Below are 72,089 nucleotides of genomic sequence, written 5' to 3' on the forward strand. Positions count from 1 at the left end.
GTTAATAGATAAAAAACTACTTATTTCTCCTTTAAAGATCTCATTTGAGGTATTAAAAAAATGAATTACATAGAATATTAATGGATTAAGTTTAGGCTAAGCTACTACTGGAAGGAGAACATTGGACTTCTTGGTAACAGAGGTGTTTTCCAAGTTTAACATATTCTGCATTACCCATAGGTCTTCATTCTATTCTCACACCGGTTTTACACCAGTGGCTACTCCTAGTTTATGCAGGTTGAAATGAGAAGAAAATTAATGCTTTGGGACAGAATCATCCTTCAACATGTTATCTAGATCTGTTTATTTGAAGTTCCTGTAACTATTCAGCTATAAATAAAAAAGAGTGATATTCTGTTACATCACCTTACATTCATCAAACTAGACAGTCTTTATGAAATCCCTGAGCAATGGGTGACAACACCACCCCAGAAGTAACTCCTGTAGGAACTATGCCTCAGGGTCACTCCTCAGAAATTCAGTTTCCTATCTGATTCCTCCTTTGTGTCTGTGTGTGTGGGGGGATGGAGGAGATAGTAATTTGACATTTGCCTATACCAACAGCAGATTATGTCACCCTCTCCACTGGCATAACTGAACTGGCTAGGACTTTGGGAGGGGGAGGTGTCATAAACAGATAGTTAAAGGTTAATGTCTCTTTACCTGTAAAGGGTTAACAAACAGTGAACCGGACACCTGACCAGAGGACCAATCAGGAAACAAGATACTTTCAAATCTCGGTGGAGGGAAGCCTTTGTCTGGGTTTTGCTTTGTTCTCTCTGGGTCCTGGAAAGGACTAGACGTGCAACCAGGTTTCTTGCCAATCTCCCTGCTACAGTCTCTTATATATTCAGAATAGTGAGTATTTAGTAGAGAAGGCAGTTATAGTCTTTTGATTGTTTTCTGTATTTGCAAATGTGTAGTTTGCTGGAAGTATTTTAAATTGTATTTCTGCTGGAGGAGGCTTTTTTTCCAGTTTCTATAAGCTGACAAACCCTGTAACTTTTACCATCTAAATTACAGAGATAACTTTTACCTTTTTCTTTTTTTTTTATTAAAAGTTTTGTTTTTAAGACCTGTTTGATTTTTTTCCCCTTGTTGAGGCTCAAGGGAATTGAGTCTGTACTTAACAGGGAAGGGGAAGGCAAAGGGAGGGGAGAAGGCGGAATCCCTTTGTTTAGATTCACGGAGCTTGAACCTGTCTCTCTCTCCAGGAGCCCAGGGAGGGAACAGCTGGAGGGGAAGAGCAGGGGAGGGAAATGATTTATTCCCCTGTGTTGTAAGACTCAAGGAATTTGGGTTTTGGGGTCCCCAGGGAAGGTTTTTGGGGGGACCAGAGTGCCCCAAAACACTATATATTTTTGGGTGGTGGCAGTGTATCAGATCTAAGATGGTAATTAAGCTTAGGGAAATTCATGCTGGTACCCCAACTTTTGGACTCTATGGTTCAGATTGGGGAAATATACTATGACAGGAGGGGATTCCCAATTCCACCCTTTCCCTAACCATCTTAATCCACCAGGTCCGTGCCTCCTTATGTGTATCCAAGCCCAGGGTCCAGTACAGCCTGCACAAAGATTTAAGGGGGAAGGAGAGGTTCTTACTTCCCCTTATGCCCTGTGTGGGTGCACAGTTCAAGTCCCCATCTAACCCACTTAATCAGAGAAAAGATAGTAACCTATGGAATAGGTAACAATAAATAATGTAACAAACTTTTAAACAGTGCGGGTGTGGGGGGTGTATACATATATATGATAAACATACTTAACATTGCAGACGGTCCTAAAAAGAGCACCTCTTGTTTATACACATTCATGAAGTACCTTAAAAGGCATCTTTAATTGAAAATAGGAAGATATTTCCCCCCCTAGGAAAAGCTTCTAAGGAACAATAAATACTTATTCACTGTAACAACATCTTTAATTGAACATATGCTTTTCACTGATACTCAGCAGGGAGTTTTCCTCCAAGAAGCAGACCAAAGAGTCTGTGTATAAATTATTATGATCACAAAAGTAGACTTATCAAATTGCTTTCCATTTTCCTATGGAGATAACATCCAGATGGGAGGCTCATAGACCCCTTTTCTAGACCAATTGACCTTTGATAATTGTTATATTGCTTCTTACAACAATATCAGTGTAGAGATTAGAACATGGATCCTTAGGAGGTGTCAAGAAAGTAAAATAAACATTAATATCTCTTTCTCCTTGTCGATTAGGTGTATTGATATGTCACAAAAGAAAACACGCGACAGGCAAAGATGGTGGTGATGATGATTATTGACTGGAATTTTCAAAGGACATTAAGAGTTTTCAGCATCCAAATCCCTTTGATTTTTGATGAAAGTTGAGTGCCTCTCTCTTTTGGTCCCTTCTGAAAATCCCAGTTCACCATAATAATAACAACCTCCTTTCAAATCAAATCCAAACAATGAAAAAAGAAATGTATCAGCCACAAAGCTAGCACATACCCCTCAGGACATCCCCATAGACTGATAGTTTACAAGAGAATTCTGGCAACATTAACTGTGGCATACTTTTAGACCATAAATATCTAGGCCAGAATTTTCAAACCTGGGCACCTAGTGGCTGCCAAGCCCATACTTAGTTTGATTTTTGAGAGATGATAAGAATCTGCCATTTCTGTTGACTTCAGCGGGAGCTGCGGATAGTCAGCACCTCTGAAAATCAAGCCACGGACATTTAGGTGCCAAAATATGGAATGAGGAGGTCAACCTTTGACACCTAGGTATAAAAATTCTGGTCCTGGATGTAGAGGACCAAAATACCTACCATTACACAAGAAACACCACCAATCTGGAATCTTTAAAACATATGGATTAGATATTAGGAACCGTCAAGACACTACTAGATGCATCTTCTTTTGTTAGAGTCCATAACATAAAGGAGTCAACAACAAAAAACATGAAGGGATGTAAAGAAAAGTGACGCAGAAAGTAATGAAAAGGGAAAACAATGATGTTTCTTAAATAAACTAGGAAAAAGGTGATAGGAAGAATGGGAAATAGAGTAATACCACTACCCTCATGTCAATATAATTCCAGCTATTAGGACTGTTGATTTCACACACAATACCTGCCCGATGTTTCTCAGCCATTGTCAGCAGTACAACAGTAATTCTGATATTTTACCAGTTCATTCAATGGCAACTATTTTTCTCACATTACAGCACTGGCATTGTGCTGTGTTCATTTTGCTGAATACTGGCCAAAGCATCAATGAATTTGAAGTGCTGGTAAATTGGCCCTTTCTAATTGTGATTCAGATGAGGAACCTACAAAGACTGTATGAATAGGCTCTATATGAGTGGCTGTCTCCCTAGTTCTTCTTTTGCAATTTTCCTTTTCATTATCTTTAATGTTTCTAAGACAGGTCTGACATGCAGACCAATGGTTTGTATCAAGGGACTGGAGAAAGAAGCCTAGACTAGTTGCAGGACAAAGACAATTAAAACGTGTGAAAAATGGAACTGACAAAGTAGTTGAAGTCTCTAGTGATAAAGTGAAATGAAATATGTCCCCACACTTACTATTCCAAGGTAGAACATGGAATTTAAAACATCTGGCAAAACATTTCTTCCTTTCTTCAAGGGCGTTGCTTGCAGATTTTCTCCTTTTGTCCTTTTTCTGCTACTTCAGTGCCTACATTGAACCTTTGCCTGGATGGCTCTTAACTCCACCCACTGCCCACAAATGCTGCTCTGAACACTAGCTCAAGACAGAGGTCAGTGAAAAGATGTGTTCTCACCCAGAGATAAATCACACTGCCTTAATGCTCCAGGCCCCTGCTGGCATAGGTAAGAAGAAATTGAACTTGATTTTCTTTGGTGTCCCATACATAGTAAAAGAATGTGTTGTCACCAACATCCAGAGCAGATATTTATTCCTTCATTAGATTTTGATTCTCCTAGTCTTTCTGCCATTCCCTTGTAAGTTATTCAACTTTAAAGTCAATGGGACTACTCAAGGAATGGGAGTAAGTATAAGAGAATCAGGACCTTATTTTAACAATACACTGTTATCCATTGACTTTGATGGAGAGACAAGGTGAGTGAGATAATATTTTTTATTGGATCAGCTTCTGTTGGTGAAAAAGACAAGCTTTTGAACTCACACAGAGCCCTTCTTCAGGTTTAATGGGCACTGGGACAGGCCAAATGGGACATGGGGAAACTCCTCACAGTACACACAGCCACCATTCTGAAGTCATTTCTCTGGGCAGCATATTGCTATAACTGCTTTTTGAAACTTAAAAAAATGCATTTTGAACACAGGGGCCAAAAGAATACCTGCCGTGATACCTTTGGCAATCCATTTTTTTAATCACAAGCTCGTCACCTAAGTATACAGTATAATGAAGTCCGTTGAAGTCAAGAGTTACACCAGCAATGAAATTGATCAGAGATATCTGAAGCAAATTGTCTGTATGTTCACTTACAGAACATTGCTTTAAAATATTAATTATATGTTCAATATACAATGGTCTTTTAACTGCACTGGATTATTCATCTTTTATATATGCAATCTTCCTTCAGAATGTTTTGTTTTCATCTGTGTATCTAATACTTCAGTTCCAAAACTTTCCTCTGTCTTTCAGTTGTATGTCTTTTTGTGTCTTCAGCTGTCAACACACTATAAAAATGTTGATGTTGTTGTTGTTTTACTTTTATAGCTTCTGATCCTTTTAGTAATTGATAGGATCACATTTTGGTAGATATATGCATATTTCTTCATTCTGACATGTCTGCTGGGCTTATGATTAATCTTCTATTTTGTTTTTATGTCTGTGTGCCCTTGTGTTACTGATTCTGTATCTGTAAAGCAACAATACATTATAGTTTGTGAACCATCTTAGCCATCTCAGAGCTGTCAAGAGAACTTATTTTCAGGTTGTTTTGTTTCTTTCTAGGGAAATAAAGTTCTAGGGACTGAGCGTTGAGAGCTGTCTTAGCATGTTGAGGTTGAGAGCTGTCTTAGCATGCTGCTCAGCAATTCACAAGGCTGGAGTTTAGTTATTTTCATTATTACAATATTACCTAAATTTAAATATGGCTTTAAAATGAAAAATAAAGTTTTGAAAATGGATGCAAGGAATCATTCCTTAAGATGAACAAATCCAGAATATGATGTGTGATTTTTCAAGTCCTTACAAGACCTGCCATAATTTTCAAATATTGGCACTGCATGAGATTATGCAGCCAGTACCTTGTACGATATATTGCATTGCCATTCAGATAGAACCCTTGAACAATATATTTGATATAGAGAGGTAATTATGAAGTACAAGTTATGGAACTGATTTTTGAACCCCTAAAGTTCAAAGATGTTAGGATCCATGTTTTGGTTCACCACATTCATAGAACTAGAGCAAGCTAAAAGAAATCAGATCTGTGCTAGGTTTGAATTCTGAACTTTGTTGAAGTTTGGAAGTATTTGGGTTCAGGGTTTTACTTGAGATCTATTTCTAATATTTAGCAAATGTAGGTCATGCAAAGGAGTTAGGCAACTTTTTTCACATCAAGAGAGATTTAACCTTAGAAGTCCACAAGCTTCTGCCCTGAAGGCTGAAATTTTCAAAGGAGCTTAGTGACGTTATATACCTAAATCCCATGTAATTGTATTTGGGCACCTAATTTGCTTACAATTCTCTGAGAAGGAGCCTAAAAAGATATGTTTATCATGCCAATTCAGATTATTAAGAGTTATCAGGTCTTGCACCCTGTCTTTTACAGGGACCAAGTGCTTGATATTTCAGGTCAAGGAAAAACAAACAATTTATTAGGCACCTAAACTAAGAAATTGTTCAACATGTGCAGAGTGGAAAAAATTTCTTGATGACCACTACAGGTGAGCAATTTATGCTTTGAAACATGAAATTTAATTATCCTTATCTTAGTTTGCATAACTACAATTGTTACTAATGTTCATAAATGGTCATAACATTTTCCACCTTTAAAAAAAATCCAGATAAGTATTTGAGTCAATGACATCTTGTGACAAGGAATTCCCTTGGTTGATCATACACTTGTCATATTACCTGCTACACTCGCTAAATAACAAATCCATCACATTTCTGTCTCCTTGGCCATGTCTATATTAGAAAGTGTACACTGGCATAAGTAAAACAAAGCTAGTTACATTGATGCAATAGAAATGCATTTAAACTTTAAACTAGTAAATTACTGCATGAAGGTAGATCAGTGTAAGTACAATTTTAATCTGCTTAACTGTGTCTCTATAAAGGATTTGCACTGGTGCAACTAGATTGACATTAGTTATGCTAGTGCAAGTTTTTTAATGTAAACAAAGTATTTCTCTCATGCAAGTACATAGTATAAATGTGGTTAACTGAAATCCAGTTACCCTGAATTATGATGTAATTGAAGTTTGGTTTGTTCTCTTTTAGGATTATATTGAAAAAAGTCAGATAGTTTGACCAGTGTTCTCTTGACTTAACTCCAAGGAGACCCAGGGCTGATCCACCTCTGCCTTGCACTTGGTGTATTCATTTCCATCTGTGCAAAGTTGAGAAATGCCACCAACTATTCTGATTCTCATTCCATTTCTCATTGAGTGTCAGCTTTATTTGCATTATGTTCAGGAAGAAAGAAGTGACCTTATAGTTGGAGGAATTTATAATCTTATAATGAAGTGAAATGGGCTCAATGTACTATAAAAATAACATTTGTACATAATGATACTTCGTGTCTAATTTTTCAAACATACTTTTTTCTTTTTCCTCCCATTTTGAAATACCGTCTGACTTTGTGGAACCACTGCAACAAGTTATGACTGATACACAAAATGAAATATACTCTACCTCAAAGGAGGAATTTACAGTTGAATGGTCGGTTATTTACTGTGCACCAGGGGCATATACCATTTAGGTCAGATACAGTCAGAAAGCTCATTAAACCAAAAAATATGAAGATGGAAATAACTAGGGGTGACATTTTTCAGAGGTACTGAAAACCCACAACTTCAACTAAAATCAGTGGGACATGCAAGTGCGAGACACTTCTGAAAATTAGACTCCTTGGTCTTTAGTATTTTTAATTTTGTGTATGTGTTTTCTCCTTAGTATCCATCCTTCCCTAAATATGCAGTGACGTTAGTTTAATCTGTGTCAAAGAAAGATCCTCTTTCCTACTCGGGATCCTAATCCACTAAGCCATTTCAAAGTACTGTATATCGGGCCAGATTCTCTTCTGAGAACTGGCCCTTTTGCACCATTCATGTGGCAAAAAAAAGGGAATTCTACCTGCAAACTGCAAGCAGAGAATTCCCATGTCAGAGGTGAATTAATGTCTGGCACATCTGTGTCAGATCAAGAGCCTATGCCTGTGCCTTCTGGGATAGCCGCCATGAGGAGATGTGTCAGGAACAGGGATATGCCATTGCAGGACTACATTCTGCTACACCTTTTAGGGGAATAAGAAATCTCTTTCAGTAGCAAAATTTACAATTGCCCTACAGCAGATCTAAGTATTGTCAAGTGTTGGTTCTTTGATGCCTTCCACCTCAATCCTACCCCAAGCAGAGCAAAAGTGCAGGATAGAATCTGCCTCTTCTTTATTTTAAAAATATGTGTTGTTATTAATATTCAGATAAGACATAGATATAAAATAATTCTCATCTCAAAGGTTCCTTTACATACTAAGTGTAGTGATTACTATAGCTACCATAGTAATGCATCCACCACTGATGTGAAACACAGCCATCTTTACACAGCTTATTCAATGATTCAGTCCTGATGCAGATGGAAGAGTATCACCTAAGCCTGTGATACTGAACTGCATTCTCTCAACCAAGCATGAAAAAGACCTGACACCAGTTAGCTTGTATGAGCTGAAAGGAACATAACACAAGGTGATATGACTGTAGGTAACAAAGGCATGAGAGATTTGCTAGCTTGTTTTTACTGCTGTACTGTCCTCTATAGACAGAATTTGAATCACTCTTTTATTTGGTTTCGTAGGATAAGAGAAAGGCTCTGTATATACTTTCAGTCTCCAAGCTGTGGGAAGGAAGGATTGCAACTGCAGCATGCTGTGTTCTGGCTATTCTTGGCTGTGAAGCAGCCTCTTGACAACCATGAGACTGCTTTAAATTAGATGTAGTCAGGTAGGATCCCAGATTGCCCCAGAATAAGAGAAGGTGCATAGGAAGGTTAAAGTAATTTTTGCCATCCTTACTATTCCTACACTTACCAGAACTCAGGATGACTGAAGAATCTGGTGCAATGTTCTTGAGTCAAATGTTCACAGTGTGTGGTTTGTCTTCTTCAGTTTAATTGGATAGTTATTGTGAGGGAAACCCTCACCCAGAGCCTGTGATGACTCATCCCGCAGGTGTGCTGCAGCAGCCAATCCACAAAAAGGACTGAGTCAGATGATTTCCGGGGAGAGCTATTTAATCCCACAAGAAGAGCCACAAGCTAGTCTATGCAGTGTCACTAAATTGGGAATTATTCCTCTGCCTTATGGTGTTAAAGATTGCCTGAGTTTTTTGCCTGCTCCTGTTCCCCCTGCAGGCCCCCAACCTACTCCAGTTCCTGCCACAGGCATTTGGCCTGCTCTGTCTAGCTGACCTTTCACCTCCATCCATCAGCCTGGGCCAGCTCTGCCTCTGCCCCACTGACCGTTATGCTGGGCCAAGTGAGATTAATGGTTCCCAAATGCTGTTTTGATCTCACAGTATTGGAAACACTTTTGAGAGGAGTTGCCATTAAAACATAGTTGGGAGCTGAAGACAAAGAAGCGCACAGTCAGGGAGCTGCTGCTTTATTAAAAAATAAAAAGCGTAGAACTAGTAGGCAGGATTTGTGACTTCACAAAAACAAATCAGTTAGGGCTCTGAAACCTCAATAGCTTCCTTTCCTGCTGTTCTCCAGCACTGTGTACAAAGGGAATCTGCAATACCATGAGTCTAATGTCAAAGCACTATGACTAGAAGGCATATTTTCTTCAAGAAGCAAAACTTGATAGTTGAGGGAGAGACAGGGAGGGAGAGGTATAAAAGGCAGTATATTAGATCCCTCTTTGCTGCTTAACATTATCAACGAATCAATGAAAAACAATCAGGAAACTCAATCTCTGTAGGATGAATTTGACTTGTTTTGTTCCATAACTTTCTAGCTTACAAAGGAAAACACTCCTCCCTCATTATCTTCTTGCAATATGCCACAGGGTTCTTCAGAAACCACTGCTATCAAGATCTCCAAATATAGTATAAGGGAAGCCATCCCTGGGGGGAAACTTTAATTTTGAGAAGGCAAATGACTGACTGTCAGACTCTTTGTAGATAAACCTCTGACAGCAGCTGTGATGATCCGAAACTGAACAAAAACACATCCAAATTCCTTTCTTCCATAACTATCTCTTAACTCTTTCACTCACAGAAATGTATTACAACTATCAGGTGACTCCAGTAACACTGTTATAAACCCAAACTTTCCTTATATTAAACTCTTAAAAAGTCATAAAAATGTTCCACTTCCTAGAAACCTGGGTGGAAGCCTTGCTCTTAGTGTTTGTCAGTAATGATTACCTTGTGACTGTATGCGTTGTCTCAGGACAGGACCTTTGTTGCCCCATCTGTAGGGAAATGTAATCATTTATCTAGTGGATGAAACAAAAGATATTTGAAATTGTCTAGGAAGTTTCACATCAGCCAAAGCAACTCTCACAGTCAGGGCCAGCCCACAACATTTTGGCACCTGAGGCAGGGAGCTCAAATGACACCCCCATGCTCCCTCACTTGGGCCAAAACTTTGAAAGGTCTCAGTTCTGCCTTCTTCCTGTTCTACTCCTCTCATGGTACTGCTCTGCTACCTACCCCAAGAACTAACAACTTAAAATGCAGCAAAGAGTCCTGTAGCACCTGATAGACTAACAGACATATCGGAGCATGAGCTTTGGTGGGTATTCATGCATCCAACGAAGTGGGTATTCACCCATGAAAGCTCATGCTCCAATACGTCTGTTAGTCTATAAGGTGCCACAGGACTCTTTGCTGCTTTTACAGATCCAGATTAACACGGCTACCCCTCTGAAACTTAAAATGCCTTGTTCAAAAATTTTAAGTAACAATTAACTTTCAAGTGCCTGAACAGCAAATGTACCTTTTCTTGTCTGCATGGTAAACACTGACATTTTTATCTGTTTGAATAATCAAAGTGGTGCTTTCTGTGCCTTCTTGGTTGCAAGGATTTGAACTGATTCCTGATGGAGGTACACAGTCTGGGCCAGCTCATGCTCCATTGAGATGGTTGCAAGGCCAACCAGCCTCTCCTGTGTCATTGTGCTGTGTAGATGCGTTTTTATTAACTTCAGCTTGGAGACGCTGCATTCTCCACTGGCAACTGTTACAGGAAGTGTTAGATGTATGTGCAGAGCAACAAAAGCATTTGGAGAGAGGATGGTCATCTTATTTGTGCACATATATTGCAGAACAGCCTTTGGAGATGATCCTGCTGAAATGTATTTTGAAAGGGCTTTCAGTTTATCACCTAAATCACTCGCATCAATATCGCATATGTCATCATGTGTCAACACTGTCTCTAGTGTCCTGCATTGCTGGTTCAGGTCTTCTTCAGGTATAGTGAGGAGTTTTGGAATATCGTACAACATCTCAAATATGTGTTCCTCGAGCCACATGAAACATTCTTCAACTGACTGTATTGCACAGTCTAGCACCTGGTTAAAGAATTCAACTTTGAATTGTTGTTTGAGGTCTCTTATGGGATTATCCCATGCCTCGTAATCAAAATGTCTTCTTCTTCAGTGATTCATGTATTCTTGAATGGCTGGGAAAAAAAATTCAGTGTGAAGTTCCTCTGCCAACTTCTGTGCACACTTCAGAATGTTTTGAAATCCCTCTTTTGACCGGTAAGAGTGTAGGTATGACTTTGCTTTATCCAGTTGTTCCATTTCTCCAGATATATCAAGGTCAACACCTTGGAGTCTCTCACTTATAACATTTATTTCAAACAGTATGTCATGTCACAACACTAAGCCACACAGAAATTTGAAGTTATGTATGTTTCTGGTGATTCCATTTCCCTCTGCCTCTGTTCTCCCACGAATAGTTTCTGTTATAGCATTATCCTCCATAATGGCAGCTATGGCATCAACTATCTTCCCAATTTGGTGTTTGATAGGCTTCATCGCCTCCACTTAACTTTTCCATTGTGTGGCACTCAGTGGTTTTTGTGTCAGAGAGGATGTTCCTAGATGTTGCTTCAAAATTTGCCATCGATGAGTTGATGCAGAGAAAAATACCTAGATGCTTTGAATAACATTAAAAATATTCAGCAGCCTCACTAGAAGCTGATGCTGCATCACTGAAGTTCAATGAAAAAGAACTGCATGGGACAAAAAAAAGCTTGAGAGTTTAACTCTCAGATCCATGTCTGCATTCCTCTGTTCTTTCCTCTCATGTTGGCACCATTTTTGTAGCCTTGACCTCTCGTGTCAGCTATTGCAATTCCCGTATCTTCCAGCTTTTTAAGAAGCACATTTGTCATACCAGCTCCTGTAGTATCATTAGTGTCAATACATTCTAGAAAATGCTCTCTGACAGTCACCATTGCAGGGACATTTTCACTAGATTCTGTTGTTTTTACAAAACGCACCATTAAAGTAATTTGTTCCATATGGCTGATGTCAGGTGTGCAGTCCAGAATAACAGAGTAATATCTTGCTGACTTCATATCTGCCACAATTTTCTATTTGACTTTTGTTTCCAGTAACTGTATGATCTCATTTTGAATTGTTTTTTCCATGGCAGTGGTGTGTGTACATTTCTTGGGTGGTGACTTTTCTTAGATGCTCCTGGGGTACAGTATCAAACTCAGCCATCAGCTCCACAATTTTAAGGATGTTTCCATTGTTTGGCACATACAGCTGATCTGAAGTGCCATGCAGTGCTAAGTTTTGGGTAGCAAGCATTCTCACAATGGCAATGAGCCTTTTCAGAACATTTTGCCAGTAAATAGACTCTGATGCAATCTTCTCTTGATGCTGATCATCTATGGTGGCCTTTAACCTTAGTCTCATCTCAAGTGCTTTTCACCTATGAAATGCTCTCTGGTGACTTGCTGCCTTCTCATGGCATGCCAGATTTCTAGACAGATTTTCCAGTCCTTTGTTCCTGTAGAACCCAATGTGACTGGAAAATTACACTGGAAGAGTTTGCAACAAAAATAGCATACAGCGTTCTGGATTTTTGATACATAAGCCATGGCCTCTCCACTTTGTCACCATTGGGGATTTCATGCCAGTAATGTGTTGGATGGAAACTTCTATTGTCATTGTCTTTGGGGAACATGAAGTTTTTCACTTGCTGTGGTCCATGCCATACAAGGAAGTCCCTTGGGCTATTGCTCAAGTGGGTCCACACTCCTGGATCATCTAGACTTAAGAAACTATACTCAGCAGCAGCTGTTTCTTCCACCGCCACCACACTCTTCTCTGATCTACACTTTTCTTCAGGAATGTGCATGGTTACATCCATTTGAGATGGAGATATGGATGCTGCAGGAGCTGCCAGGTCACCTGCACTCTAACTAACTGGAAGATCAGGCATCTCCTTTCTACTCACATCCTCACTGGGGTGGAAAGGTTCACCGTGAACATTTGTGTCTATGTATCTCAGGAGAGCGCCTTCCTGCTTAGATAGAAAAGCTTCCTTTGCTTTCTTTCTTTTTCTGAATGCTGCCCTGGAGGGGTGTTTTCTTCTTTCACTCATGACTGCTGTTGTGTGCCAGCTATGGTGACTCTCAACACTCAGTTGAAGGGGACAAATAAGCAGGCTGGTAGCAGGGCCTGAGTGAGGCAAGATATCAGGGTCTTTAGGGCCTAACTGGCTCCTGCTACTTCAGTTGATTGCCTCTTCTCCTCAAGTGGGTTCAGAAAAGCAGCAGGAAACAGGAAACTCCCTGAGAAGCTGGTGTTAATCAGTCCAGGCTCCTGGGGGTGCTAGAGAGGTACATAAGAGGCTCCTCCTCCTCTCTGTCCCTGCAGCTCCTGCTGTTTTCTGTTATTCCCTCTCACCTTTTCTCCTGCCTGCCTGTTATGTCTCTTGTGTCCTCCTTCCACCAGCACCTCCACCATCTCTGTGCATCTAGAGCAAAGACAAGACATATGCACCAGCAGCAGACACAATTTTCTACACTCTGGGCCCTAGTGACGCCCTCCCTCCCCCGCCCCTCGCACATTCTGGCACCTGAGGCAGCAGCCTCAGTTTGCCTCACGGTAAGGCCAGCCCTGCTCATGGCCATTACAGTGCAGAGAATATTTTAGCACTGAAACACATGTAATGAAGGGAAAAAATCACTCCTATAGATTTGTGCATGAAAAATGGTGAGCAATCACAATTAACTTAAATAGAGATTTTTTAAAAAGTGTCTCTCAGCTCAGTTGTACACTACAATTTAGATGTTGATATGATAGTCAGTAATCTAACTGAATTCCCTAGACTGCACAGCCTAAAATTTGCTTTTATTTTTAATCATCTTTGAATCACTTAAGTTCTCATCTCAGTCATTTTCACTGTGATCTGAAAATCTTATTGTTTTTTGTAGGCAGCTTCAACTCATATCAAAGGTCAAAGTCTTGAAAAAATGTTTCTATTCTTTCATCAAATTTTATGACACTTTTATTACCTTTGTCTTTACATCAATATAAAAATGTCTCACACAACTGCTTTCAGATACACGGCTGCCTCGTATGTCTGGGACATACTTAACATTAGCACTTTCCCAGGATGTACTGAAGGGAGCTGACACATCTGTTTTGTCCTAAGACTGAAAAATAATGTTTTCTGAGACTGTCCACAAACCTGCCTACACAAAGCATTAATACTTCTGTTTCTGTTCTCCCTAAAACATCCACTCTGGTCCCACAAAATCATGGGTGTTCACATACTTGCTGCATGCCATTGAATAAAGTCATGATGAACTGGTTTACAGGATTTTTTTTTCTTTTTACTCATAACACTGGAGCTGTAAACTGTTTCTGCCAATGGAAAATACCATTTCAACTAGAGTGTTTCTCTACCTTAGAATTCACACTCCCAGCTTATATACGTACATTTCAAATATCTCAGCAGAGACCAATTCAGCTCTTAACAGGAAAATGTAACTTAAATCACATACAAGTTCATATATTGATTGTTTTTTATTTCAAGGTGATTTCTATGCCAAATCACAGAAAGAAATTCCCTCCCTTTCCCTCTCTGTTGGTGTTGTTTCTCCTTTTCTATGTCTCTCTTGTAGCTGGTTGGTAATTTTCTTTTGACATGATTTTTTTAAATGAAAATGCAGTTTCCACACAATCATTTTTTTCCATTCCATTCATTTCATTGGAAATATGAAAATGAAATATTTTGTTCTGTATAAATTCAACATAAATTGAAATATTTCCTTTTATTGACCTCAACAAAAATATTTAGCTCCAAGTCAGTTAAACATCAAACTGCATCTGACTATAATGCTGCAGTGCCTCACAGAAATTGTACTTGGAGTGCTTTATATCTCCACTCTCTCCTGTGGACCAGGCCTCTTAGCTAAAATCCTGTTCTCATGATGCTCTGCAGCACCTCAGCAAGGAAGGAGACTGTGTGCATCATGGGAGACTCAATCTGGCCACAAGCACTGCACTTACAGGAGAATGGGGGCATGAAGCACCCAAACTACATCTCCCAGGAGACATTGTGACACTTATGGAACCATTTTTAAACTGAAATGTTTGGATTTTGGCTGAAAGTTTTAGCCCCAAAAAAGATAGTTTTTTGTTTTTTATACCAGAAAGTTTAAATTTCTAAGGAATAAATGCCACCATATGATGACACCATGGGGTGGAAAGTTTGTACAACACATTTCATTGATTCTGTGAATAAAGATGGGAACTTACGATGACTGGACTGTCAATCCAACAACTGGATTCACTTAAACAAATTCACTGGGGGAAAAACAATTCACTTTAGCTTGAAATTCCTCATCTCTGTTCTAGTAAAGTCACGAGAGTTTAGCTTTTCAAAAGTAGAAAGTGTTCAGTGTGAAAATGTCAATTTATGTCATTAATAATTTTTTTAACAGGCTTGTTTTCAAAAAGCTGTCAAAAGATGACTTAGAATTAATAGGAACCCTGTCCATCATCTGTTTTAATATTATTGTTACTCCTCTCCCACTAAGATATTGCAATTATTCCTCTAATAGCAATTTTATACTGCTTTAATGTCACCTGCTTGAATAAAAAATGTCTCTGTATATAATTTACTGAATGAACAGTTAATTCTAACTCTAAATAAAACTATAGCAAAACATTATGGTCCTGACTTTGTCAGCATCTCAGTTATTTCAATGGGACTACTCACAGCGTAAGGTTATAATCAATATAAGTAATGGTGGCAGAATCAAACCATATTTAATTCATGTTTATGTTCCATTTATGTTTTCTACTTTTTTCCTTAACTCAATTTTCCCATTTTCTACTTATTTCATATATGTTTAAGGATTATTGTCTTTACTGCCATAAAACAAGTTTTCAGCCATAGTGAATAGTATCTCTGATGCCACATGGAAAGTCATTAGGAATTGTCCATGGCTGGATGATGGCTGATTGGCTTTTGCTGTGGGAGTTTAGATGAGGAGACATCATGGGCCTGGTGGTAACTCTATTAAGTCATGCTAGGGATAAATTCAGTCCCATATTTCTTTGAGATAAGATTCTGCTTCTCAGAACCAAAAATCAGGCCAAATGTTTTGATTGCATGACTCAGAGCAAAACAAATTTATGCTATTCATGTAATTATCATGGAAGAGAGGAGCTGGTTCCCCATAAGAAATTGTAAACACTAAAAACAAACTCTACTGTATTAGAGCTTGTCTACATGGGAGGTTTTTTTCCAGTTATGTTGGTAGGACAATAGCAGAGTTAAATAGCTATAGTTATACCAGTAAAACTTCATTGTTTAGATGCTCTTATTGCAAAGCACCATAAACTCAACTGGAATACACCAGAAGAAGAGTGTCTACAAGAGGGAGTTATATCAGTATAACTATAGCAGTATAAACTCACACTTTATTCGTACAGTCTAACTATCGAGGATAGACAAGTCTTTATTTATTCTGGAAAAGAAATGGCGCTTGCATTCTTTCAGTATGCAGAATACAGCTTAACTTATCATTCTTTTGTTCTTGGTTGGAATAGTGCCCAAACAATCTGGCATTATTTTTCTTTTCTTTCCTCTCCAATATTTTGTTTACTTCAGTGCGCTTCCCATTGACTCTGCCTCTCACCCAAATATGCAGAACTAGTTTCATTTCCATTGTGAATAACAGATATTTATGGAAAGTCTATTCTTTGTCATTTTAGTTGTCCTCTTTTGTATCATATTTTATACAATTCTATTTTATCTCTTTGTGGGGGAAATGTGCAGCATGTCATTTTGTTTCATTAAAGGATTTTTTTTTGTCAATACAAGAAATATTTTAAAATTACATTCTTGATCAAAAGATCTGTTCCTTGCATATAGTAAGAATCAAATATCAGCTACTTACTTTTAGAGACATTAAAAAATTGTTTTAATCCTTCTAGTATTGCTGACAATACAGGTATGAGTTATATTTTCTTCTGGCTTGCATGTTATCAGTGGAATTTTTAACTATGTTCTATTTGCAGACTCTTTTGGCTGGTGATATACAAGCCAGAATTAACACACCTTGACTTTCAGATCCCAGACTGTCAGTTTTAAAAATTAAACACACACATATACATATATATAGTGCTCAATTTGCACTATATATATAGTGCAAATCGAGCATGTTTGCTATGGAGCCAAAGAGATACAATGAACAAAAACTTCACTGTTTTTTCAAGCTATTTTTTACATATTTTTAGAGTGTGTCTGCACTCTCAAGTAATTTCTAAATTGTAAATCTAGAGGGACGTCTCCTTTAAGTAAAACTCACATTAGACATAATCATTTTCTCATATTTACTTTAGCTTGGAACTGAACAAGAAGGAAGAAAAATAAAAGCAAGCATTATAAGAGCATCTGCACATGGAAGAAACAGGACTTCTCCCCACTCTACCGTGAGGTACCTTCTGCTACTGTAGCAGGCACAAAATGGTCATCACTTACCAAATGTGCCACACACCCTCATATGTTTTCCAACTAAATCTTAGCATAAAACCAGGGACCACTTGTTTCAGATGTGTTTCGAAGTGCTAGCCATGCAGGACAAAATGGGGGTGAAGGCGAGGAAGGTCAGGAAGAAAATAAGCCTGTTGAGTCCACTGCCCTGCTTTGGACAGCCTGACCAATAATTGTAGTTACTTGGAATATTGCACGTGTACATATTTGACCTGAGAAGTGGAGTGAGACCTCTGGATGTCAAAAAGACTGGATAGGGGGAGTTGCCGAGCCACTGGATGTATTGCACTGTTTTTCTGAGTCACCTCTGGCTAATAGAAAGGGAATACCAGACAGGATTCCTGATATCCTCTCCATCTGTGGAGTCAACAAAGTATCATGAGATTCAGCTAGGGGGAAAGTGGAATTTGTTCCCATTTCTCAGCACTTTTTCTCCAGTACATTTTTTTTGTAGTACTGTATATAACTGAGACTATCACTCCCTGCTGATGCTACATTGTAGCCTGTGTCTACATACATAGCTGAAAGAGTTAAAATGAAGCATCTCTCTTATCTTATTGCTAGACACCTATCTGTTAATGAAAATTACAAGACACTTCAGTGTATAAGTGACAAGGTGTGTCAAGGTATAAGTGTATAAGTGTATAAGTGTCAAGGTATAAGGTATAAGTGTATAAGTGACAAGGTGTGTGCTACTGTGAGATAACACATATCTCAGAGGCTTTGTGACACATGCCTTAGAGTGTCTTAGTGCAATTATAAAATGGATCAAAGATAGAATTTTAAAAAGAGGTTCACGTGTTTATAGCCGTCTACAAAAGAGACACTGAAATGTTTCATATGGGCCAAAACATTGAATAAGCTTGTTCAGATTTCTCCGGATGTGACAGACAGTGTTTGATTATCTTGTTTTCATCAATTTTGATTTAGGACTAGATTGGGACTGTGCACTATCTTGCAGGGGAATAACAGGCTGTATATAACCCCCATATACCTATCTTGCATTGTAGATTTTAACACAGTTTGGAGGACAAAGTAGGCGCCATAGGGTTGCTAATCTCCCTCCTGCACATGTTGACAGGTAGTACCTTGATTCTTCCCTACCAAGCACACTGGCCAGCAAAGGTGAACCAGTGTTTGAGATAAAGTAATCCACACCCAGTGAAGGACCGGCAGAGATTACTTCCACCCTGGAGCACATAGGAAACTAGGAGCCAGATTTCCCCAAAATCAGTTCAACTATATTACCACTTCCTTAAAGCCACAAATAAGCCCATAATATTGAGGGACCATTATTTATATATTTGAGTACTAGGTACCAAATATTAGACCCACATCTACTAAAGGAATTTTTGTGTATCATAATGTATGAAACACTTTTTGGTCCAATATATGGTAGTACTTTATCTGACTTGTCTGCACTGTCTTCAGGACCAATATGTCAGGGTAAAAACTTTAAAAAAAAGCACTAGAAATCAATTTCTTGGGTAAAATCTTGCACTAATAGGATAAATTAAATGATCTAGTAGATTCTTTTCACCGTCTCTTGTTTTTGCTAATAGACTCATAGAATCATAGACTCTAGGACTGGAAGGGACCTTGAGAGGTCATCGAGTCCAGTTCCCTGCCCTCATGGCAGGACCAAATACTGTCTAGACCATCGCTAATAGATATTTATCTAACCTACTCTTAAATATCTCCAGAGATGGAGATTCCACAACTTCCCTAGGCAATCTATTCCAGTGTTTAACTACCCTGACAGTTAGGAACTTTTTCCTAATGTCCAACCTGAATCTCCCTTGCTGCAGTTTAAGTCCATTGTTTCTTGTTCTATCATTGGAGGCTAAGGTGAACAAGTTTTCTCCCTCTTCCTGATGACACCCTTTTAGATATCTGAAAACTGCTATCATGTCCCCTCTCAGTCTTCTCTTTTCCAAACTAAACAAACCCAATTCCTTCAGCCTTCCTTCATAGGTCATGTTCTCAAGACCTTTAATCATTCTCATTGCTCTTCTCTGGACCCTCTCCAATTTCTCCACATCTTTCTTGAAATGCGGTGCATTTAATGATAAAGTCTGCAATGAATCTTACAAAGCTGATGTTTAGCATTCAGTTTTTCTGTGACTAGAGAGGAGAATGGGAAGAACTGAATTTATCTATGTAATATTTAGGTGCCATAACCATTTCTGATGCAAACATTTTTAAATAGGGTATGTTGACTACAGTACTCATTTTTCCCATTATTGGTGATTTTAAGTAAATACATAAACTCCTATTGGCAGTAAGAATTGCATGGAGGCTTCTATAAAACCTCAAAAAGGCAATGCACATAGTAATCAGTTAGGATTGTGAGGGAACAAATGGAATTTTACAATGCAACTAAAACACAGAACAGTTTCAGTGAAGACTATGTATAAAATGTATTATTCTGGGTTTATTGTAATGTACTGACATCAAATTTTATATCAAACACACAACTTTTAACTAGCATGGCCAAATTAACCCCTGGTTAATAATGGGTTTTATTTTTTGTTGTTGTTTTTGATTTGCTGGCAATTCTGAAAAATTATGTTTTTTTCCCAATATTTTGATTAACTGAAAAATTTGAACAAAATTGTTTTGAATCAAAAGAAACATTTTGTTAGACCAGAAATGAAACATTTTGTTTAAATTCTGACTATTTAAAGGATCTGATTGTTTTTTAATAAAATTAAAGGCCATTTTGAAATGAGAAGATGTTGAAATGAGGTGTTTCTTTTTTATTTGTTTGTTTGCTTTTTGTTTGTTTTGTTTGAACCAAAAAACCTCAGCAAAACCAATACCAATTAAGGAAAGGTTTTAGTGTTGCTGAACCTGCATTTTTCACTGAACAAAATCTTGGATGAAAAATTTCACCTAGCTCTATTTAATCTGAAGTTAAGATGGTGATGAAAGTGACCCATCATTTCCTTCTCTTTTTAGTGTCCTCCAAATTTCCTTTTACTGTCACATTCAAAAACATATTCCGTCTGTTTTTTCCCCTCAGATCTTTTGTTTTGTTTTGTTTCTTCCCGCTTCACTGGGACAGAGCATGGACTATGTCAGTCAGCTTTACACCTTTTTGATCCTGGCCCTTCATTGTGCTAAGGCAGTTTCCTGGAACAACCAACAGAGCAGCCCTGAGACATCTAACATATGCCAACTATCATGGCACCAAGAAGCAATTTCAGTATGTCGGGTTTGTGGGACCAAGGAGTGCTCCAGACATGTTCCTTTTTCCCCCAGCCATGCATACTACGCTGAGGACTGGAAGGGAGGCTGAACTAGAGCTACAACATCACCTAGGTATGCATTTTACACCAGGAGAATCCTAAGGAGGTATCATCTAAGTTGGTATTCTAGCAGTTTTTCACACTCGGAAGCCTTACAATCACAATTAATCATAAATTTTCTCGATAAACAGGATGATCATATTGACAAACTTTAGATTATCTTCCACTGATTCTTAAGAAACACTTCACTTTCCAAATATTGTATCTGAAAAATTAATTTAAAACCATTCAAATTTCAAGGTGGTTTTGATGTTTCTGAAAATAGTAGCACAAGCTAGAGCCAGAAATTTCACACACAGCTCACATCATGCTAAGTAGAAGTGGGCCAGTCTAGAATTGTCCATGAAAATAACCTCTCCCCTTTAAAAAAAACAAGTCCAGTTTCAATTTAGACTTCTTTATGGATGCCGACAAACCTAGGATTAGGGCTTAGGACCTAGAGACCTGAGTTCAGTTGTCTCCTTTGCTGTAACCTACCTCTATGACTTTGGTCAACTCTGTTCCTCACTTCCCCATCTGTAAAGTGGGAGCTTCCCTAACTTACTGAGGTGTTGTGAGAATAAATGCATTAAAGACTGTAAGGTGCTCAGATACTATGGTGATTGGAGGCGGGGGGGAGGGCATATAAGTACATAAAATAGTCAGATGCCAAAATTAAGACTTTTTTAGCAATAAGTGATGTAAAAGATAGTCGGAATTGTAGGAAACAGATCTTTATTGAGTGGGTATGGAGGCCAGTGTTGGTTTGCCCAGTATCATCCTGGCCACTGACTTGTAGTCCTCAGCTCCAAGTGTCTCCCAAACAAGGTCCCTCCTGAAACCTGACCCTCTTTTTCCAGTCTCACTCATCATACTACAAAGGCTACAATTCTGCAGTCTGAACTGTGCAGTCAAGCTCCTGAACCACAAAGAATCCCACTGAAATCTGTAGGACTCCGAAGTGTCTGTCCATATGGATTTGGTGTTACATGACCATGGCCTGAGTGTTCATATTTAAAACCGAGCTGCATTAAGCAAAAATAATTGGTAAAAAGTGTTTCAAGCACTGATGACTGTCTAAACAACTGCATAAAACTTTGTGTTACATTCTAATTGTGTATGTTAAAAGATAACATAGAAACACCATTAGAGGGTCCCTTGTGGCTATAAACTATATATTTTGTTTTCCTGTGAATATTCAATTATCTTACAACAAGAGCTCTGAAATTTTAAAGCACATGCAGCTGTTATTCAAAGCAAAAACATTAAAATTAAAACACTTCTTTTGACAATTTAATGTCAGAGGTAGCTGCAAATTGTTACAAAACAGAATTCATGTGAAGCAGCAGCCTTAAATCTAGCTGTCTAGAGAGTTAATTTTACTAAACATTTGTCTTTATCCGCCATGTATGCATGTGCTCTTAAAAACTACTACATAAGATGTTTTTTGACCAACCTCATTTTCCAAAGGCAAATGAATGATCCCTAGAGGATTATAAGGATTACAGACCTATTTGAAATTTAATTTTCCTGATGTTCTTTGTACTGTCAACTTGTCATAACACTACCTCTTCACTAAGATAAGTGAAGCATTTAGGGAAAAATAAACTTAAGTCAACTAATAATCATAATCTACCTATCTCTGAACAATCTTACTTGTCAGAAATCATGGTTATCACTACTACTTCAGTGGATCAAATCAAGGATTAAGTTTAGTCAGGGCTTTATTCCACAAAATCTTTTCACTAAGGTCCATCTTTTTAGGTTAACCAATCTCATTGTAAAACCCTTCCATCTGGGCTAATATAAAAGAAAAGAAGGGAGGAGGCGTTTACAATGTGCTTGTTCTCAGATGTAGCAGAGTCTAGTGTTGAATAGATTATGGAGGAGGCACTGGGCCTGAATTTAAGAAAATTGTGTTAAATCCATGCTAATTCAGGTATTCATGAAGACATGAGATTTCTGCTGCATTAATCTGTTTGTAGAAAAAATGAAAAGGAAGGAATATCCTTCATTCCTCGAATTTAATGGGAGTTTTGTGTGTGCAAGAATTTCAAAATCTAGTCACGGATTAAACACACTAAAGATCTCTGTGATTTTTCACAGCTTCACACATACAATTTTTCCTCTGTATGATCAAAGCTCCTAGCAGACTGTCCTACTTTATACTAGCTGGAACAATTCTGTCTTTTACTATTGATTCACTAATATAAAGAGGAGGAGAATCGGACTCACTTCAACCATCTTACACTTTTTAATTTGGCCCTGGATCAGGTAAACCTTCAAAAGGTCAGTCATTGGGAGTTGGGCACTAAACTTCTCTTTTGTGCATTTGAAGATCTCCTCTATTACCTTTTTCTACCACCTGAGTTAGGCTCCTGTTTATACTAATATATTATAGAAACAACCAAAAGTGCAAGTTGAATAGCAATGGGTGTGCTGCTCTCCTGAATATAAATTCTTGCTCCCAAAACTTTCTTCCCTGTTTCATGCTAGGAAAATTGTGACCCCATACTAGTGACACTTGTGGCTCATAAAATTGTGACACTTGTGGGGCATAAAAACATAACTGACTTTAAATCTGGATTAAATTAGTCTTTTCCCAACAAACGTGCATGTGCTCAGAAAGAGTTTCTCAGATGCCCTTCCCTCCCTGACTACTTATGCATGTAAAAGACAGGCAGAATCCAGAACACAAGGAAAATAATTCACTGTAGCTGATCTCCAATTTCCCCTACCATTTTAATTTTCACAGGAAGCAAATGCTCGTTTGCAATGAGTATTCTGTGCTTGATTCTCAGCTGGTGAAAATGAAACTCCGATGCAACTGTGTTTATTAAAACCAGCTGAGGATCTGACTCTTCATTTTTTAAGATGAAAAGGGTATCGAAAGTGTTCATACTATATTAGCAAACCAACAGCAACGAGCTAGGGATGTCACTCCCAGCTTGCATGCGCACACTCACACTAGCTCGATGAGAGTTAGCGCAAGTTTGAATAATAGTGCAGCTGCTGTAGTATGGACAAGTGGTAGCACAGTTTAGCTGTGTCAAGTACAAACCCGACTGAACCCATTGGGTACATACTTGTAATGGTGATGGTGAGGCACTGCTGACCATGCTACTGTGGTTACACTAATATTTAGACTCGCACAAGCTTTCATCAAACTAACATGAATGAGTGCTGAGGATCAGACCCCCCCTCTAGCTCCTACTGAAGCCATAGCTTTAAATACATTTTTGGTGGAGAGGAAACAGGAAGGGAGATCAAATATTGGCTGATCATAACAATTCATTGTAAACTTTGTGAGAAGTTGCTATAAATACAATTCATGCCTACATACGTGAATATTGCAAAAATAAATAACTAGTGATTTTCAGTGCATCCACTTTTGGGTGATCAACTATGCCTAAAAGAGGCCCAGTTTTCAGAAAGAGAGTAACTACCCTGTGAAAATCAAGCACCTTTAAGGTAGGTACCCAAACACTGAGGTGCTCAAAATAAATAGCCACATTTCAAAATCTTGGCCTATAGATTTATAGCTGCAAAGATATGTTCTATGTGGGTGGGCTGGTATTTATGCAAAAACAGTGAGTGTAAAAGTGGGGAAGTGTGAAATAAACTGTCCTCATTCATTTCAAGATTTTAAAGTATGTCTTTTTTATATAATAGTTACATAGGACTACATGTGTACATAGCTGAAGAAAATACAGATCCTGTCCCCAAATTACTTCCATCTACCAATGTCTTTAGTGGATTAAATATTTACCATTATTTGACACATCCAGTGGTAACTGAAGAAAAAATTACAGAATCCTGTCTGAACAGACAAGAAGGCATTTAGCTGAAATATATTCCTATCCAGTTTTTATTAATAAATTTACAGTCACATGCAGATAGATTCAATGAATCAGGTTCAATTCCTGCAACCCAGAAAGTGACTTGAAAGCATAACAGTGGGAATTAAATCAAAAAACAAAGTTTCACTAATATATGTGCACTGTACTGAATGCTCAGTATAGTGTAGATATCAGTGTGATTTAAACTTCAAATTGCTTCTCAATACTGCAGCTCAGACAGCACTCTGTATTTTTTCCCAAGACAATGGAAGTGGTACAGTACTTTTGACAAGTCAAGAGGCTATTTACTGACACTTTGAATATAGAAATTAATTAGCATTCATGCTGCAGTGTAAATAGTAATCCCTGGAGACATGCAGTAGAGCTAATGAACATCAAGATGAACAATACACATTATAGACACCAGCTTATTTTTACACTTTAATGACATGCAAACAAACAGTCCTCAAGCAGTCAAAAGGTGCAGCATAATAGGTGCCTTCTCCATGCTGTAAACTGGATTACGAAAATGCAGTGCATAGAGCCCTGTAGATGCACAGGATACTTTTGCGAAGCCCATTATTTTGTAAATCAAATTTCCAAAAGGCAGGATTGTAAATGATATAATCCATAGGTGCTGGAACTAGGAATGCTGGGGGTGTGGCAGCATCCCCTGGCTTAAAGTGGTTTCTATCATACACTAGGTTTACAGTTTGGTTCAATGGCGCTCAGCACCTCTACTATACTAATTGTTCCAGCACCCCTGCAATTGGAATAAATTGTCCTCAGTCCTATCCAGATCTTTTCAAATCTTTGGTGTCCAGGTGTTAGTTTCAAACAGTGCAGTCAGACTACTGATTTATGCAAAATGAAGTATTGGGACCTCAAAATGGATGACAAATTTCTGATAATATGTCTGTCTTGCCTTAATCCTATAATCTCACCAGGTGCTGGGTATCTTTCAAATCCAGTCAAAACACTTGATCCAAGTAGGATTTTTTAAATTAACCTACTTTAGTTTATTCACAGCCTGGTTATACAGATAATTAAAAGTTACAGATGCATAGCACCACTAAATGATTGTAGCTTGAATGTATCTGTGAGAAAGATTATTAGTCTTTCAGATGCTGGCAAGGACCTGCAAAGCTACTGTGAGGGAGCTCTACCACAGTTCAATATTTTGCTGTGTTCAACACATTTCTCTAGAAATTGTTCTTTTAATTAATTTGAGCAACAGCAGGAATCCTGGAATATTTGTCAAACCACTATGAGGCTTCCAGACTTTAAGTTTCAGAATCATTCTTCCCTAGCATGCCCCTGAAAAAAAAATATCCATGGTATATTCTCTACAGTTGATTTATTCTATTTATCTCTACAGGAAATTGACTTGTCTTTAAAAATTTCCTATACTCTGCAGACACCTGTTAAGAAATAATGACAGAACAAGGACTTTGGTACTGTAGCTCAATGATGAGCTTCAAGGTAGAGATAATGTGAGTGACTCCCAGTCTGTGGTGCTTGCAATGCTAACCTAGGGGAAGGGTCTGCACTATGATTCTCAAGGCTCTGCTTATCCTAAAGTGCAAAGAATGGCCCCTTAATGCACTGACTGCTATTTCTGAAAGGACTAGACATGTTGAATATTTATTTATTTAAATTCTTTAAAGCACTCATACTAAGGTCTGGACGCTTTATCGAACTACTGAGGGGTTGCTTCCCTCTGTGAAATAAAGCTGCAGCTGCAGTCAGCAGAGGTACTTCTAGAATAGTTCATACAAAAAATGTAAAGCCTCAGTCCGTTCAACAACCTGCCCAAACAAAGTTAATTTATCTAAACAACAAAGCCTACTCAAAGCCCCATTGCATCCTGTCTCATCAACCCTCCTTCTGCCCAAATGCCCAGTGTAAAGTAAGTTTGCAACATGATTTTAAGGCATCACAGGGATGTTTCCAATGGGCAATGCCTTCAGGCAGTGTTTATTATGGAAACCAATGTGAACTCATTAGAGGTTGCAATTTCTGGGGAGGTGAGAGGATGGTCGGGGAGAAAGGAGTAGAGTAGTGGACTGAAAAAGGAATGAAGCTGTCAGACATGAATTTCCCTTGACCACACCTGACAGTGTGCCACGGAACAGTTCCTAACCATTCTGCTTTTAGATTGCTCCTGCTTCTGGGCTTTTCCTGGGATAAAAGAGCAGATATGCCAATATAATCTATTCCCTGGGGACTAATCTGAAGTATGGTTCATAAAACAAGAACACACTTATGGAACCCTGCAGTTTTTATTCATGGAATAGGTTTCTACTATATCTTTTCATTGACAACATAGATGATGCTTGTAACTTCGTACACACATAGTAAGCACTCATGAAAATAAATGTGGCCATTGAAACATCATGGCAGCAACACTGGGTTCCAGCAACTTCAAGGAAATCACAGCAAGGTACAATATAGCTGCAGGTGTTAAACCAGGGGTGGGGTTCAAGTAGAGGGGTTAACACTCAATAAATATAGTTGGGTATTGATGGACACAGTACAAAAAGTCCTGTGAGCCGAAAACAGATGAACCACAGAGGTCCTGGTTCTCATTTGCAGTAGGGCCATTTAAAACCATGCTGACAGAGTGACATACAGTAGTTTTAGTGCGAATGAGAATCATAGAAGATTAGGGCTGGAAGGGACCTCGGGAGGTCATCTAGTCCAAACCCCTGCTCAAAGCAGGACCAATTCCCAACTAAATCATCCCAGCCAGGGCTTTGTCAAGTCTGACCTTAACAACCTCTAAGGATGGAGATTCCACCACCTACCTAGGTCACCCATTCCAGTGCTTCACCAATAAGACTTACTGTCTCTCAACCTTCATGCAATCAATGCGGTCCTAGGATTGACAGGCCAAGGTCCCCTCAGCTATGGATTAGACATCATAGTGTATTTTCCACTGAAACCAACAGCCACATCCATACCCCAAACACTGCCTTTTAGAGGCCTGCTTCTTAATGGGTTAGCTGTTAGCCCTTCCCAGCACTGAGTGCTTGTATATCTGCCCTTGGGGAAAGACCAAAATTTTTTTCTCCTCTACAAGAAGGCCCAGTCACCCCTTGCTCCCCTTGGTGGGAATGGTGGATACATACTCCTAATCACAGAAGTTGATATTTATACATTTTACAGAATATAAAATGGAGTAAATTCACCTATTTGGTAAACTATAAGACTCTTTATTTTTGTTTAAGTATGGCCAAGCCTATGATAAAGAAAATAATTGCACACACACACACACACACAAATTATTAAGCAAGGCAAAAGAAAATCCCTGCAGATCTCTCTCTCTTTCACATACAGTGCTGAAGTGTTGATGAGTGCTGAACAGTACTGCTGTTTCAAAGGTTGCTTGCAGTATGCCCTGAGGTTTCAAATGAAGCAATTTAATATATGAGAGAGCCTGATTACTGCAGAAACATTGCAAAATTTGATAGAAATAATATGAAATGCCAAGGTATCATCAGTTATTTTTTTTTAAACCCCGGAGGAGATCTGGCCTCCGTTAGCACTGTGCTTTTAACTATTCTTTCTGTTTTTCTTGAAGTATTTTGCAATTCTACAAAACATAATCCCTTAATGCACAATGAAGAGGTCATCTTAACTTCACTAGTTGCACCTCAAAGAGGACAGAGCACTCTGCCTGTGGTATTTTCATTCACTCGCATGAAGGATGCTATCTTACAAATAGTGCACTTAAATTGCATTTTACCTGCAAGGAAGACCTGTGTACTTTTCCAGTGAAGTATGTTTTCATTTGGAAGTTGTCAGATCCTCAAAGGTGAAATTACTAGTCATTGTTCCAAAAGAAATCAATATATAATATTTGTGTTAGGAGACGTTAAGGAGAAAAATAAGTGGAGTTGACAAATATCTATTTATGAAGGAAGTCAGAAGTAGGGCACATCTACCTGTTGGAGAGGATTCCAATTTATTTTACTTCTGCTATGATTTTAACCCAGAAACATGTTTACTAACGTTATGAATGCAGACATTCAACATAATAGATTTAAGCAGAGCATTAATCTATGCTAATATCTTAATACTCTAATGCTAGCAAGTCTGATGCATTTACTATTAATGTCATCTTCAAAAATGGCCACCCATCACCTATTTTAAAAATCCATATTTGAGTGTTATAATCAGACCAGTGTAGTTTTAATTGTTAGGTATATTTAAATGGTGACCAGCAATGCCTGTTCACTTTGAGTAGAAAGAAAGGAAATAAAGGAGCCTATGTTTGAGTTGCAAACATATTTTATTCAACCTTGTCTTTGCTAGTTCCTCTGCATAATGCAGAATAAGTGGGCCATATTGGCCAAAGTACTATATTTTAATCTTAGATAAATCAAACTGTAAGGTTTTCTTCCCTCTAGAGGGAACCAATCCTTGCAGTGCAAGGTTTCCTAACTTCAGTAGGTACATGCCATGGGCATAAAAGTGAATTTTTGAAGCCCAGTTCCAACCAAAAAGGATACAAGAAAATGTAATACATGTCATAGTAAATAGAAACAGACATGTTTTAGTTTAATATCCTGTCTCACAGGGACTGGGCAGTTATTCATGCTTTGCACTTGTGGTTTATCCCACCCTCTGCTATTCAAATGTTTCCTATTAAGCATGGCCACTAGTGGCTTAACCTCACTGCATCTTTCAAATGTTTCATTGACAGAATTAAAAAAAAACATAACTGGGATGAAACTGTAAAACCAATTTCCAGGCCTGTATTTTGTAGCTAATGGATCTATTATCAATTAAGTGAGGGCATATGTTAGATGCGTTCTATAGCAAAATACATTTCTCTGATCCAGCTCCATCCATCTACATTGCTAAAAGGCCATGAAATAGTTTCCTTGATATTTTATTATCACTGAGCTATAAAATTTAATGGCAGAACCAACACTAGCTGAAATCTGCCTCTTCAGGGAAAAGGACAATATGCAAGATTAAAGTCCAGCTGACAAGACATTCAACAGTAGAAAATGGATGCTCAGAATGAAACTTTGTCAGTTAAAACCATTAGTGAAATATGCCAGAATCAAAAGACTTCCTCTTCAATAAAATATTCTTTTGACAGATATCAAATTCCAAGTGCTCATGTCATCTTCTGCAAACAAATATGCTTAATGTAAATGTGTTCCATGCTCCCTATTTTAACTAAGTGAAACAGTCAAGACGCACATTACAGGTCATATTCACTCACTACCTCACTCATCACTCATTTAGAGAAAGTGCTGAGGATGTCAGGATTGTCACAAGCAAGTGTTGTTCTTGTTCAGGAACAAGAACAAGTATTCTGAAAAGCAATAAAACAAACCAGGAACAGGAAAGGAATATATATGTAATAACTTGTGGTACCTGAGTCTTTTTGTTATTCCCAAGTGAGAAGAAAAACAGGAGCGAACCTACCTTATATCTTGTGCCTCTGGGTATTGAAGTTCAAGTTGTGGGTTCACCTGAAAGTGAAAATTGTTAGTTTAAAAAAAATGCCCTCATTTTATTTAAGTAACAACCATTTAACCTAAGGGTGTTACTATCAAATGTGGATACATTTTGAGGCCATGGTGTCGATGTTCACTGAGTCACAAATTCACTCACAAACTAAACTAGCATTTGTGCCTCCAGTGGGAAATCTCTGCACCCAGAGATGCAAGTGTGTTCATCTTAAGGAAACAAGAAAGAGCTAATATTAATAAGGCAATTTACTAATTTGCATAATAGCTATTTCAGAACAAGTAAAACTTAACAGACATTAGCTGAACAATTTTCTATAAATATTTGTTTCACTAAAAAAAATAAAAGACTGAACTTTGTGTTCAAAGTCCTTTTGTGATCATTATCATGCATTTTGTAGTGAAAGAGTTTATGTTCAGGCACAGTAATTAGAGTATTTTCAGCGAACAAATATTAGAGAATATTCATAAAAATGAATTTCAGATTAATAAATACAAGCTTTTACCCTACAAATATGATTATAAGAGTTACATTTAGACAATTAAAGAATGGAAACATCATCATGTAACCTACATATTCAAATTACAAACAAGTTCAGTGACACAATTAACTGGAGAAAATCACTATGTACTCTGAGACAATTTGTGAACAGGAAAAGAAATTAAATTCATCATATAAACTATCCACTAGGCATTATTTACATAGTTCTAGTAGATGGTTTGATTTGGATTCCAATATCTAACAAGCAATATCCCACAAGGTGACACATTTATTGCACAAAGGCAGTGAAAGAGTAGAGCCATCATAATGAGGTAAAACCAAGTTGTGTATGAGTAACTAATGAATTTGTACTAATGATACTTTAAGAACAACTATACTGTACTGTGTTCTTTTATCCCACCTACAAACTTTATTCACAGGATTTTTTGCATGGTTAACCTGTGCTTCAGTAAAATAGTTATTGAAGATATTTAGGACACTGATACTTAGCAAGAACTTGGTTTCAACAAAGACGTGGAGAAACTATCCCTTTGTTCCACATTGTCCTCCATTCCAAGGGCTTTCTGTGCTGCAGCATGGCTGACAGTTTCATAGTTCAATCAGTAATATCATCCAGTTGTTGGTCAGCTGCAATGATGTGGTTTAACAGAGCTGATAGAGTATTGGAAGTAAGAGAGACATGGCTGATCTGCACATATCTCTTAACCTGCTCGGGCCTGAAGGTGGGATACAATGTGTGACACAGACCCAAAATAAGGGACACAAAATATTGTTCATATAGATAATTTAAAATGCTGTGAGATTAACTGCTTCAGTTTCAAATATCTCTTGCTATAACCTCAGTTTCATGATTCTTTGTTTAGGATTCAGAGTAGCAGCCATGTTAGTCTGTATCCGCAAAAGGAACAGGAGTACTTGTGGCACCTTAGAGACTAACAAATTTATTTGAGCATAAGCTTTTGTGGGCTACAGCCCACTTCTTCGGATGCACAGAATGGAACATATATTGAGTGATAATCAAAAGTGTTTTTTTTCTCTTACTTAATTGGCCTTTCAGAGTTGGTAAGACAACTCCGACCTTTTCATGCTCTCTGTATGTGTATATATATCTCCTCAATATATGTTCCAATCTGTGCATCCGAAGAAGTGGGCTGTAGCCCACTAAAGCTTATGCTCAAATAAATTTGTTAATCTCTACAGTGCCACAAGTACTCCTGTTCTTTTTGTTTAGGATGTAAACAACTTTTAAGAATAAAAAAAAGCAGGGAGACTCTGCATTTGTTGAGAACTTAGATATCTTTGGGACTAAAACAAGTGACATTCCTCAAAATGAGGTACATTCTAGAAATATGCATCAGCAGCAATTGCAGAATGGTTCTTCCTTCAGTGTCCCATAAACAGACTCAGCTCTAGCTATTCTTTTACAATATAGGAAACTTTCAAGATGAAAGACAAGAGATGACATCATCATCATCATCACTAAAACTATTGGTTTGCTCCAAAGGAAAAAACTAGAGAAGTTCTATAAAGCTGTTCATTTTTCATCTAGCAGAGAGCGATGTAATTTACCCTTAAATCAAGTTCTGTACCATTTATATTTTCTCAGAAGGTTTTGAAATACAATGCATATCAATTGAACTTCTCAATATGACAGTTTCTCTTCTGTCAGATAGCTAAGACTTTTCAAGGTAATTTAAATAAGGCATACACAGATTGCTGGTTTGCAAAATCTCATTTGAAGATTTCTTGAGCACAGTTTATTTATCATATCCTTTGGTTTAGGCACAGTATGTACACCGAGATAGTAACTACAGTAGGTCTAACTCCATTCTAAAGGGGGAATCTCCCCCAGGCTCATCATGGAGCCTATGGGGACGAGACTGGCTTGAGGCTCTAAATTAACAGTTCACATGGATTACTGAGCCTCTGTGCCAACTCCTGTCCCACAGTTCTTCCTGCTTCCTTCCTGAAGTGGTCAGAGTTACTATATGGAGAAAGCACAGAGCTGTTTCTTAAGTAAAAAAATCTAAGCATACACCTTCCTCTAACTCCAGTCCTCCCCCTGGGCACACAGAGGAACAGAAACTGTGTGTAGCAATATAGGAAAGTATCAGGACCAAAAATAATTCAACAGGAACAGCATCTTCATATTATTGGGAAGCTATTTGTGCAAGTCTAGATTAATCCTTTTGTATTTGTCAAGGTATTTTTCCCCCAGTTTGAACTTAAGCGTCCAAAAGTGGGGATCTGCATGTACCCTTCTAAGCTTAATTCTTAGCTTTGACCTGATAGGGCTGCCACCAGCCAAAATATAGTGTTTGGCACACTTTCTGTTCCCCCAAAACCTTCCCTGGGGAACCCAAGACCCAAACCCCCTGAGTCTTAAAACAAGGAGAAAAAACCATCCCCCCTCCTTTCCCCGTCCCAGACTTTCCCCTCCCTTGGCTACCCTGAGAGACTACACTGATCCAAACTCCTTGGATCTTAAAACAGAGAGGAATTAACCTCCCTCCTGCCTCCTTTCCCCCCACCAATCCCTGGTGAGTTCAGACCCAATCCCTTTGGGTCTTAAACAAGGGGGGAAAATATCAATCAGGTTCTTAAAAAAGAAAGCTTTTAATTAAAGAAAGAAAAAAGTAAAAATTATCTCTGTAAAATCAGGATGGAAAAATGTTTACAGGGTATTCAAATTCATATAGCCTAGAGGGATTCCCTCCCCTTAGCCTGAAATTCAAAGTTACAGCAAACAGAGGTAAAATCCTTCCAGTAAAATACACATTCACAAGTTAAGAAAACAAACATAAGGCTAATCCACCTTTTCTAGCTAGTACTTACTATTTTGAACATAAGAGACTGTTTCAGAAAGATTGGGGAAACCTGAAGTGCACGTCTGGTCCCTCTTAGCCCCAAGAGCGAACAACAAACAAAACAAACAGCACAAACAAAAACTTCCCTCCACCAAGATTTGAAAGTATCTTATCCCCCCCATTGGTCCTCTGGTCAGATGTCAGCCAGGTTTACTGAGCTTCTTAACCCTTTACAGGTAAAGGAGACATTAACCCTTAACCATCTGTTTATGACAGTATTAATTATACCAATGAGTCATGTAAACAAGAACAAGCATGGGACTTATTTTTAAAAAAAAATCTAACAAATATGACGCATAAAGTTGGCAAAATATATCTAAAGTATTAATTAATATTGCCAGTGGGGAAAAAACCTATCTATGCTCAATTAAGCAAAGCATTTAAACATGTGCTTAATCCCACTGGAGACAATTCAGATACATAAAGTTATGTGCTTGCTGAATCAGGATCATATTTCCCCAAGCCCTATACAAAGAAAACAGATTTATAATGTTTTAATAACTAATACTGTATCCTAGCACAAACTTTCCATAATATTATTTTTGCTGAAGGAATTTTTTACAAAAAGGCAATGACAAAAAGGCTAAACCTTGTCAATTGGGCTTGATTTTTTACAACACATATCTTTTTCTATTAGACAATTTGTTTAGACCAAATGAACAGTGGTTTACATACACAAATATTGTACTTAATAAATAATAGTTCTGTCTTTTGAGTTTGGCTAGTGATCTTGTCAGATTTCAGAAGCTAAATTGGTTTGGACCTGATCAATTCTTATGGTAGATTAAATATCACTAAGGAAAACATGAGAAGCTGCAGAAAGTGATGCCTGTGATTTCACAGGTGACACTTTTCCTCTTGTCAATACTGATCATATTCCACACTGCTGTGGGGGAAGTGCCTTTCCTTTTCCCACAAGGAGGTATAAAATTCAGATCCTGAACCTATGTGGCCACTGAAGGTTCCATAGCCATTTTTGAAAGAATAAGGATATTGTATTAGCTATGGTATATTAGCCATAGTCATTCTCTTTACTGACATTCTCCTGGACTTCCAGCTGATATAATATTCTTTTTATTTTATAATTTATTAGTAGTGTTTTTATGTACTGCTAAACTATGATTGTGTTCCATTCAAAAGGTGGGTGAACATTTCCTCTGTACAATGAATCTGAGCCTGCAAAGGGATCCATGCACGTAGACCCTTACATCCAAGCAGAGTGTAGTATATAAGAATTGGATAACATCTCATTGAATATTTTGGGAGCCTTCTAATTGGTTTCCTTGTCTTCTGTTTCAGAAACCATTAAGCCTTGCCAGAGCTGCAGGTAGGTCTTGTAGATAGCAAATGAAAATGGTTATTTGAAATCCAACTATGCCAATGTGGTTTCCCCTTATTCTTAATATTATGTAGATAGCAAAGATACAACAGAGAGTCCCTCTAAAGTCTGTGGGTGAGATTCTGTTCAGTGTGTACCTTGCAGCTCAGGGGATGGAGGGCTACAGTGATTTTAAGCCGTATACGTGCCCACCTGATTCTTGGCTACTCCCTAGCATGACTTAAATATCCCTGGGGGACTTTCTATGTTACTACAGTGTCCTGAAGCTGCCCTGTTGTCCAGAGTGCTGCCCAAAATTTCATAGTACTGCATGCTATAGCTACTCCACTCCCACTAGCCCCCTCTTTCACCAGTACGACTCTATGCTCGAATTTCTGAAGGTTCCTCAGGAGGCAATCTTACAATTGTGATCTCCTGTGCCTGTGCCAGGAGAATCCTCTTGCATCAAGAACTGGGGCTTTAAGGGGCATTTCATGTTTCCTGGCCTTTTAAGTGGCATGAAAGTGCCTATTTCACCCCATGGGACTCTGTGCTGGTTTAAGGGTCTCCCCACACATTTAATCTGCAGGATCAGTACCATTGTTTGTAAAGTCCATGGGTATCTTTCTGGATGAAAGCTATGCAGAATTATTATGGTTATCATTGCAGTAATATGGGCAATGCCCCGGTTCAGTCCTTGCAGTACCCTCCAAATGAATTCACCTATCTGACAAGAAGTCACTCATGAGCACTGAAGAGAGTAAAGGGTCCACAAATGTCATACTCACAGAATACAAGAAAGGACTTGGGTGTGCAGGTCTTAACATTTGGTTCAGATTTTATTGGGTAGCTTAGCTTTTTACACATCCTTATGGTTTGTAGACAGATGTGTATATTCTTATTCTAACTCTGCTAATACATTACTTTTGCTTGTCACATGGAGGTGTCAATACATTTGACTGCAGCTATTTCCTTCAAAAGACTCAATTCAGAGGACACTTCTTTTGGATGTTTTCCATGTGAGAGGCGGGTTTCCAGTCAACAGAGATCAATGTATTTTTCTTTGAACATCTCTGTGTTATGATTAATATTGTTTTGTTTATATCAGAAAAAGAGCTATTTCTGAAAAAAAAAAAATCAATGAATAAGGTCAAATGCATCCTTAGGGTAACACAGTTGAATCCATCAACTCAGCAGGGATTAATTTGGATTATTGTTTTCAAAATGCATCACTTTTCAAGTTCAGCTAGTTAAATAAAATTTTAAATAAATTCCAGTTTCCCCTCAATATAAATGCTACAGGACTGTACAATAATGATTCCAAACATTAGAAGCTTATAATAGGAAAACTCCTATTGTATTGTCGTAGAATACTGTAGTATGCTTTCTAAGGATGTACAAATACAGATCACTGTACAAAAAGTTTTTGTAGAATCACTATCTGTGATAATTTTCCTGTCCCATCAATAAGTCAAGCACATTACCAAAGGGCTTGTCTTCTGGAAAACATAAACAGGGCCTTTCAGGTGTTGCAGAACTTCTCAGTTCTCTCGGTTTACCTGTGAAATTTGAGGCTTTTCAGGCTTCTGATTTTTGTTTTCTCACTCATGAAACATAAAACCATTCATTTTAATTCCAGTTGACGTATGAGTTGTCTCAATGGTTTGCTTTCTTTTTATTTTTTATAGGGGAATTCTCAGGATATTTCACTGTTTGAGGTTAAGAATCATGCTTCCGAGCTATTGCAAAGATACACGTCACTATACATTTAACTTTGTTCTAAAAAATGATATATTTTATCTGTCAAACTCTATAGAAGAATATCTCAGCAACCGTACAGAGTAAGAAATACCAATGCTACAGCTCTTGTCTTTCATAGACTCACAGACTTTAAGGTCAGAAGGGACCAATGTGATCATCTAGTCTGACCTCCTGCACAAAGCAGGGGCACAGACAATGCACGTCAGAACAAAAGATGAGTCAGAACCACAACTTCACACCTGAGCCCCTACATTTCAAACATCTCAAGATAATTCAGAATGTAATTCTCAGATCTAAATCTGCTCCTAAGGCTTAAATTCCAGATTAAACCCATTCCCAAAAGAGGTCTATATTTCTGTTTTGGTTTGGATGACATGAGATTATTCTCATGAGGTTATGCCTCAAGACAATGAAAACATTGTGAGAAGAGATGATCTCACATGGTCTATTTTGAGTCAAACCCTCTCCCAAGGATATGTCACAAGATTTCAGAGCCCTCAAATCTGAATCGAGACCTTGATTCAACATTAATATTAATATAAAATTTGAAATTTGAAACACTGTTAGATAGTTCTCTAGTTCAAATTCCAATCTTTTTTAAAGATTAAAAATAGTACAGGTTGAAGTTGACTTTTGTATTAGCAAAGTTCATTTGCTAGAATGTTAATAGTAAATGAACATGAATGGGGTGCAAACACAGTCCAAGAAAATTAATTTTCAAATTTGATTACCTATCTATGAAACATTTTTGGTAATATATTTAAAAGATACAATACAAGATCACATAGGGCGCAATTATTCAGTCTCTATAAGAAGAAACAATGAGAGTTTGCATACATGGAGACTTCACAATCAGGCCCACAAATAATTAAAGATCAACCATATGTGTTAGGTATAATCAGTTTGTGTTTCTGGAACAACACTGAAAAGAGCCCCTGTCATAAACATACAGCTAAGGGTAGCATAAAATCCCTCCTTACCTGTAAAGGATTAAGAAGCTCATGTAACCTGATTGGCACCTGACCAAAAGGACCAATAAGGGTGGAAGTTTTTTGTTTTTGTGTTTCTTTGTTCTCTCGGAGTCAGCAAGGAACCAGGGCAGAGAAAATATATCTCCCTAAGCCATATCTGCACTAAGTATCTAATAGTGCAAAAAATAGAAAGTAATTGTAAGGAATTGTGTTAGGTTATCTTTTGTTGTAGTTTGTGAATTTTCCCTGTGCTAAGAGGGAGATTTATCCCTGTTTTTGTAATTTTAAACTTTTGCCTGGAGGGAAAATCCTCTGTGTTTTGAATCTTTTTGTTATCCTGTAAAGTTATCTTCCATTCTGATTTTACAGAGTTGATTCTTTTATCTTTTTTTAAATAAATTCTTCTTTTAAGAACCGGATTGATTTTTCATTGTTCTTAAGATCCAAGGGTTTGGGTCTGTGTTCACCTGTACCAATTGATGAGGATATTATTCTCAAGCCTTCCTCAGGAAAGAGAGGAAAGGGCTTGGGGGAATATTTTGGGGGAATAGGAATCCAAGTTATCCTTTTCCTGATTCTTTGTCTAATCACTTGGTGGTGGTACTGTTCAAGGACAAGATGGAATTTGTGCCCTGAGAAAGTTTTTAACCTAAGCTGGTAAAAATAAGCTAAGAGGTCTTTCATGCCGGTCCCCACATCTGTACCCCAGAATTCAGAGTGGAAAAGGAACCCTGACAGCTCCAGTAATGCTGAATCCAACCTCCACCATCCCTTCTATTCTGTCTCCCTTTCTCAGGTGCTTCAGAAAGTCTCCTCCTGCTCTTTACAATGTATTTGGTTTCAATTATTTTACTGTAACTCATGCTCTTGAATTCAGATGAGAGGTCTACTAGCATAATACACTTTTGCACAGATCTCCCTAAAATATCTTTGAGCTCCACTCTGAACAGAGTAACAGTATACTATTCTTTCTGTTTCTCTCACTACGCTATTTGGACTAGATTTTTAACATTTTATAGAAATGCAAACATGAAGTGCATCCATCACAACTGAAAACGTTTTCATTAATTTTTTTTTAAAGTGCAAAATATATACAATGAACCCAAAGAAAAGCGATGCATTCCTATCACCAGAGAAAAATTGACAACTATTATTTTCAGGTGAAATTAAATATACCTTAGTATGCATGGCATTCCTATGTTTAGAAGATGGAATAAAGTTCATCTCCACTTTCTGTCACAAATAGCACAATAATCAAGTTTATAATTGTATGCATACATATAAGAGTAAACTAACTCATCGTGTGAGACCACCAGTCAATGTCTCTGTATCTCAGTTTCTCTATTTCAGAAATGTGAGTATACATTGTTGCTTTTTTGTGCTTATTCACTTAGTAACATGTTGACTACTAGAACTGAAAATCCCAGGACTTTCTTATTCATGTGAGTTCCCCGTCTAGTACCTGAAGCTCTATATGTGAGTCAACAGTGTGATATTTATGAGTCAACAGTGTGATATTGTTGCAAAAAAAGCAAACGTGATTCTGGGATGCATTAACAGGTGTGTTGTAAACAAGACACGAGAAGTCATTCTTCCGCTTTACTCTGCACTGGTTAGGCCTCACCTGGAGTACTGTGTCCAGTTCTGGGCACCACATTTCAAGAAAGATGTGGAGAAATTGGAGAGGGTCCAGAGAAGAGCAACAAGAATGATTAAAGGTCTTGAGAACATGACCTATGAAGGAAGGATGAAGGAATTGGGTTTGTTTAGTTTGGAAAAGAGAAGACAGAGGGGACATGATAGCAGTTTTCAGGTATCTAAAAGGGTGTCATCAGGAGGAGTGAGAAAACTTGTTCACCTTAGCCTCCAATGATAGAACAAGAAGCAATGGGCTTAAACTGCAGCAAGGGAGATTTAGGTTGGACATTAGGAAAAAGTTCCTAACTGTCAGGGTAGTTAAACACTGGAATAGATTGCCTAGGGAAGTTGTGGAATCTCCATCTCTGGAGATATTTAAGAGTAGGTTAGATAAATGTCTATTAGGGATGGTCTAGACAGTATTTGGTCCTGCCATGAGGGCAGGGGACTGGACTCGATGACCTCTCAAGGTACCTTCCAGTCCTAGAGTCTATGAGTCTATGAGTCTATGTGGAGGATTGCATGCCAGGTTATACCATACAGTTAGACTTTATGAAGTGTTTATACCAGGAGACAGTTATTGCTTATGAAACAAAGCTTTTGTGAAATGTCTGATAGTCTTATTTTCTGGAGGTTATGCTTGGCATTATTTCTATGAATGGGTGCTGTTGAGCTTGGATAATACGTCCTTTTCTAATTTGTCTATGAGAGAGATGAGGTGGGTGAGGATTAATCTTTTATTGGACCAACTTGTGCTTGTGAAAGAGATAAGCTTTTGAGCAACACAAAGATCTTTCTCAGGTAGCATGTGGCATTTATGCAACTTAAATTGCATTTACTTTGGATTAAGAACATAAGAATGGTCCATCTAGCCCAGTGTCCTGTCTTTGACAGTGGTCAATGTTAGATGCTTCAAAGGGAATGAACAGAACACGCTGATCATCAAGTGACCCATCCTCTGTCATCCAGTCTCAGAATCTGGCACTCAGAGGTTTAGGGACACTGGATAGCCATCAGTCTTGGATGGTTTAAACACAACAAATCCTGCATCTTGGCAGGGGTTGGACTAGAAGAATATTGTGGTCCATTCTAACCCTATATTTCTATGATTCTCAGAGCATGGGGTTGCATCCCTGACCATCTTGGCTAATAACCATTGATGGATCTATTCTCCATGAACTTATCTAATTCTTTTTTGAACTCAGTTATACTTTTGGCCTTCTCAACATCCCCTGGCAATGAGTTCCACAGATTGACTTTGCATTGTGTGAAGAAGTATTTCCTGTTGTTTGTTGAAACCTGCTGCCTATTAATTGGTGCTCTACACCACTCATGATTTTATAGACTGCTATCATATCTCCCTTTAGCTGTCTCTATTTTAAATTGACAGTCCCAATCTTTTTAATCTCACCTCATAGGGAAGCTGTTCCATACTCTTTATCTTTTTTGTTGCCTTTCTTTGTACATTTTCATTTCTAATTTCAATCAGAAATGACAACACGTTGATAACTCTGTGCAAACCATGGATTTACATAGTGGCATTATGATATGTACTGTCGTATTATCTATCCCTTTCCTAATGGTTCCTGAGTTTTTTAGCTTTTTGACTGCTATTGCACATTGAGTGGATGTTTTCAGAGAACTATCCACAATGACTCCAAGATCTCTTTCTTGAGTGGTAATAGCTAATGTACACCCCATCATTGTGTCTATATTATTGGGATTAATTTTTCCACGTTGCATTTCTTTTCATTTATCAACATTGAATTTCACCTGCCACTTTTTTGGCCAGTCACCCAGTTTTGTGAGATTGCTTTGTAATTTTTTGCTTTGGATTTAACTATCTTAAGTAGTTTTGTATCTTCTGCAGACTTTGCCACCACACTGTTTACCCCTTTTTCCAGATTATTTATGAATATGTTGTACAGCACATACATTGAACAGTCCCAATACAGACTCCTGTGGGACACTGCTATTTACCACTTCCCACTATGAAAACTCACCATTTATTCCTACCCTTTGTTTCCTGTCTTTTAAACAGTTACTGATCCATGAGAGGACTTTCCCTCTTATTCCATGACTGCTTACTTTGCTTTAGAACCTTTGGTGATTGATCTTGTCAAAGGCTTTCTGAAAATTCAAGTGCCCTCTATGTACTGGATCACCCTTGTCCGCTTGTTTGTTGAGTCTCTCAAATAATTCTGGCAGATTGGTGGGGCATGATTTCCCTTTACAAAATCAGTATTGACTCTTTCCCAACAAATCATGTTCATCTGTGTGTCTGATAATTCTCTTCTTTACTATGGTTTCAACCAATTTGCCTGCTGATGAAGTTAGGCTTAGCAACTTGTAATTGCCAGGATGGCCTCTGGAGCCTGGTTTAAAAATTGGCATCACATTAGCCATCCTCCAGTCATCTTTTACAGAGGCCGGTTTAAGTGATAGTTTACATACCATAGCTATTAGTTCTACAATTTCCTATTTGAGTTCCTTCAGAATGCTTGGCTGAATATCATCTGGACCTGATGACTTAGCACTGTTATCTTTATCCATTCGTTCCAAAACCTCGTCTACTGACACCTCAGTCTAGGACAATTCCTTAGGTTTGTCACCTAAAAAGAATGTTTCAGGTGTGGGAATCTCCCTCACATCCTCTGCAATGAAGACTGATGCAAAGAATTCATTTTGCTTCTCTGCAATGCTCTTGTCTTCACAGAGGGCTCCTTTAGCACTTCAAATGTCCTGTTACCTCACTGATTGTTTGTCAGGCTTCCTGATTCTGAGCTACTTAAAAAATTGCCATTAGCTTTTGAGTCTTTTGCTAGTCGCGCTTCAAATTCTGTTTTGGCCTTCCTGATTATACTTTTACACTTGATTTGCCAGAGTTTATTCTCCTTTCTATTTTCCGGAGTAGGATTTGATTTTCCAATTTTTAAAAGATGCCTTTTTTGCCTCTGACTGATGCCTTTACTCTGTTGTTTAGCCATGGTGGTATTTTTTGGTCCTCTTACTATTCTTTCTAATTTCTGGAATATATTTAATTTGAGTCTCTATTATGGTGGTTTTAAAAAAAGTTTCCATGCAAATTGCAGGCATTTCAATCTTGTGACTGTTTCTTTTAATTTCTGTTTCACTAACTTCCTCAATTTTGTATAGTTTCCCTTTTTGAAGTGAAATGCTACTGTGGTGGATTTCTTTCATGTTTCCCCTTCCCTTTCCACATCCAACAGTTTTTAAATGTAATATTATGGCATTATTACCAAACAGTTCTGTTATATTCACCACATGTTCAAGATCCTGTGCTCCATTTAGGACTAAATCAAGAATTCCCTCTTGCCTTTGTAGGTTCAGGATTAGATGCTCCAAGAAGCAGTCATTAACATTGTCTAGAAACTTTATCTCTTATTTTTGAGTGATCTGTTTTTACAGCTTCTCTAATCTCCCTGAGAATGTCACAGTCAGTATCACCATCTCAGTCAGGTGGTCAGTAGTATAGTCCTACTGCTATATTCTTATTATTCAAGCATGGAATTTCTATCCATAGAGATTCTATGGTACAGTTTGATTCATTTAAGTTTTTATTCTGTGTGACTGTATGCTTCCTTTCACATATAGTGCCGCTTTCCACCATCACGCCCTACTCTGTCATTCCTATTATTTTGTGCTGTGGTATTACTGTGTCTGACTGATGGTCATCATTCCACCATGTTTCTGTGATGCCCATTATATAAATATCCTCATTTACAAATAGGCACTCAAGTTCACTCATCTTAGTATTTAGACTTCTAGCATTTGTATATATGTACTTATCAAATTTGTTATTTCCTAGTTGTCCGCTTTCATGTAATGTAGTTGAATGGGATTCTTTTTTATTTGACTGTTTGTCTTTAGTTCCTACCTGTACTTTATCAACTTCTATCCTCTCCTCTTCTTTAGGATATAGAGAATCCCTGTTAATAGATCATTCCCTAGAGGATGCCTCTGTCTGAACTGTGTGCTCCTCTATATCTGTCAACTTTCTCCTAGTCCTAAAACTCCTATACAATACTAGCAATCTGGTTCCTTCTTGGTTTAGGTTGAGCCCATAGTTCCTGTGTAGGCTCCTCCTTTCCCAAAGCCTAAACCTAAAACCTTCCTACCATCATCTCATCCATGCACTGAGACCCTGTAGTTCTGATTGGCCCTACATGTGGAATTGAAAGCATTCCAGGGGATGCTATCATGGACGTAGCATTAAAAGCATAAAAAGGGGAATTCTCATTGAAACTGATCAAAATTATTATGATTTTTGTTTGCATTGTTGTTGTAGCTGTGTTGATCCCAGAATATTAGAGAGACAAGGTGCTGAGGTAATACATTATATTGGCCCAACTTCTGTTGGTGAAAGAGACAAGCTTTTGAGCTGCCTAGAGCGGATGTTATCTTACCCCCCTTCTCTCTGGTGATTTTTGTGTGTTTGTTGCATCAGAATTTTATTAGTATGATTTCCTGCTGTACTGATGAGTATATATAACAATTACTCACACAAGGAAATAAAATATATCTACCTATATCTATATATCAATATCAATAGATAGATAGATTAGTTGTGGTTTTGAGCTTTTAAATGAACAATAATCAGGAAATGATTCCCATTGCAACCATAATGACCACAGATAAGAATAATATCACAAATGCACATCACCTGCCCTACATACCAGCTTCCAACTTTCATCTGCTTTAGTACATCAGTCTTTTCTTTTACAGATTCCTGAGATTCCTGCTGCTCAGATGAAGATTGGTATGGCACAAGGGCACTGACATGTTAATCTAGTGAACTACTTCATAAGCTTAATGCTTTTCAGATGAAAATTGAAATAAAAAATATGTACTCCTCTTAACAGCATCAGGACAATCTTAACATAGTTCAACCATATCATTATATAAATGCAATTCTCCATTTCTTATACACCTCTCATATAAATTGCAGAAATCGACTATTTTCTCTGAAAAAGCAAAGATATTGAAAAATGTTGTGTTATTTAAAAGATACTGCTACTTATCATTTGAACAGAGATATATATTTTTATACCATTCCTTAAAAGCATTATTTATTTTATTTACATACTCCAGTGATAATAGTCTGACAGTGCCAGATTTTTCAGGGATTTCTAGGCAATAATTTGAAACTGTGCTCTTAGATCTAACAGATTTCAGAGTTGGGGGGCTGGGGATCAGCAACTGTTGTCCAGGCGCCCAACTCTGAAGGCAGCGCCCCACCAGCTGCAGTGCAGAAGTAAGGGTAGCAATGCAATGCCATCCTTATTTCTGCGCTGCTATCTTGAGAACTGGGTGGCTGGAGAGTGGCGGCTGCTTACTGAGGGCCCAGATCTGTAGGCAGCAGCGCAGAATAAAAATGGCAATACCATACCATGTCATCCTTATTTCTGTGAGCTACTGGTGGTGGCTCTACCTTCAGAGCTGGGCTCCCAGCTAGCAGATGCCATGCTCCAACTGCCCTGCCCTGAAGGCAGCACCGCCACTAGCACCAGTGCAGAGGTAAGGGTAGCAGTATCACAGCCCCCCCTACAATAGCCTTACAATTGCCCCCCAACTCCTTTTTGGGTCAGGACCCCACAATTACAACGCCATGAATTTTCAGATTTAAATAGCTGAAATCATGAAATTTATGATTTTTTAAATCCTATGACTGTGAAATTGACCAAAGTGGACTGTGAAATTTGGTAGGACCCTACACATAAGAAATTATTAGTTAAATTCTAGAAGATGATGATTAGTACAAGAATTGTTAAGTGAGTAAGGAAATGGCTAAAGTGGAGATGCCAATGAATTGTGTTAAAAGGAGAACTCTTGGGCTGGAGGGATTTTTCTAGTTCAGTTCCTCAAGGATCAGTTTTTGGATTGATCTTATTTAATATTTTAATTAATAATCTTTGCACAAATAGTAGGAATGTCTTACTGAAATTTTCTGATGACAAGAAGTTTAATCAGAAAAATGTGAATGATATCAGAGAATTGTTTAGGAGCATTTTACTAGGATGCTCAAACAAACAGAAGAAAGGGGACATTGATAGCAGTGAATATAAATCATAAGCTAAGAACTGGAGTAAATTGATTAGGGAGGCAAAGGGACACAAGAAGAAATATACACATCTAGTAACAGATAGTAGGACATACTTACATATGGATAATCAATTGAACTTGAGCTCCCAGTGTGACATTGTGGCCAAAAAGGCTAATGGAATCTTTGTATGTGTAAACAGGGAAATCTTGAATAGGAGTAGAGAGGTATTTTACCTCTTTGTTTGGCACTGGCATGACCACTGCTGGAATAATGTTTCCAGTTCTGATATTTACAATTCAGGAACGATGTTGATAAATTGAAGAGGGTTCAGAGAGGTGCCATGAGAATGAGTAAAGTATTAGAAAACATGCCTTTTGGTGAAAGACTCAAAGAGTTCAATATATTTAGCCTAACAAAGAGAAGATTAATTATAGACTATAAGTAACTGTAGGGTGAACAAATATTTTAATAGTGCTCTCTGCAAATTAGCAGAGAAAGATATAATATGATCCATTGGCTGGAAGTTGAATCTAAACAAATTCAGACTGGAAATAAGATGTAAATATTTGACAGTGAAAGTAATTAACCATTGGAACAACTTACCAAGGGTCTTGGTGGATTCTCCATCACTGATAATTGTTAAATCAAGATTGGATGTTTTTCTAAAAGATGTACTCTAGGAATTATTTTGTGGAATTTCTATGCCTGTGTCAGACTAGAAGATCAAAATGGTCTCTTCTGGCCTTGAATCTATGAAAGTTGGGAGTCATTGTCAAAACCAAGGAGGGTTGGAATATTACATAGGAAGAACTGGATGATCTTGATGACTGGAGTAATAGAAATGAGGTGAAATTGAATAGTACAAAGTTCAAGGGCTTGATGGGATTAATGACTAGAATCTCTGCTGTAAACTGGGGTCTTATCAATTGGAAATGGCAGAGGAGGAGAAAGACTTAGGTGTATTAGTCAGTCATGGGATGACTATGAGGCACCAAGAGGATGAAGCCATGAAAAAGGCGAATGTGAGCCTAGGATATATCAGGCTAGGTATTGCCAATGGAGACAGAGAAGTATTAATTCCATTGTATAAGTCACTGGTAAAACCTCATCTGGACTATTATAGAGATTTCTGGTCACTCGTGTTCAAGATGTTGAATTCAAATTGAAACAGGTGCAGACAAAGGCTATGAGTAAAGCATATTCAGAGGAGACTAAAAGAGTTTGGCTTGTTTAGTCTACCAAAAAAGAATGCTGAAATGTGCTGTGATTGCTCTCTATAAATACATGGGAGGTGGTGGGAGAGACACCAGGGAAAGAGAAAAACTATTTAAGGAAAAGAGATTATGTATCGAGGTCACTTGTTATTACAGAGATGAGACTCGGTGACCTCATATGTCCCTTCCCATCTTGTGTTCCAAATATCTTATAATTTTTATGGACCAGGTAGACAAAGCATGGGAGGGGAAAGAAGAGACGTGAAGCATTTTCCGCAATGTTATATAACAGGTTAGTGGCAGAACCAGAACCCAGTCTCCTAACACCTAATTATAGTTCCCTCTTCATTAGGCTGTATAGCCTCCTTTTAAGCACAATGCCTTACCCTTAATCATGCAAGTATTTTGGCAGATTTTGTCTTTCTTTATGGCCACAAACAGCCTATGGAATGTGCACTAAGTCATCCATTGTGGTGAAAAGAAAGAAAAACCTCTCCTTTTTTTTTTAATCACCCTCCTTCTTCCACCGCGCTGTGCACACCAAATCTCACCCCTGATACTACTTGTGACGAAGTTCCTCCTCTACCTTGGTGGGTCCTGCGCTTATTGGCAGAGTTTGCTCACCTCTGTGATCTTCCCCACAGTCTGGGTCAACTTCTCCTGTGTCTGATCGGGAGTTGGGAGGTTTAGGGGCAACCCGGGCCCGTCCTCTACTCCGGGTTCCAGCCCAGGGCCCTGTGGATTGCAGCTGTCTATAGTGCCTCCTGTAACACCTGCATGACAGCTACAGCTCCCTGGACTACTTCCCCATGGCCTCCTCCAAACACCTTCTTTATCCTCACCACAGGACCTTCCTCCTGGTGTCTGATAACGCTTGTATTCCTTAATCCTCCAGCAGCACACCCTCTCACTCTCAGCTCCTTGCACTTCTTGCTCCCAGCTCCCACACGCACTTCCTCTCCTCTAGCTCCTCCCTCCCTGACTGGAGTGAGCTCCTTTTTAAACCCAGGTGCCCTGATTAGCCTGCCTTGATTGGCTGCAGGTGTTCCAATTAAGGCAGACAGGCTGATTAGTTCTAGCAGGTTCCTGATTACTCCAGTGCAGCCCCTGCTCTGGTCACTCAGGGAACAGAAAACTACTCATCCAGTGACCAGTATATTTGCCCTCTACCAGACTCCTGTACCCCACTGGCCTTGGTCTGTCACATATCCCTCCTCCCTGCTCAACACCAAGGGGTTTGGCAGCTTGGGATGCCAGACAGTGCACACGTGACAATCCATCGGCATTACCGTGATGGCTCCCTCCTCTGTGTTGCACACGGAACTGGAAAGGTTGGAGGAATAAGAACCACCTGGTCACCCTTGTGTTCTTCTCCTTGTTCCGCTGCATCCATTGAAGAAGGGCATGGTCGGTCACGAGGACAAATCTGAGCCTGAGCAAGTAATAGCACAATGCTTCTATGGCCCATTTTACGGCGAGGCACTCTCTCTCCACCACTGCATATTTTTGTTCCCTCGGAAAGAGTTTCCTACTGAGGTAGAGAATTGAGTGTTCCTCCTCCCCGATGATCTGTGATAGAATAGCCCCCAACCCTACTTCCGATGCATCAGTCTGCAGGATAAATTCCTTGGTGAAATCAGGGACTATCAGTACAGGGTTACTGCAGAGGGCAGTCTGTAGGACTGCGAATGCTTCTTCTGCTACTTCAGACCATCTCACCAGATCAGGTCCACAGGCTTTCACTAGGTCTGTCAGGGGGCTTGCGCTTGTGGCAAAGTGGGGGATAAATCATCAGTAATACCCCACTACACCTAGGAATGCCCGGACTTGTTTCTTGCGATGTGGTCGGGGCCAATTTTGGATGGCCTCCAACTTGTTCACTTGGGGTTTTACCAGACCTTTTCCCACAATGTAGCCAATATATTGGGCCTCCATAAACCCTACAGCGCACTTGGCAGGGTTTGCTGTAAGACCAGCTAGCCTGAAGGTATCAAAGACTGACTCCACCTTCTCTAGGTGGGTTTCCCAGTATGGGGTATGAATGACCACATGGTCCAAGTAGGCAGCAGCATAACTGTTATGTGGGCATAATAGCTTGTCCATAAGGCGCTGGAAAGTAGCTGAGGCCCCATGTAGTCCAAAAGGGAGTACTATATATTGAAAAAGACCCTCTGGTGTAGAGAACACAGTCTTTTCCTTTGCGTCTTCCGCAAGGGGAATCTGCCAGTATTCCTTTGTCAAGTCTAGAGTAGTCAGGTACTGGGAATTACCCTGATGGTCCACTAGCTCATCTATGCGAGGTATGGGGTACGCATCGAACTGGGATACTTCGTTTAGTCGCCGGAAGTCGTTGCAAAACCTTCTGGTGCCATCAGATTTGGGCACCAGCACGATTGGGCTGGACCACTGACTGTGGGATTCTTCAATGATCCCCAACTCCAGCATTTTTTTTACTTCTGCTTGTATTTCCTCCCTTTTGGCTGCAGGCACCCAACAGGGCCTCATTGTTATTCTGGCCCCAGGGTTCGTGACGAAGTGGTGATATGTCTCGGTTGTTTGACCCCGGTTTGTTGAGAACACATCTTGGTTCCGGAAGATCATCTCAGACATCTCATTCTTCTAGTTTAGTGTTAAATCGGGAGACACTCTCACCTGTTTGGAAGGCTTGTTTTCCTGAGTGAGGTCTTTTTGGACAGTTATGCATGCCTCTTGTGCATGCCAGGGTTTCAGAAGGTTGATGTGATAAATTTGTTCTTGTTTTCGGCATCCTGGCTGCCGCACCTTGTAGGTTACTTCCCCCATTGGTTCAACCACCTGATAGGGCCCCTACCATTGGGCCAGAAGCTTGCTTTCTGCCGTGGGTACCAACACCATCACCCGATCCCCTGGTTGAAACTGTCGGACTTTTGCCTGGCGATTGTAATGGTTTCTCTGGGCCTCCTGTGCCTTTTCCAAATGTTCCTGAACAATAGGGGTGACCTGGGATATCTGATCTCACGTCTGTATTACATATTCTATTATATTTCTCTCCTCATTGGGTTCCTCTTTCCAGATCTCTCTGGCAATATCTAGTATGCCACGAGGGTGACGCCCATATAATAACTTGAAGGGGGAAAACCCAGTTGAGGCCTGAGGTACCTCCTGGATAGCAAACATAAGGTGGGGTAGTAGGGTGTCCCAATCCTTCCCGTCCTGACTTACCACCTTCCTTATCATAGCCTGGAGGGTTCGGTTAAACCTTCCTACCAATCCATCAGTGTGCGGATGGTAGACTGAAGTTCTCAGGGTATGTATATGGAACAGCGTACAGAAGTCCTTCATTAGTTTTGACATAAATGGGGTTCCTTGGTCTGTTAAAATCTCCTTTGGTAGCCCCACTAGGGCAAAGATCCCCACCAGCTCTTTGGCTATCGTTTTAGAGGCTGTGTTCCACAGGGGGACGGCTTCTGGGTAGCGAGTAGCTTAGTCCAAAACAACCAGTATATATTGGTGGCCCGTCTTCTTCAGGGGTCCCACTAGGTCCATGGCTATTCACTCAAAGGGGACCTCTATGATGGGAAGGGGTACTAAAGGTGCCCTCAGGTAGGGATGGGGACTGTGAAGTCTCCGCACTTCTTCATGAACTCCAGGCCAGAAGAACCATGGTAGGACTCGTGCCAGGGTCTTCTCTACCCCCAAGTGCCCCCCCAAAAGATGACTATGAGCAAGACTTAATACAGTGTTCTGGTGTTTTTAAGGTACTAGGATCTGCTGTACCTCCTGCCCCTGTACTGGTGCTACCCAGTATAAGAGATTCTTCTTCATTATGAAGTAGGGTCCTGGTCCCTGGGTTTTCCTTTCCAAGGGGACCCCATCTATTTCAGTCACCTCCTTTCTAATGTTGTCGTACCTTGGGTTTTCAGCTTGGTCCCGTCCAAAATTTCCTCTTCTGGGGCTAATCTGCCCAAAATCTAGGGGCCCAGTATCTATTGCCTCTACTGGTTCAGAAGCGTTAGGGTGGGGGGTCAGATTCAGGTGCTTCTCCCTCCTGGGGGGCTTTCTTTTCAGCTGCTCGGGTCCATCTACCTACGAGAGTGACTCTCTGTCTTTGAGTCAGTATTCGGGTTCCCAAGGCCTTAGCTGCCCTCCTTTCCCTTTTTGACTTTCTATCCTGTCTGGGAATGGAAAATAAATCGGTGGATATTTCAGAGAAGACTGGCGGTTGACAGTCTACTGTGGATGCCTCACTTACTTCAGGGTTCCTTTCTTTCTCCAATCCTCCTATTGGGAGTAAGTTTCCAAACCCTAGGAAGTCCCTCCCTATGAGCACCGGGTATGGGAGTTTAGGGACTACACCTGCTGCTACCTCAGTAGTGTTCCCCTGAATCTCGATTTTTACTGGGATAGTGGGGTAATAACCAACTGTCCCATAGGTGCATGTTATCCCTGTATGCTTAGCCTGCAGCAGCTGACAACACTTCATGAGATTCCTCGAGACAAGCGTGATAGCACTCCCCGAATCAACCAGTGCTGTGGTCTCTACCCCATTTAGCTTTACTGGTCTGGTGTACATATGTGGGGTTAGTGAGACCCCCACAAGGTGGATTAGGGAGCATGGGTCTGCCCAGTTCCCCAGGTTACATTGCATAGGCTCCTCAGCATTGGGACACTGAGTAGCTATATGTCCCCACTCCCCGCAGGCATAACATCTGTATGGGGCCTTAGGCATTCCTCGGTCTCTTGGTTTGGGCAGTCTAACATCAAGATCCTCTTCTCCCTCCGTGCGCCGACTCTTTGTGGCTTCTGGTGGGCCTTCAGCCTCTCTCTTTTTCCATCTGTGATCTCCTGGTTGCCCAATCTCCAGAGCTCTGGGGGTTGGTGCTGCTAGTTTAACCTGGGGTGTCTCTTCCTTAACTAGTTGGATCAGCTCCCTCGCCGTCCTTCGCCTCTCTACCAGTGCGACAACCTCATCAAAGGTGGAGGGTTCGTTCTGGCTTACCCAAGCACAAAGGTCTGGCAGTAGCCCCCTCATGTATCGGTCGATGACCAGAATCTTTAGTATCTCTTCCAGACTCCAGGATTCTGTTTGCAACCACTTTTGTGCGAGATGGATGAGGTCATACAATTGTGACCGCGGGGTTTTGTTTTCCTGGTACCTCCAATTGTGATATTGCTGGGCACGCACTGCAGTTGTTACCCTAGATCTGGCCAGGATCTCTGCTTTCAGCTGGGAGTAGTCTGCTGCAGCCTCTTCAGGCAGATCAGAGTAGGCCTTCTGGGCCTCCCCACACAGGAATGGGGCAAGGATGCCAGACCACTGATCTGGAGGCCAGGTGTCCCGTAGGGCTGTCCTCTCAAAGGACAGAAGGTATGCCTCTACATCATTCTCCCACGTCATTTTCTGCAGTCAATGGCTGGCCCGTATGATCTGAGTCCCATCATGGCTGCGGTGCAGCTCTGTAAAGGTTTTTACTTGGTTTACCAGTTCCCGCAACATAGCTCAGTCTTGAGAAGCCTGGTCCATCAGCAGGTGATTAGTCTCTTGCTGCAGCCTCACTGCCTCCTGTTGGACAGCGGCCTGGACACAGGTAGCCTCTTGTTGGGCTGCTGTAGCTTGTATCAATGCCCGCACTAAGTCATCCATTGTGGTGAAATAAAAGAAAAACCTCTCCTTTTTTTTTTTGTAATCACCCTCCTTCTTCCACCACGCTGTGCACACCAAATCTCACCCCTGACACCACTTATGACAAAGTTCCTCCTCTACCTTAGTGGGTCCTGCACTTATTGGCAGAGTTTGCTCACCTCTGTGATCTTCCTCACAGTCTGGGTCAAATTCTCCTGTGTCTGATCAGGAGTTGGGAGGTTTGGGGGGACCCAGGGCCTGCCCTCTACTCCGGGTTCCAGCCCAGGGCCCTGTGGATTGAAGCTGTCTATAGTGCCTCCTGTAACACCTGCATGACAGCTACAGCTCCCTGGGCTACTTCCCCATGGCCTCCTCCAAACACTTTCTTTATCCTCACCACAGGACCTTCCTCCTGGTGTCTGATAATGCTTGTACTCCTTAATCCTCCAGCAGCACACCCTCTCACTCTCAGCTCCTCACACCTCTTGCTCCCAGCTCCTCACATGCACTTCCTCTACTCTGGCTCTCCCCTCCCTGACTGGAGTGAGCTCCTTTTTAAACCCAGGTGCCCTGATTAGCCTGCCTTGATTGGCTGCAGGTGTTCCAATTAAGGCAGACAGGCTGATTAGTTCTAGCAGGTTCCTGATTACACTAGTGCAGCCCCTGCTCTAGTCACTCAGGGAACAGAAAATATATGACCAGTATATTTGCCCTCTATCAGACTCCTGTACCCTACTGGCCTTGGTCTGTCACAATAATTAATAGTACCTTTACTTTTAATTTCCATACTTTCTAAAGTTTTTTATTGCTGTTGTTTTGACAGAAGTATACTTTTAAGGTGTTTTACAAAAAATTGGCTCATATCTACTTGGTTTTAAAGCCAGCATATTTAATAATTTTCCCTGGGGTAAATAATAAAAAAATGAGTCTGTAGACATGGTGATTTCTTAAAGGCAGTCATAAGAAACAGATGTAAAAAATTACAGAAATTAGATATAGAAAAATTTCTTATTCTTCACTGAAAAAACAAACTAACAACCTTGTAAATGTTCTAGATAATACTCTCTTGTTTACAATACCTCTCTACTCCAAGCATGTTTTTTTTTAATGTCCTGGCATTTTCCAGATGTGTAAATTTAATGCTGGGTGAAACATGGGGAAATGGCTGAGTTGCTAGTGAGACAATTTATGTTTCATGCTATATGGACTTTGATGATGGATAGACCTGAAGCATAAGTGTTAATCCTGTTGGTCAATCTTTTATGTTACACTGTCCTGAGACAGAACTACAAAGTAGGAAAACAAACAATATTTTATTAGGTGGGCAGCAGAACTATTATCATCCTCAACCTGAAATGAAGTGGGAAGTCAGTGGTGATGATATATGTTGAAACCAGATGCTGATGCTTATCAGGCATCTGTACCTCTTGCTTGAACAAATGGAAAATAAAATTGAAAGCAAATGGAGATACTGCTCTATTAGCATTGGCAAGCACTTTTAAGCTACATCTAGGAAATATTTGACAGGAAAGAATGTGTTGAAAAAATTAATTGCTCAACATTTCCAGGGCAGAATTAAAACCATATTTTTCCCCAAAGCAAACGCAGGTCACTGAAAGATGCTTTCATAAACAAGTATTTCAGTCCATGTCATTGCCTTGCTCCACCACTTCCTCACATTTGCTTCTATATACAAGCCAATGTATCTCCTAGAACTGTTTGTATATGTTCTAGTGGGTAAAAGAAATAACAAGTAGCATAGGAACAGCTGCAAGTTCAACAGAAGTGGAATGTCATTTGCATAGAATGGCCACTCAAACCTGGGCAGCCATCTTTTTGTTTGTCTTAGTCAAAAAAAGGATAAATTTGGACTGTACATGCTCACAGTGTCGGGATAGCCATTGTAATAGTGATTCAAGCTTTCACTTAGAGTATCCATTTCTTTATTCAAACATAAGGAAAACTGGTTTTACAATGTATAAGTTGTGTGTAGCGCCAAAGGCAGTAGAGAAAATTAAAAACCGAGGGTGAAACCAGGCCTTACTGAAGTCAATGGGGGTTTTGCTGTTGACTTCAATAGTGGCAAGATTTCCACCTGCTTTTTAATATTCTTTGACAGTGGACAGACAACTGGTAAGTATTTAACTGAAAATAATGAAATTGTTGAGTTTAGAGTATTTCCTGTATAGCTTCCACATACAGTAACTCCTCACTTAACGTCCTCTTGCTTAACATTGTTTTGATCTTACATCTCTGTTCAATTACAGAACATGCTCCATGTAAAGTTGTTCAGTGCTTCGCTATAATGTCATTTGGCTGCCTGCTTTGTCCACAGCTGGAAGGCCCCCATCAGCTCCCATACACCTCCCCCCACAGTCTTTCCCGCCTGCCAGCAGACCCCGCAAATCAGCGCCTTCCCACTGTTCCCCCCGTCTCCTGCCCTGGCAATCAGCTGGCTTACAGCATTCAGGAGGGAGGGGGGTGGAGCGAGGACTCAGCGCGCAGGGTTCCCCTCCTTCCTCTGCCTCCCAAACACTGCAAACCATCTGATTGCTGCAGGCAGGATGTGGGTGGGAGAGGGAGGCTGCACGCCGAGTCCTCGCTCCTCCCCCTCCCTCCTACCCACTGAACACTGCAAGCCAGCTGATTGCTGTGGGCAGGAGGCAGGGGAGGGAAAGGAGGAGCAAGCAGGGCCGGCTCCAGGCACCAGCATCCCAAGCATGTGCTTGGGGCGGCAATCTGCAAGGGGTGACAGTCTGTGTGGTTTTGCCCACAAGCAGCCTGCCGAATTGCTGCCACGAACAGCGGGAGCCGTCCATGTGCCGTTAGGGTGGCTCACACGTTTCTGCAGTGGCAGCAATTTAGCGGCAGCTTCTATGTTCAACTGTCTGTGGTGGCGCAGCTTCTGTCTTCCAGCCACGGCAGCACACGGCACATAGCCATCCACAGCATCAATTTGGCGCACTGCTTGGGGTGGCAAAAACAGTAAAGCCGGCCCTGGGAGCAAGGATGCAGTTTTCAGAGTAAAGGGAGAGGAGGGGGGAAGAAGAGGTGGGTTAAGGGTGGGGGAAGGGATGGACTGGATGGGCTGAGGGTTGAGCCCCCTGCCCCTGGTGCTTGCAGAGTAGGGGAACTGCCAGTGATGTGCAACGTGCTTCTCCTAGTCTACAGCACCTTCAGACTCCTTGCTAATGGAGAAACAAAGTCAGAAGAAAAAAAATCCACTGGAGCCATATGGACATGAGAGATTATCCTGTTATTAACTTACCTGATTACTTATATCATAAACCTACTGAAACAACCATACCTCAGACCATTTGCATTGTATTCATATTAATCACCTCATTGCTGGTCCTTGACATGTCACAGAGTTTGATGGAAGATCTGATGTTCCATTGAAATCACAGGAAACATGGTGACGTTCCTGGAATGCTGGGCAATTCGTGAGTGCATGTTGCTTGACAGACTTGGCACACGGACCCGCAGCAGAGCCTGCCAGTTTATCTTTTTAGGGCATACTTTATAATTTAATATATTATCACACTCATTTTATCAACTCTTCACATACATTTCTTTTTAAAATAAACCTGTTTTTCTCTGCTAATCATGCCCCCTCTCATTATAATGCGATGCCCTGCAAAAGCAGAGCCAGTGGTACTTTTTAGCATTGATCCTTTGTACATTGCTGTACGCACTTACTTTTAAGCACATGAATACTCACTTTAAGTCATATGAGTAAATTAAAAGCATTCCTAAATTTTGCCAGATTGGGGCCTAGATTAAAACAGAGTTTCAATGAAGTGACATGTTAGGGTAACGTGGAATTGTTTTCCTTAATTCAGACCATATGCAAATCAGTCTTCTATCATGTAGGCATCAAGAAAGTGCATAAAGTACATTGAAGTAGGAGCAGATCACAGAGAGAAAGTCTCTGATAATAAGGCAGTCTTTAGAGAATTTTGTTGAGTATGTTTTAATGCGAAATTATACCCCACCCAACTTGCTCAGGCAGCAGCCTTAGAAAGAAGTCCTGAGATGGTCAGCCCTATCTGGGTAAACACTGCGTTTCTTTCAGCGTATTCCACTTTAACTAGCAATGTTATGTAGGGCTTCATTAGGCTGCTAAAACTTCAGTGGATATCTCTGTTGTTTAAATTACAGATAAGTGTTTTAAATTTAATAAATAAACTTTTCCTTATGGAGGTTTTAGCTGAGGTGCAGTTATTGGTGGCAATATGAGTCCTGAGACAGATAACTGTTAAAGCTAAGTCTAAGTAGAAAGATGCACTTTTCTGCTCTAAGTCCCTGATTCTGCCACCTTTTGTCATGCTGAGTAATATTTTATCTGAAAATAGTACCATTGTTTTCAAAGGAATCCCTTTGCAGATTTAGGTACTCAGGAGCGGTGCCAGGGTTTTTGGCGCCCTAGGCACAGGGCCGGCTCGCCAGTCCTGCAGCTCTGGTGGACCTGCCTCAGGTGTGCCTGTGGATGCTCCACCGGAGCCGCGGGACCAGCACACCATCCGCAGGCACGCCTGCGGGAGGTCCACCAGAGCAGTCTGCTGCCCTCCCAAATCCTGGTGCCCTAGGCGACCACCTAGGTCGCCTAAACGGAAGGGCCGGCCCTGTAGGTACTACTCAATATTATGATAAGGGTGGCAAAATCATCTAGCCCTCAGTAAATTATATATATAAAGAAAGAAAGAAAACATAATGGCACTTCTAAAATGTACCAAATACTCAACTAATATAAAGAATGATACAGAACAAAATGACAAAGATGTATAGTTCAATCATTCAATAAAATATGCAATTTTCCACCAAAGCAACATATCTCTAAATTCATGTAATTCTTCTTTTTTCTCTTTATGTTCTTGTACTGAAAAATAGCTAGTGAATTTCCCTGATGTGCACAGAACAAACAAATTAAACTTCCACTATTCAGCTACTTCCTATTTTATTGATCCCCTCTCATTTTTTTTAGTGCAAAAGCCTGTTTACCATGCCATAATAATGGAATAATACAATCTTGCATATCGGCTTTTCCCTCATTTAAAAAAAAGATCTGGGTCATGCAGTCTACAAAAAACAAACAAAAAACAAATGTGGTCACATTAAATTTTACAGCTTGGTAGCTATTGAACACTCAGCAGTGGTTCCTATTTTTCAGATAAAAGTTACTGTTTGAAAAATACAAAGGCCAAATTCATCCCTGATGTAATCACAATTAACTAGCAGGATGAATTTGGCCTATTGATATAAGCAAAAATCTGGCTGCTGCATTGGTCTATGATATAGAATTCACTGCCTGTAGAATGTACTGATTCACATCACACAACCAGTCATAAAATAAAATTACATGTACAGTAAAAAAAAAAAAATGACCTCCTCTTCAACTCGGTTTCTTAATGTGTATGACATGAATCATGAGTCATCCTTGGAAATACTTTAGAGAAGCCTACAGCCTTAAGAAAATAATACAAAACAAAACAAAATCACCTGCACCTCTAGGAAGCAGCCATTGTAAATTACAAACACAAAATCCCAACTGCTTGTTCAGCTCACATTCATCATGAGAGTTTTGCTCCTGGGTTAACTGAGGTGTAATTTCCATCCAAATTAAAGAATTAAAAGTTTACCTTTTCTAGCTCCAGGGTACCCTATATGCACTCTAACATCCCCTCTGTCTAATTCTCCTATCAGTCTTTGTCACCAAAGGATATAAAACTATGGGAGTAGGTAGTGTGGAACTTGGCAGCTCCCAGAAGATAAAAATGTTATTTCTGAATTGGGAGCTGCAACTAAAGGAAGGTTTCACATGTCCCTCACTTCCATCCTCATCTTGTTTGTTTTTCTTTTCTTTTGCTATCCTTTTTCAGCTTTTAGTGTTAAGACTCTGTTTGAATATTTCAGATATAACACCCATGGTACAAAAGCCCTGTGGAATGGAGCAGAAAATTGTAACATTTGTAAGGAATGCTTAAATCTACAGATAGTGAAGATACTAGAGAAGGGATGCAAGTCTATTAAATTCTATTGGACTTTAAAGAAATATAGAGATCCAGTTTGTATAGAACCCTTTTGGTCCAATCAAATTCATGAGAACTTTTTCATTAGGGATCAGATACCTCAAGCAAACAAGATGCGTTTTGAGTTTGCCTTTCTCATCTCTTCAGAAAGGCTATTCCTTTCCGGCTCTGAGAATACAAAAATCTAAGAGGGATACTGTAACAACTTGGCATAAGGTTATAGTACATTATTTAATACCAGGATAAATGGAATAGAGAAACCTGGGAAGTTGTTACTACTGGGATCTTAAAAATCAATTTTCTATTCTGTTTCAGTTATCAAGAATGTGTCCCAGAATCAACAGTAGGTGGTCATAGGAATCCATTTGAACTTATTTGTTACTTAAAGACCTACTCTTATTTTGTCAAAACATGAGCACATTTGGAATGATGAAGCATGGAGAGTGGATTGTATATAAGGTTACTCCAGTAGCTCAAGGCTCAGAAAGAGCATAGTGCAATATCTGATACTCTTGTGCATATGACAGTAAAGGCTGTGCTACATTTATAAATATAGTGTATTTACCTGGACTGTCTACTCTGGGACTGCACCAGAATGTACTGCAATCAATAAGAATCTTTCCACTGACTTCAATAGTCTTTGGGTCAGCTCCTCTGAAAATTTGCTCTTAAATGATTTTTCCAATCCATTATGGAAAGGTCCTATAGCAAATCATATATTTGTAATCATCTTCTAAAGGTTATAGAGAGCTATGTCCCTGCCATAGAATGTTGTAGGATATTTCAAAATTCTATAGAATGGCTATCATTTCTTATTAAATTGTATAGATTTTAGTGTAAATATATAGAACCTTATTGGTTTCATCTCTGTTAAAGGCTGTTGGATTTTTCCATAGGGGAGGCCAAACAACAGATCAATGGCAAATTTAGTATTAGAACTACAGAGTTTGTGATTTCTAAATTCATGCATAATCCACTATAATCTGCTAGACCATGTTGTTTCTGTAGCTACCCCTCCTGTGATTTTGCTTTTATGATGACTGAGTGAGGAAAGTTGGCAGGTAAATAGTTAGGAGCCAGATTAAGGGCTTAGGCTGCATATTTAAGTAAAATAAGCAATGCGAGTGGGATGCCTTGAAATTATACAAATTCCCCAGCCCTTCATTTGGAGCTCATCACTGGAACTCTGACAGCTCCAAAGCCGTTCCTTTTTCTTTTACTTTCAGAGTGGTTCAAATTCCAAAGCGATCTTTAAAGTAGAGGCAGTGCAGATTACAGATCAATAAATGGGCAAAAGGGTTCTAAATTGTAGATTTACATCTTTCAGTCTCATGTAAATTACACTAATTTAGACTCACCTCTGAATTCATCTTAGTATGTCTGCCTCATTTGGAACATATTCCTTTTCCAGTTGCCACTGGACTTTAGCAGATGACTTCAGTAGGGGTAAAACGTCTTCTCTTCTCTTTTGGTTCATATAGCACAATCATTATCATGGGGTTTGATCCTTTATTTGAGGGATCCTGCCTAGGGCCTTCACACTCTTTTTGCCACTATCACACCTTTATGGACTTGATCACATCCAGTTGAATTCACTGGCAAAATTCACATTTGCATTAATGGAGCAAGATCAAGTTCAATGATTGACCTTACTTTTCCCTCTCTTTTAATATCTATCTCTCTATATATTAGGTATTTATAGAGCATCAATCATTAAAACTGCCAGAAAATGGCAAATAACCCAGGCACATACAAATATCTTTTACATTTGAGCTTGGCAGATCAAATTTGGCTAGAATTTAGCTTTTAAAAAATAAGCCTACAAGTTTTAGCTAACATTTCCAACAAATAATTTCAATAGAAACATTCTTAAATATGTGTGTGTGTGTGTATGTAGCCACACATACCCACACACTCATACCCCCTGAAGTGTTTGTAACCAAGGATGTAATTACAGCTCTGTGCTAGTACATGACAAAGTGGAAGATGAATTTGACTAGAAAATGACTAATGGATTTTCAGGGTCCAGGGGGTGGCAATGCACAAAAATAAATAGCATAGAAAGGTAAATTAGTGTATTAAGACCGAAGTGTAAAAATCCAAGCTATTTGTAAATTAAGAAAATTGTTTTGTTTTAAAATCTGCATTATTTTAACCCAATGGTGTCCCAATAACTTTCCAAGTTAAATGGAAGTTACAGTTCCATGCATATAGCGGGGGTGCAAATTTGGCACGATTAAAGATAATGGTAAGTGAGATGGTATAAAATTTTAGTTTTCCTTTCCTCTCTCTTTCTTTATTATCTTTGCTGTTAATCCTTCAACATCCGCCAATGATTATTTCCCTTCTTAACATTGGTATAGTATTTCTTGCCATATAGTATGTCTATACATGACACTCACATTGTTTTTCGTCACTATTGGCCATACTGTGGCCTGTTCTGGTGCCAGAGCAAGAGAGTAAGGGGGTGGAAGGCACTTGTTATTTTCTTGCAGCAGGGTGCTGTACCACTTCATCCTATGCACAGAAGTAGCAGATTCTTTTGACTCACTATGTACCATGCCTCAGAAGTAGGCAGGAAGATGCCGGAAGGGTAAGAAGTGGGTCATGGTGTTTCAAGCTATGCCAGCTCACTGCAGAGTGGATGTTTCACATGTATAGACCTGGAACAGTTTACTTCCTCCTAAGCTGCACCTGGGGCAACACAGTAATGCCTTGCCTCTTACTATAGGCTAAATTGCAAAGCAACAATCTTGCCCCAAATTATCTATGAGATGTATTCCTGTGTATCCATTCTAATCAATTGCTCTATCAAATTCATATTCAGTGTGTGTGTGTACATATGTATGTATATACACACATACCTACAAGCTGAGTGTAGGAAAACTGTCAAAAACTCTTTTTAGGCACCCCCTCCAGGATCATGTACATGCCTCAGCTTCCACATCCAGTCATCCTCATTGTGTCTTTCACTGCTACCTCTGTATCAGTCATGGCTTTCCCACCTAAAGCCGGGTAGTCAACACAACACAAACCCCCAGCAGGCACCAGACCGCCACCCTATCCCTTAACTAGCTTGTCAGTTCCTCTGTCTTAGTCTCCCCTGCAACCTTCCCCTGGAAACTCCCTCTGAAACTCCCCTGTTTACAGCTCTGTTTGCTGGCTCCTGTGTCACAGACCAGCTGCAGCGGCACAGGAGCCAGCAAACAGAGCTGTAAACAGGGGAGTTTCAGAGGGAGTTCTGTTGGAGGAGCAGGTTTTCATAGTTTGTAGTTTGTGGATTGTATTGTATTGTTTCTCTGTGTGTGTGGAGGCTGCTAGGGACAGTGTGCTGGGAGAGCAGAGGAGCTCTGATTAGGGGGCGGGGCTTACCTGATTAGGGGTCCTATATAAGTAGCCAACCAGTCAGGCAGCGGCACAGGAGCCAGCAAACAGAGCTGTAAACAGGGGAGTTTCAGTGGGAGTTTCCAGGGGGAGGTTGCAGGGGAGACTAAGACAGAGGAACCGACAAGCAAGTCAAGGGATAGGGTGGTGATCTGGTGCCTGCTGGGGGTTTGTGTTGTGTTGACTACCAGGCTTTAGGTGGGAAGGCCATGACTGATACAGAGGTAGCAGTGAAAGACACAATGAGGATGACTGGATGTGGAAGCTGCGGCATGTACATGATCCTGGAGGGGGTGCCTGAAAAGAGTTTTGTCTGCATGAAGTGCCGCATGATAGAGCTGATGGAAGAGAAGATCCAAGGACTGGAGATGCAGGTGGAAACTCTGGTTGAGTTTAGAAGGGGGTTTGAGCAGATGATGGAGCACAGACACGAGGGGGCTGAAGGGATAAGCTCAGACGTGCAGATGGAAGCAGGACCAAAGAATTCAGAGGAGAGACTGCTGGGGGAGGAAAGTGGACGGTGGAAGTATGTGACTAAGAGAACCAGGCAGAGGAAAAGACAGGCCAGTGAAGGAGAAATAGAACTCAGGAACAGGTTTGCAGAGTTGGAAAATGAAGAGGGGGCACAGCAGGTGGCTGCTGAAGGAGAGAGGGCAAGGAAAAAGAGAAGAGCTGATAGTCCTACAAGAGGAGGGGAGGAGTCAATGGAGGCAACACCAAATATGAGTCCCAGGAGGATTACAAGGGGGAATAGGAATCAAGAGGACTTGCAGCCAGTGGGTGCGGGGGATAGACCGGAGAATCACACTGTCACCAGGAAAAGGCAGGTCTATGTGATTGGAGACTCCTTACTGAGAAGAATAGACAGGCCTGTAACTAGAGCTGATCGGGAGAATAGAAGGGTGTGCTGTCTGCCGGGTGCTAAGATACAGGATGTGGACCTGAGGCTGAAAAGGATCCTAGCAAGAGCGGGGAAGAATCCGTTGATTGTCCTTCATGTAGGAATGAATGATATGGCTAGATACTCTCTGGAATGTATCAAGGGAGACTATGCCAGACTGGGGAAGACACTTAAGGAAATTGAGGCTCAGGTGATCTTCAGTGGGATTCTGCCGGTTCCTAGAGAAGGGCAACAAAGGTGTAACAAGATTATGGTGATCAACAGATGGCTCAGGCAGTGGTGCTATAAGGAGGGCTTTGGGATGTACGGCCATTGGGAAGCATTTACGGACAGAAGACTGTTCTCTCGGGATGGACTTCACCTGAATAAGGAGGGAAATAGAGTTCTAGGATGGAGGCTCGCCGACCTGATCAAGAGAGCTTTAAACTAGAAATTTGGGAGAGATAGTTGGGAGATGTCCAGGAGAGCTCCACGCCGGAATTTAACCTTGAGAGGGAAGTAAACAAAGTAAGAGGGGATAAAGCCGTGGACAGAAGAATTGGCATAAGGAGGAAGGGTAGTGTAGACAGCAGACTAACAGGTGATGCTGGTGGTAGAATGTCTGTGCCTAACAGGGCAAAGAATGTGAGTGAAGCCAAACGGCAAAAATTAAGATGTCTGTACACTGTGAGGAGCCTAGGGAACAAAATGGAGGAACTAGAGCTACTGGTGCAGGAAGTGAAACCGGATATTATAGGGATAACAGAAACATGGTGGAATAGTAGTCATGACTGGAGTACGGGTATTGAAGGCTGTGTGCTGTTTAGGAAAGACAGAAATAAAGGCAAAGATGGTGGAGTAGCATTGTACATCAATGAGGAGGTTAACTGTAAAGAAATAAGAAGTGATGGAATGGATAAAACAGAGTCGGTCTGGGCAAAAATCACACTGGGAAAGAAAGCTACTAGAACCTCCCCTGAGATAGTGTTTGGGGTGTGCTACAGACCTCCGGGATCTGATTTGGATATGGATAGAGACCTCTTTAATGTTTCTAATGAAGTAAACACTAATGGGAAATGTGTGATCATGGGAGACTTCAACTTCCCAGATATAAACTGGAGGACAAGTGCTAGAAAGAATAATAGGGCTCAGATTTTTCTGGATATGATAGCAGATGGATTCCTTCACCAAGTACTTGAAGAACCAACAAGAGGGAATGCCATTTTAGATTTGGTTTTGGTGAGTAGTGAGGACCTCATAGAAGAAATGGTTGTAGGGGACAACCTTGGTTCGAGTGATCATGAGCTAATTCAGTTCAAACTAGATGGAAGGATAAACAAAAATAGATCTGGGACTAGGGTTTTTGACTTCTCAAGGGCTAAATTTAAAGAATTAAGGAAATTAGTTAGGGAAGTGGATTGAACTGAAGAACTTGTGGATCTAAATGCGGAGGAGGCCTGGAATTACTTCAGGTCGCAGCTGCAGAAACTATCAGAAGCCTCCATCCCAAGAAAGGGGAAAAAAAACATAGGCAGGAGTTGTAGACCAAGCTGGATGAGCAAGCATCTCAGAGAGGTGATTAAGAAAAAGCAGAAAGCCTACAAGGAGTGGAAGATGGGTGGGATTAGCAAGGAAAGCTACCTTAGTGAGGTCAGAACATGTACGGATAAAGTGAGAAAGGCTAAAAGCCAAGTAGAGTTGAACCTTGCAAAGGGAATTAAAACCAATAGTAAAAGATTCTATAGCCATATATATAAGAAGAAAACAAAGAAAGAAGAAGTGGGACCGCAAAACACTGAGGATGGAAAGGAGGTTAAGGATGACTGAGGCATGGCCCAATATCTAAATAAGTACTTTGCCTCAGTCTTTAATAAGGCTAATGAGGAGCTTAGGGGTGATGGAAGGATGACAAACGGGAATGAGGATATGGAGGTGGGTATTACCACATCTGAGGTAGAAGCCAAACTTGAACAGTATAATGGGACAAAATTGGAGGGCCCAGACAATCTTCATCCGAGAATATTAAAGGAACTGGCGCATGAAATTGCAAGCCCATTAGCAAGAATTTTTAATGAATCGGTAAACTCAGGTGTTGTACCGTACCACTGAAGAATTGCTAACATAGTTCCTATCTTTAAGAAAGGGAGAAAGAGTGATCCCAGTAACTATAGGCCTGTTAGTTTGACATCTGTAGTATGTAAGGTCTTGGAAAAAAATTTGAAGGAGAAAGTAGTTAAGGACATTGAGGTCAATGGTAATTGAGGCCTGGTCCACACTACAGTGTTAAATCGATTTAAACAACGTTAAATCCATTTAACGCTGTACCCGTCCACACTACAAGGCACTTAAAATCGATTTTAAGGGGTCTTAAAATCGATTTCTGTACTCCTGCTCAACGAGAGGAGTAACCCTAAAATCGATATTACTATATCGATTTAGGGTTAGTGTGGACGGAAATGGAAGTTATTGGTCCCATTCTTTTACTGAGCTACCCAGAGTGCACCGCTCCGGAAATTGATGGTAGCCTGGTACCATGGACGCACACCACCGAAGTAATGTGCCCTAGTGTGGACGCATAAAATCGATTTTATAAAACCTGTTTTATAAAATCGATTTTATTAATTTCGATTTCACTCTGTAGTGTGGACGTGGCCTGAGACAAATTACAACATGGTTTTACTAAAGGTGGATCATTCTAAACCAACCTGATCTCCTTCTTTGAGAAGGTGACAGATTATTTAGACAAAGGAAATGCGGTAGACCTAATTTACCTCGATTTCAGTAAGGCATTTGACACGGTTCCACATGCGGAATTATTAGTCAAATTGGAAAAGATGGGGATCAATATGAAAATTGAAAGGTGGATAAGGAACTGGTTAAAGGGGAGACTACAACGGGTCGTACTGAAGGGTGAACTGTCAGACTGGAAGGAGGTTACTAGTGGAGTTCCTCAAGGATCAGTTTTGGGACCAATATTATTTAACCTTTTTATTACTGACCTTGGCACAAAAAGCGGGAAGGTGCTAATAAAGTCTGCGGATGACACAAAGCTGGGGGTATTGCTAACACGGGGAAGGACCGGGATATCATACAGGAAGATCTGGATGACCTTGTAAACTAGAGTAATAGTAATAGGATGAAATTTAATAGTGAAAAGTGCAAGGTCATGCACTTAGGGATTAATAATAAGAATTTTAGATATACATTGGGGATGCATCAGTTGGAAGCAACAGAAGAGAAGGACCTTGGGGTATTGGTTGATCAGAGGATGACTATGAGCCGCCAATGTGATATGGCCGTTAAAAAAGCTAACGTGGTTTTAGGATGCATCAGGCGAGGTATTTCCAGCAAAGATAAGGAGGTGTTAGTACCGTTATATAAGGCACTGGTGAGACCTCACCTGGAATACTGTGTACAGTTCTGGTCTACCATGTTTAAGAAGGATGAATTCAAACTGGAACAGGTTCAGATATGGGCTACTAGGATGATCCGAGGAATGGAAAACCTGTCATATGAAAGGAGACTCAAAGAGCTTGGCTTGTTTAGCCCAGCCAAAAGAAGGCTGAGGGGGGATATGATTGCTCTTTATAAATATTTCAGAGGGATTAATATTAGGGAGGGAGAGGAATTATTTAAGCTTAGTACCAATGTCGATACAAGAACAAATGGGTATAAACTGGACACTAGGAAGTTTAGACTTGAAATTAGACGAAGGTTTCTAACCATTAGAGGAGTGAAGTTCTGGAATAGCCTTCCAAGGGGAGTAGTGCGGGCAAAAGACATATCTGGCTTTAAGACTAAGCTTGATAAGTTTATGGAAGGGATGGTATGATGGGATAGCTTAATTTTGGCAGTTGATCTTTGATTATCAGCAGATAAGTATGCCCAGTGGTCGGTGAAGGGATGTTGGATGGGATGGGATCTGAGTTACTGCAGAGAATTCTTTTCTGAGTGCTGGCTGGTGAGTCTTGTCCACATGCTCAGGGTTTAGCTGATCACCATATTTGGGGTTTGGAAAGAATTTTCCTCCGGGGCAGATTGGCAGTGGCCCTGGAGGTTTTTCACCTTCCTCTGCAGCGTGGGGCATGGGTCACTTGCTGGTGGATTCTCTGCAGCTTGAGGTCTTCAAACCACAATTTGAAGACTTTGATAACTAAGGTATAGGTTAGGGGTTTGTTATAAAAGTGGATGGGTAGGGTTCTGTGGCCTGCTTTGTGCAGAGGGTCAGACTAGATGATCACGTTGGTCTCTTCTGACCCTAGAATCTATGAGTCTATGAGTCTAAAAAGAGATTTCAGGTAAAAAAAAAAGGCATGTGGCAGCTCCTGGAAAAGTCTTGCATACCATCCATTTCAATTCAGCTCATTTAGCCTCTGGATATAATAGTTCCTTTGAAATATACTGTAGTTATTAGGGCTGCTCCGTGCTGGAGTATACTAAACCCCTGAGATACCAATAGCATGGCAGCTGTACTACTATTTGGAGGGAAGCACTGTAGATACTTCAGCAGCTGGACCTTGTAGGTGATAACTTTAGTGGGTCCCAATAACCACTTAGACACATAGCTAAAGGAAAGGATGTTTTACTAGGTCTAGTAGACAAGGAATAGGTTGCAAATACTCTTGGTTCATAGGCTTAAACAGTTACAGTTCAAAGTGAGAATTAGCGATAAATATTTGGGTCCCTAGTGGTGTCCAATCAAGAATTAGGTCTCTTCAGCTTAGTGCCTGAAGTTCCCTCTCCACAGCAGTGCCTATTTAAGGAACTGGGAGCTTACTGGTTTCCAGGCCAGACTCAGTTACTTTCTCTCATTGGTCTTGTACTGGCTCCCAGCCCTGGCACTGCTGCTGCCCCGTAAGGTCTGCACAGTCTCGCACCCCACTACAGTGCCTGTTAACCTGTGTGGCTTTGTGTGAAGTTCCTGGGGACTCCTCACTGCCTTCCATTTCTCTGCAGCTTCCCAAGAGAGCCATATAACCCCTTGTTCAGAATCCTTCTCCTTACCTGGCATGGGGATATGGAATTGCTGTAGGGACGGGACTGATTGAGAGTTTTAGTCCTTGTTTAGTAGAAGCATCACAATATATGTATATACTCACACACACAATGCTTAACTATACATCAAAAAAGTTTTTTTTTATTTCAGGGCTGTCAAGCAATTAAAAAAAATCCTGATTAATTGCACAATTAAAAAAATTAATGGCAATTAATTGCACTTTTAACAATAGAATACCACTTATTTTAAATATTTTGGATGCTTACTACATTTTCAAATATATTAATTTCAATTACAATACAGAATATAAAGTTTTCAGTGCTCACTTTATATTTATTTTTATTAGAAATATTTGCAATGTAAAAAACAAAAAAAATGTATTTTTCAATTCACCTAATACAAGTACTGTAGTGTAATCTCTTTATCATGAAAGTTGAACTTACAAATGTAGAATTATGTACAAAAACACCTACATTTAAAAATTAAAAAAATGTAAAACTTTAGAGCCTACAAGTCCATTCAGTCCTACTTCCTGGTCAGCCAATCACTCAGACAAACAAGGTTGGTTACAATTTACAGGGAATAATGCTGCCCATGTCTTGTTTACAATGTCACCTGAAAGTGAGAACAGGCGTTCGCATGGCACTCCGGTGGCTATAGTTGTGAGATATTTATGTGCCTAATGCGCTAAAGATTCATGTCCCTTCATGCTTCAACCACCATTCCAGAGGACATGCTTCCATGCTGATGATGGGTTCTGCCTGATAACGATCCAAAGCAGTGAAGACTGATGCATGTTCATTTTCATCATCTGAGTCAGGTGCCACCAGCAGAAAGTTAATTTTCTTTTTTGGTGGTTTGGGTTCTGTAGTTTCTGCATCAGAGTGTTGCTCTTTTAAGATTTCTAAAGTCAGGTTCCACAATGCATCCCTCTCAGATTTTGGACAGTACTTGAGATTCTAAACCTTGGGTCGAGTGCTGTAGCTATTTTTAGAAATCTCACATTGGTACCTTTGCATTTTGTCAAATCTGCTGTGAAAGTGTTCTTAAAATGAATATGTGCTGGGCCATCATCTGAAACTGCTATAACTAGAAATATACGCAGAATGCCGGTAAAACAGAGAGGATACATACAATTCTTCCCCCAAGGAGTACAGTCACAAATTTATTTGATGCATTATTTTTTTAATGAGCATCATCAGCATGGAAGCATGTCCTCTGGAATGGTGGCCAAAGCATGGAAGAGGCATACGAATGTTTAGCATATCTGGCATGTAAATACCTTGCAACACCAGCTAAAATAGTGTCATGTGAATGCCTGTTCTCATTTTCAGGTGACATTATAAATAAGAAGCAGGCAGCAGTATCTCCCGTCAATGTAAATAAGTCTGTTTGTCTTAGCGATTGGCAGAACAAGAAGTAGGACTGAGTGGGCTTGCAGGCTCTAAAGTTTTACACTGGTTTGTTTTTGAGTGCAATTATGTAACCAAAACAAATCTGCATTTGTAAGTTACACTTTCATGATAAAGAGATTGCACTTCAATAGTTGTATGAGGTGAATGGAAAAATACTATTTCTTCTATCACTTTTACAGTGTATATATCTGCAATCAAAAATAATAATATAAAGTGAGCACTGTGCACTTTGTATTCTCTGTTGTAATTGAAATCAATATTGAAAATGTAGAAAAACATCCAAAATATTTAATAAATTTCAGTTAGTATTCTACTGTTATAAGTACGATTAATCAGGATTAATTTTTTTGACTTACTCGCATAAGTTAACTGTGATTAATTGACAGCCCTAATTTATATTATCCTGATTGTTTTAATTTAATTCCATATAGAGATTTTCTTTCTTTTTGGAAGGTCTCTGTCTGGAACTTCTCTAAAGACTCTTCTTTTTCCACAACCTCCTCCCCCTTTCCCCCCCCCCCCAGAATCTGCTAGTTTGCATCATTCTAGATAAAATAGTAATTTAAAGGAAAGTAAAAGATCAAAACTGTCCATCCAATTTTCACTGTCTGCAAACTTCATTAGGGCCAGGGAGAGTCTTTTTAGAGCTCATCTGATACTTACTTATGCTGACAATTTAGGCTCTGGTCCAGCAAAAGCATTAACTAGTGGGAACCCAGACACCTGTGTGGTGACCTATGGGTTTCAGTGGAACTGCAGCAGCCATCAATGTCCATGCTGGTAGATTCCTTGTAAGATTGGAGCCTGGGAAAAGACTGCAGAATTTGGACCTTAGCTCTTTGTAATAACAAATTAAAAGATGCTAGATGATCATTACTGGAGAGGCCAAGAAAGCGGGTGCTGAGCAAATTAGGTGGCATTAGCTGAGGTATAGGGCCTATCAACTTCTGGTTGAGTTACCTTAATTTATTTTTAAATAGTAAAATTGGAGGTATTTGACAGCTTCTGGGCTACCTTACAGAAGATAAATAGTAAAAGGAATCCAGCCTCATAAGTGAGACCATGAGGAAAAAAACCTAACACCTTTGAAAAGACTCTGATGGCCTTCCCTCAGCTGCTTGAAAGCAATAACTTGTTCAGACATATAAAGGTAACTCAGGGATACTCCTGCAGAAAACAAGGGAAGTATGTAGAATTCAAGGCACATTTGGGCGTAAATCCACAAAAGGTTTCTGGCATAACTGCATAACTACAATGAAAGTTAGTGAGGATTTTCATACATTAAACTAGAGAAGCAGACACATCTAAACAATAGTCCTTTATAAAAAGCTGTGACACATCCATTCTATAGAACTCTATAGAATCACTGAATTATATAGAATTGCTGAAAAATGCTTAGATTTATCAGTAATTTAGGAGGAAGAGTATTGATGAGAAGTGTGTTGAAATTTATCTGTCAGACCTTGTTGTCGTTACTCCTCTCACATCCCTACTCATCTGCAGAGGCAGAAGGTACTGAATGCAGCAGAACTAGCCTGGTTCTTCACTGAGATCTGGTGTAGGATGCAGAGATTCCACTGAGGAGTCCAATAAGTGAGGACTTCCTGCACCGAGTTCAAAGGAGAGTTTGGACAGACAAGTTTGGGAGCTGGTGCATCCATAATTACACAGAGTCACCAGCCAAAAACCTCCATGTGCAGGAGGACACCACAGATATGAGAAGTGCTGCAGTCCTGAGGCTTCACTGCCACTCTATGAGTTGGGGAAGACAAAGAAGTTTCCATCCCCAAGGATCTTCCAAGTATTCAGTATACTGAGCCCTATCAGGGATAATTCCCATTGGGAATAAGAACTGCAGAATTTGGCCATAGGAATGGGATTACTTCTCTTTTGCTTGACCTCCCATCATGAGAAATCCTAGAATTCCTTTTCAAACTACTCTACCACTGCTCAGCTCTGGCATAATTCTAATGTTAGTTGTATACTAACATAAGCATTCCAGCTTCTAAAGGGAATGTGCCAGCTGGCTAAAGGAGCCAGTTTGATATGAATGGTATGAGGGTCCTTTCCAGGAGCTGCTGCCTGCTTTTTTCCGAACTGACATCCTATTTTCCTATCTGATATTCTGCCATGTTCTTCTCTCCTTGTCATGGAGATTGCTGTTGACCAAATTACTTTGAAATACTGTAATAACAGAAAAAGCAGAAACAATGTACCATCCTTGTAAAATTGTAAAAAATTTACCAGCACGGTCAGAAAATCAACTTGCTCACCCTTTACTATGTTGACTAGCAGTCCCTTATAAATGAATGATATTTTTTCTCTTTTCTCTAGAAAAAATACTTATGTGAGGGCAACAATGGCATAATGATTTAACCCTCAATAACAGAAAGATAATGACAGCAGATATACATCAATAATATAATACTAATAATGTATTTTACTTCTAAAATACCTTTCATCTAAAGTTCTGAAAGTGCTTTATAGACATTCAATAAGCCTCATGCAATACCACTATGACGAGACACTGTTACCCTCATTTTGCAATGAGCACAGAGGACTTGCTCAGGTTCATAGAGAGAGTCATTGGCAAGGCTGGAATAGACATTAAATCTCCTTCTCCAATCACAGGACCATACTGCTTCTCCCATGAAAAATACTTCATTCAGTACCTCATAAAATTAAATATAAAAAAAGTTCTCTATTTTAGCTACTAATTAACTTAATTGTGTCTTTACTTTCATTGCAGATATTAATCTCAGTGGATGCCCTCAAACAATTATAACCCATATTTGATGGGGACCAAATCCTGAAAGAAATCTTTCCCAACCCCCATCTTCTGGCCTTCAGGCCAATCCCTAACCTCGCCAGGTCAAGATCAGAAGTAAGCTCCCCACAGACCATGACACACCAATTCAGAGTGGTACCAGACACCACCAGGACAAGAGATGCAAAGCCTGCAGACATATATCCACTGTTACACTGATCAATACCCACCACAATATACCTTTCAAGACTATTGGGTCCCACAATTGCTTATAACATGTGTTGTACCTCATCCAGTGCACCAAATGCCTCAACAACAGCTATGTGGGTGAAACCAGACAATCACTGTGCTCTTGAATGAACTCACACAGAAGAATGATAAAAGACAAAAATACCATATCATTTATTGGCAAACACTTTTCACAAAGCCAACTTTCTGTATCTGATCTTTCAATACTCATCCTCAAAGGAAACCTGCACAACTTCTTCAAAAGGTGACCTTAGGAACTTAAATTCATAACTCTGCTAGACACCAAAAATCATGGATTTAACAGGGACATTGTTTTTATGGCTCATACAATTTGTAATACACCACACTGCCTGCTACCCTTAATTGCCCACATCATACTCTTTATGCATAACAATCTAATCCCCGTTGCCCACTTCATTTTGAATAATGGCTTCCTTCTGCTTAACAGTCTGTCTCAACTTATAGTTAGCTCAGATACACTGCTTCCTTCTCCAGACCTGTAGAAGAGCTCTGTGTGCTTGAAAGTTTGTATCTTCCACCAACAGAGGTTAGTCCAATAAAAGATATTACCTCACTTACCTTACCTCTTTCATATCCTTGGACCAATATGGCTACAACAACACTGCAAGCAA

The sequence above is a fragment of the Gopherus evgoodei genome, chromosome 2 (genome assembly GCF_007399415.2).
Source record: "Gopherus evgoodei ecotype Sinaloan lineage chromosome 2, rGopEvg1_v1.p, whole genome shotgun sequence".
Lineage (NCBI taxonomy): Eukaryota > Metazoa > Chordata > Testudines > Testudinidae > Gopherus > Gopherus evgoodei.